The 72,089-nt window shown below is 41.2% G+C and overlaps 2 protein-coding genes across 5 annotated transcripts; one reads left to right on the top strand and one right to left on the bottom strand.

Moving 5' to 3' along the window:
* The first annotated feature begins 40,169 nt into the window (after positions 1-40,169).
* Positions 40,170-57,973, top strand: LOC115379998 (rac GTPase-activating protein 1). 3 transcript variants are annotated; one of them, XM_030081008.1, is made up of 17 exons: positions 40,170-40,256; positions 40,484-40,646; positions 41,845-42,047; positions 42,465-42,604; positions 42,702-42,774; positions 42,898-42,951; positions 44,287-44,385; positions 47,006-47,150; positions 47,284-47,435; positions 50,848-51,006; positions 51,191-51,286; positions 52,367-52,565; positions 53,656-53,761; positions 55,441-55,573; positions 55,850-55,958; positions 57,306-57,417; positions 57,538-57,973. In XM_030081008.1, exons 2-17 carry the CDS (start codon positions 40,556-40,558, stop codon positions 57,587-57,589), a joined length of 1,923 nt encoding a protein of 640 aa, XP_029936868.1. In that variant the 5' UTR covers positions 40,170-40,256; positions 40,484-40,555; the 3' UTR covers positions 57,590-57,973. The 3 variants fall into 3 exon arrangements, with proteins under 3 accessions (XP_029936868.1, XP_029936869.1, XP_029936870.1); XM_030081009.1 differs by having other exon boundaries at positions 40,196-40,256; positions 40,554-40,646; XM_030081010.1 differs by having other exon boundaries at positions 40,241-40,256; positions 40,551-40,646.
* Positions 57,974-58,395: 422 nt separating this feature from the next.
* On the bottom strand, positions 58,396-70,302 carry gmppaa (GDP-mannose pyrophosphorylase Aa). Of its 2 annotated transcripts, XM_030081011.1 has the most exons (13): positions 70,158-70,302; positions 69,288-69,385; positions 68,178-68,281; positions 67,580-67,772; positions 67,255-67,314; positions 67,034-67,164; positions 66,862-66,876; positions 64,238-64,372; positions 63,590-63,687; positions 63,458-63,504; positions 63,152-63,244; positions 61,569-61,737; positions 58,396-58,986 (listed from the first exon to the last, which is right to left on the bottom strand). In XM_030081011.1, exons 1-13 carry the CDS (start codon positions 70,195-70,197, stop codon positions 58,886-58,888), a joined length of 1,284 nt encoding a protein of 427 aa, XP_029936871.1. In that variant the 5' UTR covers positions 70,198-70,302; the 3' UTR covers positions 58,396-58,885. The 2 variants fall into 2 exon arrangements, with proteins under 2 accessions (XP_029936871.1, XP_029936872.1); XM_030081012.1 differs by lacking the exon at positions 66,862-66,876.
* Positions 70,303-72,089: the final 1,787 nt, after the last annotated feature.

Below are 72,089 nucleotides of genomic sequence, written 5' to 3'. Positions count from 1 at the left end.
AAAAAAGCTCTTACAAACCAAAGTCTAGATTCATGTTATTGAATCAAAGAGCACGCAAAGATATTCCTGTGATGTGGAGGTTTGAATTATTATGTGATGCTCGCCGTTACATGCAAAAACCTATAAATAATACAAGCGACGTGCTGCTTCCGCTCCTCCAACAATGTCCTGGTAGACATTGTTTCTCAGGCTTTCAGAGTCAGCGCTCGCCGACAGTGAACTCTCCTCGCTTCTCTCCGCGGCTGTAGCGCCATCTCTTCTTTTAAATCCACACTAAAAACCCACCTATTCAGACAGACATGCAGGGTGAGGAAATGAGAAGACTGCAAATGAGCAGATTTCTCTCATCTCTCATCGCATCTTTTTTCTTTTTTTTTTTTTAAATCTCAAAAAGTTGCACTTGTTCTCCACACCTTTCAGTATTCCTGTGGATTTTGTAGCGATTGTTGTGAAATATTACTGTAAAATCATAAAGAAGCAGCATTACGATGATGCCATGCTGTTGTAATTTGATGTATTTTTGTCTGAAAGAGGATAAAAATGAGCAGGTTGGACCAGAAGACACATGGAAAGAGAAATGGAGTGAAGCTCCCTGCATGCTCGGTGTGGATGATGAAGCAACCCACTGTGAAATGCTTTACACTGTACATAATCTTGACCTGTCACAATCTCTTGAATCTTTGAAAAGAAAAGAAAAAAGAAAAAAAAAACCTCCAGCCATCAACATGCAACCATGTGTCTTTGGAAAAGGAAACAGGGTTTTTTTTTTTTTTTTTTAACCATGGTGCCGTGCTGCTGCTATGCCACTTTGAAAGTTGTGAAATTGCAGGTTTTACGTGGTGGAAGTGGCAAAAAGTGGTATTGTTAAAAAAAAAAAAATAATGGGGGATTTTGATATAAGGATGAGGAAAAAACATAATTTTGAGGGGCATGCTATTATATGGAGACTTTGCCGGTAAGGTGAATAATCATTGCAATGATGCACCAAATGTAGGTCATCGGTGCTAGTAGTGCAAAGGAAAATATGAAAAGCGAGTCTTTGTCTAGCTATGGAGTTTGTGTGAGGGCATATGCACAGTGCACATGATATATACAGTAGATAGCCTTGAGAGCGGCCCCTAAAGCTAGGAAATAGCTCGTCTTTGTGAACTAGACATATACAGTATCCAGTGTGTACTGCGTGCAGCTTAGAGCCCCCTGGCTGTCTCTGAGCTTTTGCCAAGATTCTGCGTGGGAGGTCGCCCTCTCATCTCGTGAATAACCATCCAACTCGAATCACGGCTTTCCTCTTGGAAACACATTTAGAAGTCTTATCCTGCAGGTGATTTTAGGATAGCTCCGGTCTTTCTGGACCACCGATCTTCCTCAATCAAGGCTAAGGAGCTGAAAGCCTCATGTGCCCTGGGAGGTCTGCCTACTGTACATCTCTGTCCATTAGTCCTGTCAGCTTGCCTCTCTGATCAACACACACACACACACATGCACACACACACATGCACACAGACAGGCGTTGCAGATGGGTAGTGTCAGATAGCCCTGCTCTGCAAACAAGCTCGGGAAGACGACATCATGCCAAAACAGCTCATTAAACGCTATTAGCCAGTCATTTCAGCTAAGTGAATCCCCTCTCGACTCCTCTGCTTGGCAAACAGCTTCAGGGTCACAGCTAAAGACAGAAAAAAGACAGGCGAATGAAGCTGGGCCACTCACCCTAATGGTACTTGTGGGACAGACATAGGGGATAATGTGTTGTTGTTGTCAACAATCAGAGAACAGGATCTGAATCTAATTATGCACAAAGAAAACCAATGGGCCTCTCATGGTCTGTTGTGTGTGTGTGTGCGTGTGTGTGTGTGTGTGTGTGTTTGTGTGTGAAAACATGCCACTGCCGCCTCTGCCTCCTCTGGGTCAAGGGAAAGAAATCTACTAAACAAGAACATCCACTGAGCTGTGTCAGGCAAAGGGCTAATTCATATTTGACAACTGGATAATTTTGTTTCAGGCCCGCTGCAAAATTAATATTAAGTGTTGAGGAAATAAAACAATAACTGTCACTCGGAGAGTGCACAGAGTGGTGTGTTTGAATGTAAATATGAATTCCATAAACAAGATTTCCTTTGACAATCGTCCTTTCAGTCATCAAATTAGTGAAATATTCCGACAATATTAGTAATATCTAAAGTAGGCAGAAGTATAGGTGCACAATGCGAGCATATAATTTCAACATGAAAAGAAAATCCTTTGAATTCCAGAGGTGGGGGAAACAGTAATAACAGTAGTTGTGCAGCAGACTCTATTAAGATGCTGTTTTCAGCTCTATAAAACTGACTAAGGATCCTCATGCTCATGCCGCCTGAATGGAGAGATAATCTGCAGAAGCTGAACGACTGTGATGCACGCTGTGTCTGCAGAATGAGATGGTCTGATGTACGAACTTAGCGTCAAGGCCTTCATGCTGTAAAATGTTTTTATTAGCATTCATGCCTCCTAAAGGAAAGCTGGCGATGACATTAATTCAGGGTGCATTACACCCTTAACTGTCTTATAACAACTCTGATGAGTGATGAGCCAGATTGCATCGAAGCAGACTCGGCATCTGAGACATGATGGATAGTGAAGCCGAATTGCCACAATTTCACATCCCTGTCTTCTGTATACCTTAGGTGGAGAGACACAGCAGAGCTTTTTGGCAGGTCTGATATGTTATTTATTTTGTCTCATTTTTTTTTTCATCCCTACATGCAAGACAAAATGACGCCATCCTGCCCTATTTGAAAAGCTATTGTCTGGTGCCTCCCTGCAGACGCCTTTATAAATCAAGATGACTCCCTGAAGTCAGACCACGGCCTAAATGGAGACTAAACAGATGATTAATATGGCTCAAGGTTTTGATAAAGGTCAATTTGGCAAAAAGTATGCATCGGTTTGACGCAATTACCACCAGTTATCTGGCTCCACCTGCAGAAGTAGAGTTGCCATGGATACTTGCCGAGCAGGAAATGATGATGCTTTCCCTGCAAGACAACATCCTCGGTGTATTCATTACATTTCTGTTTACCCGTGGGAAAAAAATCATACGCATGAATTTGTCCTAAAAATTCAGAAGGTGCAACTGGCAGGATATAGAGATATTAGACTCATGCTGTGCAAAAAAAATATGCATTTCTTCCAGCCAAGAACTGTCCACGTGGAATATAAACATCTTCACATGAGTGATGTTAGGCTCTAAATTCAATCTAATACTGTAAGTGTCTAATTTATATTTAATGTGCTTAGTTGGACAGATTGTTGCCGCTGGTTACCCCTATTATGGTCTGTCAAATCACAAGAACAATTCAAATAGGCATGAAATACAAATAAAAATTCATATCTTGTAAAACTTCCCAGTACAATATTATGTGGCATGGCTCAAGCAGGTGGCCACCTTACACTGAAGCTCTGCTTTCAACCACAGAGAGGGACCAAATTTCACCGCTTAAAGGTGCACTACGCAAAATTGCCAAGGGTCTATAATCAAATGTTGTCCTTATTCCACATTTTAACATCTTCGCTGGATGTTAAAATGACAGTTCACTTCCTATGGTCCATACAAACATGCATATTTAGAAGACTGAGTACCCTTGCATGTTTTTTTTTTTTTTTTTTTTTTTTTTTTTTAATATTAAGAAAAGGTTATATTAAGAAAGATTAAGAAAACCATCTCCTTTGCGGTTCCAAGCGAGCTGAGCAGATACTAAAAAGTGACAGGAAACATTGCAGACTGTTGATTGGTGAGAAAGTAGGAATTCAACAAGGAACAAATAATCTTTTTCTGACAAATAAATTACCCCTCTGAGCATTTTTCCTAAAATTTCGGCTTTAGATAATACATATAAAATCTTTGCAATCTGGGTTTACTTGTGTTTTTGCTGTCTTCAATGTAAAATCCAAATGTAAAGTGAATAGAGTCATGGTGGAGCCTATACTGTGTAATGGAAAACCACTGTTATTGTTATATAGGCTATTGTTTTTTTTTTTTTTATTGTGATATTTGGCTTTTAAAAGGTTTTACCTTCATGCAACACAGTTTCTCTGTCATTTCAAGCCAAGCAGCCTGCATTTTTTCTGCACTCAGACATTAAAATACTTTAGTTTTGCTTATTTCCCCTAATTTTAGCGAGGATCCTGTCATCTCCCTGAAACCCTGGAGAGAATTTTGATTTGGTATCCATCTGAGCTGATCCACTATCTGCTATAACATCACCTGCCACTGTTATGATTTCCAGTGAGGCGTTCAGGGACCGTTGTGCAGTTAGGCTACATCACTTCACATTAGGTACTTCAAGTTGCAGTTTATTTAGAGCCCATAATCATAGTCTCAGTTACTGGCCCACAGCTTTTAGCAAATAAAACAAAGGGGCTGAAAACAAAACAGCTGCTGCCGGCTGTCGAGTTGCATTCATGCCTGTACAAACACAGCAACTGAGTCAACTTAGCCTTGTTGTTGCTCTCATTAAAACTCATACTGTGATCTTGACCAGATTAAGCTATAAAATGAGAAAAGCCAATCAGCCATAGTGTTATTTAGACATACAAACTTCCCTGGCGCTTACATTAACATGAACATAGGCGTAGATGCTGGGTGAATTTAAATTTTTTGGGGTGAACTGCTCCTTTAAAGCTGCACAAGGCAACTTCACACATTGGCAGCTCCAAATGGCAGCGAGAGGTAGCCGTTTGAAAGCTGTTTGAACTTCAGTACTAAGAAATCCTGTGTGTGTGTCATCAGTAAACTGCACACAAAAAGCTCATGTTTACCAAGCCTGCTGCTCTGTGATGCTTTTCACCAAAGGAAACCAAAGAGGGGAGAGAGGCACAGGATCTGACGTCGGTGAGTCCAACTTCCACCGGACTGGCTCTTTGCTGCTGCTGAAGACGCCGTTTGGATTTCACTTTTAACGTCCTCCAGAAGCCGGAGCCCTGGATTTCCACGAGAAGCAGCTACAACACGAACGCAGCCGCCAGAGAGGTTACAGCGGCGTTTTCCCCTCATAGTTTTTGTTTGTTGTTTTTTATTTGTTAATGAGAGCCATGCATCAACTGGAATGTATATTTACCTTAAAAATATCTTTACTTTTAGTTATGTCAGTGGCTTTAGTCAGGAAGGGGAGCTCAGCACAATAAATAAAAAAAGAAAAGGGCAGTTTGTATCTTCATTTTGACAGACAAATTAATCTACAGAGCAACTTGAGAGAGAAAGGCTGTCATCATCCTCTCTTTGATATCAGTCGGGAAACTGAAACTTTGATGCAACAGATGAAGAGGTTATAAAATTATTATTATTTTTTAATTTATCCCCTTATTTATCGGGAAATTATATTGAACTGACACATTGTAAGCATTTTTGGGAGCCTGTTCCTTGTCCTAAGTGCTTGTTGCAGCAGTTGCAGCAATCCCAAGGCGTTGTTTGGTTGCATGAAACTGTCTAATAATGCAGAATTTCCCAAAACGAATTAAAAAAACGAAAAAGAAAAGATGATTGCAACATTTCAGATAATACCAGCATTTCAGTGGATTGTGATGCTTGTACAAAGGAGATCAAAAGGAAAACAAAATATTTATATGCCTATCTGGACAGATGGATAGATAGATAGATAGATAGATAGATAGATAGATAGATAGATAGATAGATAGATAGATAGATAGATATGTGCAGATGTGAACCCATTTAATAAATTCAAACCAGTTCTCGTTTCTCTGGCAGACTGAAGGTTAATACTGCTCTCACACACCGGCACTGAGCCATAGCTTCCACTAAAGGTAAAAATACATTATCAGATAAACGGCGGGCTACCAGCCTATTAACACCACAGTGTAAGAGTTTGAAGGGAAAGAAAAACAGATAGCGAGAGAAAATGTAACGACGGCATGACTTGTTAATAATAAAAGCTCGGTGACGGCTGAAGTGAGGCTGGAGTGGAGTCCACGCGACAAATTATGTGCTTTAAGTTAACTCTCCCACTTCTGTCTCTCAGCGAAGCAAAGTGGATCTGTGCCACACACACACACACACACACACACACATATTGGGCATTAATATTGGCCATTCTGTTTTATCCCCTCCTATAGGTGGAAATATCCTACAGCGTAATCATATCCAGGGCCAGAATTTCATTTCGGCAAATATCAATTAGAGGGGACGGGGAGTTTTTCTTACTTTGTTGCTGCTCCACTTTGCAGTTTAAGCTGATAAAGCAGCTGTTTTACATAGAAATCTTATAGCTATAGTTTTTTTTTTTTTTGGATACATTATTGAAGCCTGCATGTCAGTTCTCCAGTGCACACACACTCTCAGACCTTAAATAATTGCACCTTGAGGGGTCTGAGAGCTCGTCACTGGGACAGCACTCTCTAAGGTCCAGCTTTTGGACCCCTTATTTTCACTTGTGGTCTGTACCTTATGGAGACCGGTCTTGTTCCTATACTATAACTACAATATTGACTGGATAATTATATTACCTACTTTTCAAATTCACAAATTTACAAAATTCATCTCATTTCAAGGCTACACAACCATAGCCTACTAGCTGAACTCTATTTAAATTAATATTTTACCCAATTTAGCTAGTTATTTATTTAGGTATTTATTTATGTATAAATGTATTTATTAATTTATTGTATTTGGCTGAACAAATGCTGTCTCCTTAACATTTGGTGGAAACAGCTCATATATGTACCTTTTACTGCTTTGGAGCGTATATATGTTCCCTTTTTGGCTCTGAAAAAGGTTCACATAATTACCTTGAGGTGCAATAATTAGTCCCTAGGGGGCACATTTGTGTAGATGGTGCCTTAGGGGACAGAAGTGGACTCCTGCTGCACCCCTATTTCTGAAAGTGCATATGCTACCTGAGTGAGTGATCCCAGGAATTTCATCCATTAATTACATGATCAGCATGCAGAACCCACAGGTCAATTATGCTTCCATGTGCCACAAGGTCAGAGAAACCAGCGTCCATGTAGAAGAGTGCACGGCAAATATCAAGTAGCATGCTCCCTCTGATCCCGGGCTCGGAGATAAGTATGAAAGCTGGAGCGAACCAATCATTCCAACTTTCCCAGCATACACAGCACGACCTCGGGGAGGAGGATCTGCATATTTGCTCTTACATGTTGTTCAAACTTGCAAAAAAGTTACAACTCATCCACATCACTATCTTAGATTTGTGTCATTTCAGGGGACCAAGAAACTCATAAGAGGTTTAGCGAGACTTTAGTGTTTCCTCACCAGCAGAATATTGGTTGTGACATTTTTTTCTTGGTGCAATATTTCTAAGATATGGCTGTCATCAGTATGATTTGCCAACATTGTAATTCAACAGATATTACCACGAGGTTGTGACAATCATGGCGATAAAAAACTCATCTTTTTTTTTTTTTTTTTTTTTGAAGATATCTCAGTGCAGTGACACTGCCTTCTGAGTGAGCAGGGTTTTAATTAAACCCCCAAACACAAGAGTTAAGGATAAAGTCTTCACAACTTAATGCCTTGTCAGTTGCTGCCACGGTTGTGAAGAGATTGGTGAGGTTATTTACACCAAGGGGGCAGAGTTAATCTGCCTTGATGCTCTTAGATCTCTAATCAAATAGAAAGAGATTGTAAATATCACAGAATAATCCACCCGGGCCCTGTGACAAGGAGTCAGATGGCTTCAGGAGTTCACACAGAAAAAGAGTTCATACTGGACAAAAGACGAGAGAAGCTGAACATCTGTGGCTTTCTGAAAACATGCAAAGCAGTGCATCACTCATATTTCATCACTACATTCACAAGTACAACTTTGTCTGTGCACTTATGTCTTGCTTTCTCAGTCTCTGCTTTCCTGCAGGATATAAATTGCAACGGAGAAAACTAAAAGCTGACATAAAACTGCATTTTGTAGTATGCGGTTTGTACTCAGGTGTGCAAAAACTGGCCAAAGAATACTGAGAAGTGATGCAGAAACACTGCATCAAACAGAAGTTTTTAGCTTTGATGTGTAGTTCCTGTCTTTATAAGTAAATTAGTTCCCAGTGATCTTGTCCAAAATGAGGCGATGCTCATATTTCTCTGTATTGAAAGAAAAGAGCCATTATAACTCCATTGTTCATCTCCTATGAAACCAATCACATTCTGAAACCAGGTACAAAAATTCAGGGGGGTCAGTCTTTGATTCTTCAATATACTGAAGCCTGTATGCATATTTCTTGGTTTTATTCACATCTCCCATACAACTGTGAAAGCCTAGAGGCCAAAACCTCTGCTGAAAGGATTAAGTTCAAAGGCAAGCGAGAAAATTACTCACAGGCTCAAAGTCTTCTTTCGTGCAGTCGGCCTTCTTAAAGCGACAAGTCTTCACCATGTCCCACAGGCGGTGAGATGAACGCTTGTACAGACTTTCCCAGTCGAACCGGACACAGCATTCAGGCGTTGTACCTTCGCTGTGGCTGATGTTCTCTGCATCCTCTTTACGTATGGGCCAGATGTCCTTCAGATGTTCGATTTCACAACTGGTCAGCGTCGAAATTCTCAACGGATTTATGTTACAAAACGTAACGGCTGGAAAGTTTATCTCATTTGTCACCTTTTCATCAACTTTGGTGATATGATGGTACTTAAAGTATTCTGTGGCCGCGGTGACGCTGTGGTGCACAAAGAGGCAGAGACACCCGATGAAGGCGGCGGCCCAGATGAACCGCTGGACTCTGGAGGATCTGCTCTTGACCACATGCGACAGGCCGTGAAGAGTTGTCTCGTCGGCAAACTGCTGCAGATTGTTGGGCAAACCTGTCTCGTCCGAATTAGAGGGTGACCAGATGGGGCCGAGGTGCGAGCCTGGGTCGGTTCCACTCATTGTCCTCTCATTAACCGTCCCACTCATGATCATCCAATGAGGCTGAATTGGAGTGTAAGGGCTTTTATACCAAATATGTTTGGGACTGGGCACGGCAAGAAACCACAAGAGAAAGCATTTCCATTCAGAGACATTATCCCCGTCTGTAAAACACATTTTTATCAAAACTCCATCTCACCCAAACAGGAAGCTGAGCTCACATCTATGTACTCCATCATGAAATAAAAGCAAAGCAGATGCAAAATGGATGGATAAAAGCTTTCCTTTGTTTGAGAGAGCGAGGAGAGCTCTTTCTAGTGGTTTTTTGTTCCCAGCGGTCTTGATAAAGAGGCATGATGAAGGCTCATTGATCGACCATTAGGTTTAACATCCAAGCCACAAAAGGACTGAATTTGAGAGGATTCAAAATGTAGTTTTGCTTTGAAAGCACTGTAGTAAATCAAATTTGTAGTGTATTTGTTTTCATTCAAAACAATGACGGTAAAACTCAGACTGAATAGGACCTAGACCATAACTAAAAAGACCTCCATCCAAAAAAAAAAAAAAAAGAAAAAGAAAACCTACAAGAAATGCCTGTATTATAAAGCAGCTACACATTTATGTATTGTACATGTTAAACACACTGGACAGCTCAGTCACTAGACAATACTTCAGCTTTTCTTTTTCGGTATCTGTTTGGGTTGCCGGTAAGTTTTGAATTTGATTCCAAAATTATATAATATAAAACAAGGAGCAATATGAAATGCCTCCTTATTGAATTATTTCAAATTTCCATTTCTATTTTCCATAAACACAGCAAAAATGTGTCCAAACATGAAAAGAAACTGAACCAATTACAGTATTTCTAGATTATGCCGCCTGTGTTATATAATATCACTAGTGTTGGAGTTGAGTAACTTAAAGGAAGGTTTTCAGTCCTGTCTTTGGAACAGTCAGGTGTGCAATAGTTTCCCTGCTGCCACTGAGAAAATTAAACTGTCACTTTCATCCACAAGTTGCAGTTTTCTATCAGTATGATTTAATACACAGCTCTTTTTTGCTCCAAAGAATTCCAGGTGAATGTAAACTAGGATGCTGAAGATAAGAAGGCATTTTGAGAGTCGGTGTTCAGCATAGTTTAGCCCAGTGATTGTTAACTGGTGGCCCGCGGGCCACTTCTGGACCGCCAGAGAGTCTCATCTGGCCTGCAGAATAAAAATGAATTCAGAAAAATGTGCAAAAGGAAAAAAGGTGTTTTCCAGGATATCTAGCATTTTTTTCTTCCTATTTTTAAGCAGCACCAAAAACATTTGAGATGGAAATAATTTTTTTAAGAGTGATTTATACCTGTTGGCTTATTAATAGCTCTCTGCGAGTAGCCGCCACAAGCCAACACAGGAGCCAGGCCTACCTGGGTTCTGCCACTTGGTTTCTGGTTTCATGGTTTCAAGCTTACCTTGTGCCATACGATCTACTATCTGTATATTTCATTTTTCATATTTATTATTACCATCGGTATATCTCACATTTCAACATCTCATATTCTCATGTTAGTTTATTGTATATACTTAGCCCTTATTGTCTTTAGTGTATATATTTAGTATATTGAGTCTCTATTGTATGTACTTCTTAATTTTAATTTTATTTTATGTTGTTTTTTTTTTTGTTTTTTTATTGATGATGCTGCTGTAACGTGGGAATTTCCCAGTTTGGGATCAATAAAGTATACCTATCTATCTATCTATCTATCTATCTATCTATCTATCTATCTATCTATCTATACCTCAGTCACAAAGCTGCACTTGCTTTGCTGGTTGTTCACTGATTAGTAGCAGCCTAGGACAGGTGAGGCTGAAACAAAGTCCTGTCTTTTATGAATGAAATGTGACTTGTGCCGAATCCTCATGCAAGCATGGGGACGTTTTCCACCAATCAGGACCCTGCATAATAGCGTTATAACTGCAGTGTGTAAATACATTTCCGTAATCAGTGATTTTAACCATCACTCCTCAGTGAGCTGTGTCCTTGGTGGAGGTCCGTGCTCTACTGAGAGCATTTTCTAGTTAAGTATCAGTACTTCTCCTAGGTTGACTGATGTGGACTGCTTTTCTCGAATTTCATACAGTCTTTCGGTCCCCCACTTTTTTTTTTTTTTTTTTTTTTTTTTGAGCAATAACCTCCGATCTGTGCAATATAATTTTCTGATTTGACTGCAATACTGGCTCCAACAAAGGCCATTTCCAACTTTGTAACTGCACATTCACTTATGGACTATTTGGCATTGGAGTTGGAGAGAAAGGAGACATCAGGTGAAACACAGCGGCATGTGGGATAATAAGTGAAGCATTTCTGTGGCTTCTACTAATAATTCACATTTGATGTTACAATGTAAGGTAGTAAGCTGAACAGGCAGAGGATAACTGCTGGACTGAGACAGGGCTTAATTAGACTATTATTACCGTTATTACTTTCATTTATAGGGTTGCAACGATAAAAAAAAAAAAAAAATCACAAGTTTCTGTGTAAATGATAAAAAGTACTTTGACTGCAACAAGTCTAAATGCACCGTCCTGTCACTGATTTCCATAGATGTGACAGAGTTACTATAGGAATGTTATAGAAATATTACAGGAAGCAGCAGCGTGTGTTGTGCAGGCATCTATCCCTCCATTAGCCACCCCCCCTCTCCCACTGGTGTACTGTCTTTGCCTCATTTCATGCCAGGAGAAACTGTGCCTCAGTGCTACCGTCTGCCTGACCGTCCCGTCTCCATGTGGCTCTGCTGCAGCATTCAAAAGTTATGGGACTGATGGTTGTGCGTAGTGCACTTTCTAGATGACTAAATGCACATTGACTCAAAGATAGTGTATGATCCACCACTGCAAAATGTTTAGCTAATGTTATACAGCGAGCCAAATGATAGCTTTTCCTTTACTGTCCTTACCATGCTACCTAGCAAGAAAACTTTACATTCAGTTTAGTCACGTCATTTATAAACATGGATAATGTGAAGATCATGATGAGTCTATCTAGATAAGTCTATCTAGACGCAAGTTAAATTAAATTAATTGAATGCAGAACATTTTCACTGCACAGCTTTGCAACTCCGTGACTCAACTTGAACTCCACCCTGGTGGGAGTTCAATGGTCCAAAGGTCCAAATACCACCCACCCAGCAAACTTTGGCGCAAAACAAATTGAGGCAGTTGTTTAATTTAAGCGGTCAAAAGTTGGACAACCACCGATACTGCACTGTATTTAATTTTTCAGAGAGAGATTATTTTTTTTACTGGAATGTGCAAAGGTGCTGCGCTCCAGCCCGCTGACATGCCTAGCTCTCTGCTGCCTCTTGTTTGCCATCCTCTTCAGTTCCGATTGAATTAGAGATCACCCTTATTCACATGTAAGCAGCATACATTGTATAGCACTTTCCTGTTGGAGGCAGGTGGTCCTGCTGGTGATGATATCGTGTAAACAGAGTCAAACACAGCATGTCTGCTCAGTGATCTCTACCTGACACAACAAAAAAGCCAAGACAAAAATGGTTAGATAAAATCACAGCACTGCACACCACCTCAACAACATTTTGCAGGCTTCAAATAAAACTAAATAAGACAAATTGTAATGCTGGAGTGGAGCTGGCTTATTTGCCGCCCTTGGCGAGATGACACAGTGATGCTCCCCCAAAAGACAAACAGTTAACATTGGAATAGGAAACCCTTTAATTACAATATAATTAACAATAACCAAAATTTAATAATAAATAGCAATAATAGGAGAGAAATGAAAATTTGTGAAATGCATTGGACAAAAATGTTAACAAACAAGATAAAAAATAAGGTACTATTATAACAGATAAGCATCTATTTTTGGCAGTGACATTGCACATCAGACAGCTTTGCCCTCCCAGTCTTTCTTGAAGCAATAACTATTTACAGATGCAGATACAGCTCTATTTTTTTTGGCAGTGCCATTCCACTTCACACCCCCCTCTGCAGCCTGCCTGTCTTTGCCCTTCTTAATGCAAAGTCATCCCTGACTTCATCATAAGAAATCTGCCCAGCCACCACATGGTTTATGTTTATGACAGCAAGACGACTGAGGCGGTCTTGTGTCCATGTCTTGTGTCTGTGCTTACATGGACGACGTGACCACCCTGACCTCAATTGTTGCATGTACAAAGTCACTGCTGGAAAAGCTTCAGTCAAACATAAAATTTGTGCAAATGAGGTTTAAACTCTGCAAATCCTGGAGAATATCTATTGTTAAAGGGAAACTTTAAAAACGGTGTCAGAATTACCTGTCAAGAGGTTGGGGCGGTGGTACCATGCAAGCGAGAAGAAAGAGAAAAGAAACCATCAAAGGACCGGTCAAAAGACAAGACTTCACTCCTGGGCAAGCTGAAACTGTGGCACCTGCACTTTGGACTGCTTACATGTCTCAGGTGGCCTCCGACAGTCTTCGAGATTCCCATCACCAAAGTCAAGAAGCTGGAGAGATAAACATAAAAAGGCAATGTCTTAGACTCTTAGGGTGCTTTCAGACCTGTCCCGTTTGGAGCCGTTGTTCTGAAACAGGGAGCGTTTCCCCCTAAAGATCGGTTCGTTTGGACATATGTGAACACAGCAATCGCGCTCGGATGCGGGACAAAACAAGCGAGCCGAGATCGCCTAGAAGAGGTGGTCTCGGCTCAATTCCATTCGAGCCCTGGAGCGGTTCGTTTGCAGTGAGAACATAATTGACACAGCAACCAACACAACTCACTCATAACTGTGGATCAACCAGCGTCAGAGCCCATCTTCGTCAGCAATTCCTGGTCGCGGCCCGTCTTCTTCTCAGTAGATGCTGTATATTTTCCCTGCGCAGTCTTGATTCCCGGTAGAACGGGATGTTTTTCTCCGTTACAGAACACCGGTACATTCAGTAGCGGTTTTAGGCATGGGCGAAGCGGGCATTTTTTCATGTCATGTGGGGGGCGGCACAAGCGCAAAAAAAGAAAAAAAAAAACCATCAGCGCCGCTCACCTGTCAGATCTGGCAGACCTGACCAGGTGGGCGCGGTACTGGCTGGTGCCGCGGCCGGCCCGCCTGATGCCGACCGGTGCCGTGGCCGGTGGCTTTTTATTCAAACAAGATTTTGTCCATTTAAAAAGTAGGTAGGAGTAGTAACATGACAGGGCGCAAGGCAGTAATTTCGCCTAGGGCGGCAACATGGGCAGAACTGGGTACATTAACCACAGAAACACAGAGAAACAAACTCGCCACACACGCTGAAGATGCTCCATGGTTTTTGTTTTTTCCGGGGTAAGAACGGAAGAGGAAACTTCTTCTTTCGGGGTAATTTCTGACCAATGAGAGAACAGCTGGTTCGCGCATGGCATTTGTTTACAGCTTTGAACCGCTACAGACGGTCGCCCTGTGAACACAAACGCCCCAAACGAAAAACGAAACAACTGTATCGATTTAGCCCCTGAATCGGAACAAAGCAAACAGGCCACAGGTCTGAAAGCACCCTTAGACAGCAGTATCGGCTTATAGAGGAATGCTGCTCTAGAGCTGTCTGTCTCAAGCCTCACTGAAGAATACAAGTGCACCAAAGAGAGGCTGAAGATGACCCTTACTGAGTCTCAAGATGTTGGGATACAAGCAGCTGCTTCCAGGGGAAACCCGAAGCACCGCAAACTCACATAGACGGATCTGTGACAGATAGAAGGAGGCAGAATTAGCTTCATCATCAGAACCACCTACAATTTGCTTCTCACTCCCAAGAACTTAAACTAGTGGACACAATCAGGCGCTCTGGCAACTGGCAAGCATCCTGGAGCAAAGAAGAGCTGCTGTCAAGACCTCATCTCCCCAAGGAACTGGTTTCCCTAACACCACCGCCTTCGCACCAGTGGCACAACTCCCAAAGCCTCTAACTACGAGGTGGGAAATCAAGCTTGCTAGTCACAGCCCATGACTGGAGGATGGAGGTGGATGTAGACTAGAAGCTGCTGAGGGAGAAATCACAGTCGGCTACAGCCTTATGCGACACACAGCATAAATGGAAACCGCAGCCAAAGTCCTAGTTATTCTTACATGCATCAGTTTATATAGTGCCAATCTCTCTAGCCTACATGACCAGGTGCACACCAACCTCCCAAATCTTCCACCAAAACAGGATGTCAGTGTACACCAGTGTTCCCATGAAGGTCTCACCAAGACGTGTGCGTGCATGTGTATGTGTGTATGTATCTGTGTTGCGCAAAGCCACTGGTTTGGCTTTGTGAAACATCTGTCTAGCACAATGATATTTATCCAATGTTCACATCTATCATATTATGCAGCATTTTTCCCCAACAAAGCTAATCCTTCCACCAGAGATCATGACAACAAATCTCAGGCAGGACCTGGTCTTCTGATCTGCCTCATAGAGGTAGGTACGCCTTGCCATGCACCAGTGGGTGAAACATATGAATGAAAAACGCTTAAATACACACACATAGCAGCTGAAGCGGTGCAGCGGGTCTGGAGAGCTGCTCTACAGACCCACCAGGCTAAATCAGCCTCTGGACTTTGATGGTGGGCCTTGCAGCAACCACCAGGTCGTTGTTGGAGGCTTCCAAATGTAGCAGCAACTGGCCTTGACTGAGGAGAAAGGACCCGATCTGAGCTGCAAGGTGACCATCGACCTACAGGAAGGGATAAAAGCGGCACCTGGGACACAAGAGGTCGCTGTTGAGCCCTCTGGAGGTGTCATGGGCTTATCACAGAAACACCAGTGAAGGAGGCTGCCCACCTGAGTACCTCAATGACGTGATAACCTCTAATGCCACTCAAGAAATGAAATGATTATAAGAGATCGTTACAACCCTAAAGTCCTTTGAACTCAACTCTGTGCACAGACAAAGAGAATGCCATGTGACCCCAACCATTTCCCCCTGAGGTGGTTGGATGTGCTGCCTAAATGGAAAGCCACCACTGCTGTAATAATATCATAATGTAAAAACAAAGTTCAAGAGGTCTTAATGGGCTACATGTAACTGCAGAGTCATGTTCCTACTAGAGCATGTGTGTCACATTCAGTTTGACAGAGTAATATGATTCAGCTCATGCGTACCAGCACACTCACACATAAAACAGAATTTGTACTCTTCATTAAAAAAAAGGTGCTAGATGTGGAATTTGTTTCCTCAAAATTAAAAACCACAATTTCCCTAAATCTTTTGGCTTCTTGTTACAAGGAGGATATTGATCCATGCCCCGCGGCCTCTGTGTTTCTCTGTTTGTTTTGAAGAGTGAGAGCCGAGAGGAAATACACAACAGCCTCTGACAACAGCCAGCCAGAAGCCGAAAACAACCAACCACGTGTAGTCGAGTTCTGTCCTTGAGCAAGTTTTTAAATTACTTGCAATTTACTTGAGTATTTCCATTATTTGAGTCTTTCTACTTTCCTTGCACTACATTTCAGAGGGGAATACTGCACTTTTTATTGCACTATATTTATCTGAAGGTTGGGGTTACTAGCTGCTTTGCATAGCAAGCTTTTCCATGCAAAACAGCAAATTTGTATAAATTAGTACACGTATAGATGGAGCAGCTAGAGCCATAACATTAAAATACTTCTTACCAGTTAATGCATCAATAATTGTACTTTTAATGCATTAACATTTTAGTGCTAATGTGTCGATACTTCTACTTTTACTGGAACATATTTCCATTATGGTTTTGCTGCGTTTACACAAGTAGAGGTTTTGGACACTTTTTTTCACCACTGCAGCCGGTACTCATTCACACTGACTTGAAGTTTAAAATATGAAGTATGAGTAGGGGGAGGAGAGATGAAATTGTGAGCCAGTGTTTATGCTTTAAAGAAGGGGGTTTCAAAGTCTGAGACTGTGAGCCTCCCCTCAGACAAAGCTCAGAAAAAGGTGCCCCATATAGCTTAGATGAATTCCTCAACGTCCATGGGATCTGGTAGCAGCTATCTGATCCCAACAAATATAACATTTGAGCTACGATAGTCAAACATTGCTGTCTGACTTCAAGCTGCACACAAATACACGACAGGTGCTGGTTCGTAAAATTATCCAGAACCTTCTGAGACCTGCAGCTTGAACTGAATGACAGATATTTGGACATAATTGTACAGCCTGATTCCTAATCATAACTAAAAAAAAAAAAAAAAAAAAAAACAAATCAGTTCATTAGAAATTCTTCTTTTTTTTTTCTTTTTTATGTGTGTGAGTCTCCCTTGAAACTGTTTGGCGCCCCCCTGAGAAGGCCCGCCTCCCACTTTGGAAACCTTTTCTTTCAAGTAATTTGCATATTTCTTGCCAAATCTGACAGTGGAGCACACTGTGAAATACAGAAAAGAGGCTGGTGAGTTGTTTGTTTATTGTAATTAAAGTCACAACATTAATTTTGGCTACACAAATAAAAGTAACAATACTGAATATATCCAAAAAAGTCAAAAAGACAAAAAAAAAAAAAAAAAAAAAAAAAAATAGTAATACCATACACCATAAAGTGACTACGTGGTCTTCTTTAAGGGGGAAACATTTTATATCAACTGTCATCTTTTGTATTGGTTATCAATGACACACCAGCATCACACATGTATAAACCATCTTCTTAGACCTGCTAAGATGGAATTGATCCAGCATAGGCCAAGCTGGCATCCAATTAACACCTCAGAGTTTCATTTCACTCATCCCTAAGATTTAGTTTCCAGGACTGTGGCTCTCAACGAGTATTTCTGAAATTGCGGGAAGTGCACAGGCAAGAAAATCTTGAACAAAGACAGCAGTTTAATAGGAACTGTGCTCAAGCTGGGATAGCCTATATATAGAGTGGCTGATCATAATATCTGCAGGAAGAAGATTGATGCTTGAGCATGTCTTGCGGACAGCACAGTCCATCTTCCAAATACAGGAACCTTTGAAATTGGGAAAGAGAGTTGATATAAATAGGATGTGATGCTGCCTGCTTCGCTGGCTGCTGTCATGATCGAAATAATCTACATTAACTCAGTGGCCAGAGCGAGTTGTTCTCTTCACAATGAAATGTGGTGGAATACTTATAATATTAAAAAAATAATCCACTATGATTCTGCACAGTTTTCTTATGAACCGATGGTGTTAAAAGGCAAAAAATCCTCATCAAACAACTCACACAGGCAGTTCTTACAATCATGGACTGTTGGATGTGGATTTGTGAAAATAAACCCTCTGCTGCACTCATTTGAGAGTAAAATGAGTATGCAAAGTCAGTGTCCCTCTAATTGTTAATGATAAAGCTCCAGGCTGTTTCTCGATGCCATCCCAGATCAGAGACTTGACGAGCGGAGCCCAAAAACACGGAGTGAACGGTCCACCACTATCATCCAGATGGTGTTTCTGTCTCAGGGATTGGTTTTCTATTAAAACAAACTAGAAGCACATTAAATAATCCATAAGGCATCATTGCATTATCTATATTTTTAATGTTATCCATGCAGTATTTAGTATTTATTCAAAAGGATCCTGCTCGATGCTCCTTGCTGAACTGCCACATCATCTCCATGTCACAACTCATGTCAACTCCTTCACAAAGCATAATTATGTGAATGCGGTGTGAAATATGTTTATCTGAAGCAAGTTAATCAGGAACACATGGTATCGGGGGGGCAAAGACGGCATGCACAGCTCTGTGTGATTTATTTAAGCCATCAGTGGCCATAAGCATACACTATACCATGGTCTGTTGGACTAGGCAGCGAAATAGAGAAAATAATAATGGCTAATCTTCTTAGTCTGTTTGTTTATTACTGGTGCATTGTGCAAATATTAAAATCACAACATGACAATGCATGTTCATTAGACAGTGATAATGATTTTCTAATCTCAGTCAATTTGAGTTTCTCCATAATGCTCCAAAATTACCCAGAACCGGCTGAGCAGAAGCAGGCAGGTTTTTTATTCCTTATCATCCCAGATAGCCCAAAAAAACCACATTCTCTCTATATAATTAGTTTCACCAAATTATAACACCAAGATAATTAATATTTCCATGTCTGTCTGGAGGTAATAAAATGATGGATTAGATGAATTACATTATTTATTTCCCCGACAAGACTCACTTCTGTTGTTAACTGATTATAAGTATATGCATACAGAAGCATATTCTGAGTGTGTTTATGGGAGAAATCATTTGCAAATATATTCATGGATTTACTTTTCCATGTGGTTTCCTGGGCAAGACACTACTCAAACCCTCCAATTACTGCAAGTGCCAGACATAATGCCCGACGTCCAAATGTGAACTTCATCCTCTAAGCATAGTTCAGTCAGCCAACTCACACACTGAATGGGAACATTTAATTCAGAATAAATAATGTAGATTGTACTTTGGCGCCAAAGCTCTGTTGTTTTTTTGTTTCGTTTTTTTTTTTTCTTTTTTTTTATCACTCCACGGGAAGAGTAATTTAAAGCGAGTAAAAGCAAGAGCAGGATGAGATCAATGCAGCCACCTATGGGGGACCATAAAGAAACCGAGCTCACAGGTGGAGGCATCCTGCTGTGGTGGTGTGTGTGTGTGCGTGTGTGTGGGTGGGGGGAGTGGGTCACATGAACGAAAAAAAGAAAAAAGTGTTGCTCAAGATCCTTTGTGATTTATGATGGGGTGTGTCAGACAAAGAGACAACAGCGGAGAGTGAACAGGTGAGTTTTTAAACAGACTGATGGCAGCAACATGTAAGATCAGCTGACACACACAGCGTACATATTCATTGTGTTGACACGCTTCCCCTCAAAAACACCAGACCCCCCCCCCCCTTCCTCTCCCTGATGGAAACAGTCGGGCCGAGAAACACTAAAGGCTGATTTATGGCTCGGTGTTGAAGTGTCGCCATAGCTACGCCGCGGCAGTCCAAGGTGCTGTGAGCGTTTAGAGTTGTGTGCTCGGCGGGTCTGTGCCAAAGCTCGACGCAGCAGTGACACACTTTTATTACTTCTGTGCTAACAAAGCAAAACTGAGGTTAGCTTGTATATCTGACCCATTTGGTGATGTCCAAACAGATGTCGAGGGGTGCATCTCATCATGAATTTAGCATCAGTCGGCAGTTTTTTTTTTTTTTTTTTTTTTTTTTTTAATTTTAGTTTGATGTGTCATACAAATTAATATACTTTTTTCAGTATCTGCAAGCCTTCAGCTGGTTTGGTACCGTCTTCCCCGTAAGCAGAAATCAACTAGAAACACTGTGGAAGCTGCAAAGCAGACCAATCACAGTTCTTGTTGCACTTTTGAATGACTCAAGGTACAGTTACATTTTTGGAGAGGTGCACATAAGCTCCAGCTACGTAGAACCACACACACCTAAGACGGAGCTAAGGTGACATTTTGGAGCAGAACCATAAATTGTCCTTAAAGCCAGACCACATCAGAAAATCAGGTTATTCATTAATTCATTAGAAAGTTGCTTAGAAGTGCTGGTCAAAAAACTTCTTTGCACATGTATTACCTGTATACATGTGTGTCATTATTTTGTTCATATTTATTTGCTGGTGAGGCTATGCAAATTGAGCTTGCAGCCAACATTTCACAACACCGACTCTCCCAAATTACTGCAGCACACACAAGCTCTTTTCAAAGCTTGAGTGCAGATTTGGAGCCAAGAGTTAGTCCAGTCCGAGTGGCCACTGTCACTGATGTGAGATGGAGGCACAATCACCAGCGAGTCAGATGGGCAAAGGCGAGGGTTTTCCACCCCGGGATCTTACATATGTTCAGAGAACACTCCAATTATAAAAAGGAATGACAGCAATGGAGGATTAGTCTTAGTCACTGCAGCACACAATCAGCGGTTGCAATTGGTAATAAAAGGGCTATTTTCTTGCGCAGTGCTCTTCGCAAGGCCATCTTTGCACCGCTATATGATCAACGTGTCTTGGTGCATAAGAGGAAAACTGCACTCTCAGCTCAAGCAACGGCACAAGCATGCAATTCAATCTGGACCGCATTGTGTTGTCAACGGCAACGACTACAACAACAGTATGATCCAAGAAGCCTGGAACATGCAGTATTGATCTGGTTATTCAAGACAGTAATTGAAGCACTGTGTTTTTGTTGTTGTTTTTTTTTTTTTTTTTTTAATCTGCGGACATTCGTCAAGCAGCGGTGGCCTTTGGCAAATTATGATATCCCCTTTCTGAACATATTAGTAAAGGCAGCCGTACACACCGAGTCCTTGGAACTCTAAACTCCCGAGTCAAATGGATTTATGTTCTTTCAACCACTTGGACGTGTGCCATAATTTGTGAATTATATTTGAGGGGAAATTTCATACTCTTTGGCCTGTCAGGATCATAAGTTATGCAGTCTAATGCAAGCGATCTTGAAAGCTCAACTAAAAGGTGGCATACAGTCTGAAGAGTTCACTGTGCTTGGAGACGTGCCCGAAGCCTACAGGACGGACACGCTGAAGCTGCAGAGTGTCTGCACTGGGCTCCGAGAACAAACACTGAATCTCTAATGGCCCGGTGCTGAGAGCCGTCACCGCCAGGTAGCCTACAAAGGACAACACCGTACCTGCGTGGAAACTACTCTGCAACGCACCTGCTTGCACCTGTTTGCATATTTAGACACAGATGTACACCATTTTCACAATCTTGCCTGCTTTGAATGTCAATAATCGCATCTCATTAGCTAAATCCACGTGAAGAACTAATACCTGTGGGTACATGGGTGATATTTCTTCAGCTCGATTTAAGTTGATATGCCGCAAATCATCTGATCAATTTAACGTTTTGGACATGCGCAAAGTGGTTCCACCTGCCGGGATGCGTTTAATCTGCAGGAAATATAACCATAATATAGGCTGAGTCATGTTGGACAGTGGTGGCGCCCCCATCAGGTTATCCGTAAGACTGTAAAAATAAATCCAGGCGGGGTGGTTTTCACTTTTAGCCGTGTAACGAGCAGCCTTCAAACTTTTCCTGCAGGTTTTTGATTCAGTCGATGGTGCCGTGGATTTTGGCTTCATCTTGTCAAACAATTTGTTCGAACAACTCGTGTTTTCGAGCCTTTCGACCACGGAGGTGTTCATCAATCAGACAGAGACCAGCTGTGTTTTGCTGCCGCCATGTTTCTGTCCCGGAAACTCATCAGGTCACGTCTCGTCAGGTTCCCCCTTCAAGCAAGGCAAACATGCAGAAAGAATATATTTATTGGAAATGGTCAGATTAAGCATTTATAGAGTTATTAGGTGCTAATATTTTCCTAATGAATGGATCATCAAACGTTTCCTTTCAACCTGATTGAAAATTCCTTCAGACCGAGCCAGTCTCTTCCGACTGAGGTGGTTACATGTGGCATTTTTATTTTCTGATAGGGTTATTATTCTGATTATTAGTGGGATATTAGGGTCCATGAAAACGTAGCTAATGAGCAAACATTACCATCTCACAGGATAGTCAAGCCGGCAGTCTATTCTCACAAGTCATTAATATACACACTGCACTCAGTCTTTATTCAAGATTGAACAAAGACATCTGATAACCCTTAAAACCTTTGTTTGCCACGTTGAGGGTGAGGAAATAATCAGCCGTTCGGTCCAATCATTCAGTTGCTTTCTACATGCAATCCCCAGTCCCTCCCTCCCCTCCATCTTCGCGGCCTGTTTTTGCAAGAATCGCCCCCCTTTTTTTCCCAAGGCAAAATTGATGATCTCAAGGGAAATATCTAGGATGAATAGATGAAAAGATGTTATAAATAAGGCTCCAACATCTCCAAAGGGGGCTGATTGATGCTGCTCAACCTTGAAAGTCATTTCACAGTCTTTACTGACTGACTGGCGGAGCGGGTAGTGCAAGCCTGAAACATCTATGCGGCATTCTCAGAAAGTTCAACAAAATCTGCATGATTTGCCTTCAGTGCACTTGAAGGCCACATAACAGATACATATTTCTTTAGAATGAGCTTGAAATACTTTGCAAGAGCAAACAATGTGATGTGAAAACCTGAAGGATAATTTCAGAATTTGTTTTTGCTCCTTGTTTTAAACTTTTTCCAACCTTTTAACATTTATTGTTATGGTTTTTGCATACAGAAATCAGAACCTCCCAGGCTTATTCGCTCCACTTCAACGCCAAACGGCTTCGAAAACAACTCCAGAAACTTTATATTCAGTCGGTAAAGGTAATGCTAATATCAGTTTTAACATTTTGCTGCAGTCAGTGTTCCACGCTGCCGGAGCCGAGATAAGATAAGAGCGGGCGTCCTCTGTCGTCTGCCTCTCGGATTTCTGTATTCCTCCCGCCTAAGTAACAAATTTCAGCCAATAGCTGATCTTCCCTGTGGTTTTGTGAGAACCCGCCTGCTGTTAATCACCACCCATTAAAGCCAACAAACAAGCTGTGGCATGTCACATCCACTGGCTGTAGTCCATAAACATAAATGGATATTAAAGCTCGACTTTATACAGTTACGCTTTAAAAATTCAGTTCTCCATTGGGAGTCCCTTGTATTATCCATGCAGCATTTGTTTCAAAATATTAACCAAATCAAGGGGAAAAGCGCATGTAAGATATTATCTCATAATGTGTTAAAAACCTCAAACAATCTTCTGTGGTGTGAAACAGTAAGAGAATTCAGGAAATTAACTCCAATCATGCTGGAAGTTTCTTTACCGCAGGATTTTTATTTGTTAATCTGGGTTGCGAACAGGCATGGATAAATAGGATTGCGGTGGCTGATTTGGCAAACAGACCATCTCAGGAACTTTTAATGCAGAAAGTTTCATTTCATCCCTTTTTGGACCAGCAGCAGAAAAAAAAAGTTGATACGCGAAAGTAGGCTCAAAATTATGAGCAGAGAGTAGATTAAAATGAACATTTTTCTTTCAACATAAGCCTGTGAGCGAAACACACTGTATCTTACAATCATCTTATGTAGATTAGTTGTTGGTTCATAAAACATCAAAAAATATTGAATTTTGTCCCAACCAACGGTGCACAACCCAAAGATATTTAGTTCACTGTACCAGAGGATTAAAGAAACCAGAAAACATTCACATTTGAGAAGCCGGAGTGAGAGAATTTGACATCAAGTTTCTCAAAAATGACCACAAATAATTAATCAACAATTTTATATGTATGTATGTATAGAACTTTACATCCTTTCAAAGTGCAACAGCCTCATCCTTTGGTTTCTGATGGTCTGAGCTGCTTCACTCACTTGTTGAGTCTCGATCGGAGAGTTTTTTCTAATAGATTTCTAATATTGTTTTACAAAAAAAAAAAAAAAAAAAAAAAAAAATTACATCAGATCTGGGACAAATTTCATCCCAGATCTTTGACTGAACAATAACAACACAACCCATATGATGCTATTTTTTAAATGGGAATTTAACACTCAGTGCAATCGAAAACATCCTCACTTTAACATTTCTGAAGGAAAATTTTTATGGGGTTTATTAAGGGGAAAACCAATGTCCAGCTGGGTGAAAACAGTAGCTAGATTTTTATATATATATTTATATTTATATATATTTATATATATTTTTAATATATATATAGTCTTTTTAACAGTGGATTTCCTTGATCTGTAAATCTAAATATGCCTGGCTGTGAGTGAGTTGGGCTTTTAATGAAGGGCCAAAATGCACCGCTGCAAAGGAAAGGGGTGCGCTGGATTTACAACACAAGACGAAGTGACAGCATCTTTGCAAAACAGAAAGCAGCACAATAATCGCCTTTTGTTCATTATTTTGTTGTTATAATTGCAGGGCTCTGCAGCAGACCTCAGTATGGCTGCACTGAGAGTTTGTTGAGGTGATGAACTCTTCCTGCTGGCGCGCTGCCTCTGGGAGGGGCTCTGGGCTTTGCACGGCCCTCTGCTATGTAACACTCAGCTTTAACATACATCTGCTGAGCACTTTCACAACTAATGTTGGTTAAAGATAAGACGAAGGAGGAGGAACTGCCTGTTAGAGCTGGATGAATGTGTTGATGGGTGGAAATGCCAACATGACTCACTGGAGAGGATGAGATACTTATTTTATACATATCTAGACTATGAATGAGTCATAGATATAAAATACAGTCTAAATAAAAAAGGTATCTGATTTTTTTTTTTCTGGAAACAAGGTGAAAGGTTATCTGATAGCAATGACAGTACAATTACCTACCTGTAGAGTAAATTCATGTTTATCCCCGCTTCACAATAACAGACTGACTCCAAAAATTAGGAAAATTGCGGCAACTACAGCCTGTAATGTATTAAAATATAGACTGCATCATGTTGAGTGATGCATGTGTGTGCAAGGCTTATATTTTTCTTGCAACCTTTGGTTTGCAAACAGTAAAGCTGAACCCAAAGTACAACTCAATTAAAGGTCATTCACGTCCCCCTGCATTGGACAGCTATACAACAATTACAGTGATATTGTCATTGCCAATTGTGTAATAATCCTCAATCAGCAACATGAATTAATTATCATAATAAAACAGATGATGAGCAAAAGTTCATTGGCTGGTCGTTTTTTTTTTTTTTTTTTTTCCTGTCTAAATTTGCCTGCAGATGTCAAATCAGTGAGGATAAAAACATGAAGTGCAGTAGAATTAGACTTACAAGCATATTTTGATGCAGAAAACAGGACCACAGCCTGCAGCCGAGGCATTCAAATGCTGTCCTTTCAAAATGTTACCGACCGGTGTGACAGGTGACCTTTCCAAACAAATATTTCACCTGTTTTAATTTCAGATCCTGATTATTTGGGGTCCAATACTGCAGGTGCTCTAACACCATTTGCTTGTTTGCTGGGATTAAAATGAAAAGGATGGATCAACCAAATTATTTAACTGAAAGATTTCAAGTTTATACGGGCAGCAAAAATAAGATAAAAATACGAGATTTTGGTGGTTGGGTTTGGGTCAGGAGTCATTTTAGCAAATTGCTACTGAATCGTAAGATCTGTAAACCTTTTTTTATTATTACTTTCATGACTTTTTTTCATTACTACACATATTTTTTACTCTATTTCTCCTGAAAATTTGTAAATATTCTCCTAGATCACGTCACCCACAGTGATATGTTACTTGGCTATGGTGCAGAAAAATAATTTTAAAATTATTATGCATTATTTAAATGTGTATTTAAAACTGCAATCGTAATTTGATGATTCAAGTATGAGTATTTGGGAATTTGATCAGCACCGGTGGACTTCATTCTTTAAAGACCCCCTTCTCTCTCAAAAAAAAAATGTGTTTTTCTTATTTTTATGTTGCCTACAGTGTGTGACCTTGAGTGTGCTGACTTGTATCTGTGCAGATTTTGTCACTGGAGGTGTCTTCACAATCCTCTACTGAGGGTGGAGGTGTGTGTGCACACCCCTAAAATCTGAGATTCAGACGGAGCCAGGCCAGCTATATTTGGTACATCACAAATCCAACAGTCTGACGGACATGGTGGTGACCTCCATATCAGCTCCTCTGGTCGCTTTGGTGCTTTATTTTCAAAAGATCAACAAGACCAAGTGGAAACGGCTGCTTCACATGAACAATATCAGTGTAACTATGAGATTAGCTGTAAAAAAAAAAAAATATGTTTTTACATGGTTAGATTATCAATTATGGTACAACTTTCACTTTCCTCCTGGTTTTCCAACCTCCTGGTTTATTTTCAAAAACTGCAAAAAGACCAAGTGGAAATGGCTGCTTCACATGAACAATATCAGTGTAACTAAGAAATTTGCTGATTTTTTTTTTTTTTTTACATGGATAGATTATCAGCTATGATACAAGTTACAAGCTGGTGTGCCAGCAGGCAGGGCAGTGGGTGGGGATTATTTCGCATATTCATAGCCCCATGAATACTTAATGAGCGCAGGGTGCAGGGTTATATCTAAGCCATTAGATTTTTTTTAGGTGTTTAATCAATAGCTGGAGGGAGACTTTAAATTGCTTTTTGTTTTAATAAGTTAAAAACGCTTGCCCACTTTTAGAGAAAAAAAGATGCTTTGTGACAATTCAGCTGAACTCAGTGTGTAAACTCTGTAATATGAGCCAGCCTCTAAATACTACCAGCAAACACACAGGGCTGTCGTGGGTTAAACATGTGTGGCCTCACTGTAAAACAAATGCTGTAAGCACATGCATTACACGTGCTCATAGCTGATTATCAAGTTTAATCTCATCCCCTCAGCTCGCTATTGATTATTTCCAAGTTTCACATGCAGTCCAAGGGCTTTAAAAAAAAACAAACAAAAAAAAAACACTTGTAAACTTACCTGCTCGCTCTCCCCTGAGTGCCGTCTGTGTGTTAGTTGTTCATTTAAAACCCATCTAATTAATTATTCAAGGGTATTATTTTCTACATTGAATCTATTTCCTGCATCAGCGATGCCAATAATGGCTCCCACAGGATCGCGGAGTGCCATGCCTTCACCTCCCCTGCTTATAACACATTGCCTTCATAATAGTGCTACCAGCAAATTCAACACACAAACACACGCGCACGCGCACACACATGCACAAACACACACAAAAATCGATGTTTCAAGGGCTTTCTGCGTTAAGCAAAGTACTCTGCTAAGTGGTGTTTCTGTTCTTAGCGAAGTGCTGGCTTTTTGCCGATGGTATCTCTCCGGCTGAAAACATTTTAGAGACGTGATGCAGACACAGAGGCCACAGTTCATGAAGCTATCAACAGTATAGCTGGATTCAAAACAGAGGGACCATTTCAGCCTCCTGTGTCAGACAAACTTGTCTGTGACTCATGCCGCAGCAGAGGCGCTCTAAAGCCCTCCAGGTGGTGTTAGTGCGACCAAGGCACGGCTGATGAGTGGGCATTTTTTCCTCGGGACCCCAGGGACTTCACCTTTTCAGTGGCTTTCCTGGTAAAATTCTGGCTGAAAGTACCTGCTGTTTTTTTTTTTCTGTTTCTTTTCTTTTCTTTTTTTTTTATGTGTAATTTTAAGCACCACTGACATCTGATGTTTCATGCAATTACTGACCTGTGTGCTCTGCGTCTGGGTTACAAAGCTCATGTAAACTGTGGTGGAGTCGAGTGGCACTGCTCTCTAAATTAAGCCCAATTCTGACAGGACGTTTTACCTGAGAGGGTCCTGTAATTGTAATTATGTCAAATTACTTCTTTGATTTTGATCGTGTCAGAAACGGTCATATCAGTAGCCCCTGTCAGACCACACCTGTCAGACAGGTCAGTGATTTAAAGGCAGAATGAGTAGGACTGTCCTAAAAAACAATGCACAGGCTCATTCAGATATAATGCCTCTCCATCATCACTTATGAGCCACTAGCAGTGTGTGTTGGTGTCAGCACTGAGGGAGAGGATGAGGACGAAGAGCAACATGCTGTTGGACAGGTACATGCCAGCCGGACATTTTTTTTCCTAGGACAATGACATTACATTTTGAGCGTCATTTCATTCCACCACCATCCTAGGACAGAAAAACTCACTGCTGGTGTTTTAGCTTAGCCGGGGAGGAGGGGACAAATTTGAATCACAACCAGCCACTCCTGCCCTGTTCCAGTACGCATGCTACCATACTATTTAGTAGGCAAAAAAAAAAAAAAAAAGCATTAGTATGTCCCAATACATAGTATGTCAGATGCAGTATGCCAAGAGTACCAGGATGTTCTACTACATCCGGTCAGATTTCGCAGTCTGCATATGACTGCATATGTTTTATCCACTGTGTCACACTACAGTTTTATAAAATTATCCAACAGGAATTGGGAAACTGATGCCAGAGTCATTCAAATCTCATCTGAACATGAAAATATGTATGACACAGAGTACATGACAAAACACTCATTCATACTCTGATATGTAACATGTATTCTGACTCTGTGCGCTCATATAGAGGGAAACAAGGCAGAAAAACTTATTGAAAAAATGCTAAACGGTCTGAGACCGCTTTGTGTTGCTACTGAATTGTAATTGTGTTTTTTCATTACTTTCATGACTTTCTTTCATTACTGCACATATTTTTTTTACTCTATTTCTCCTGAAAATTTGTAAATATTTTCCTAGATCACATCACCCACAGTGATATGTTACTTGGCTATGGGGCAGAAAAATAATTTTTAAATTATTATGCATTATTTAAATGTGAATTTAAATGTGTATTTAAAACTGTGATCTTAATTGCATTGAGTATTTTCATATATGCACAAAAAAAAAACTGCTGAGTCATGGTTTGAGTCCAGCGTGAGTACACCCAGAGACTCGGCTGCAGTGGCACGGCCGTGTTGGACTGCCAGCAGAAGACGGAGGAAACTCAAGGCTCTCAAAAGATGCAAATGTAGAAAAGTGATTGCTTGTGTACAGTAGTTGTGTTTGGTAAGATTTTAATTACAGCTACTTGCTATAAGATTGTGGCCATGTTGAAGTGGCTTACACAAATTCTGTGAAATCTGGAGACTAGCAATGGTGAGAGCCATCTGTTATTATTCAGGGAGGAAAACTAAAATGTGTTGCTGTGAATCATCTGCAGTTGACTCTGCTGTGAGCAGAAGAAATAAATCTAACGCCACCATTCACATGTGGGGCATGGTCAGTCATTTGGGTGGGATTCCCCTTTCTTGCCCTGCCAGAATGCACTGCAGGAATTATCCACATAATAAGCACAAATTACATTTCCAGACATCCTCAGGTAAAAATTTATCTTGTCAGAGTAGCACTTTGGATTAAATCAGATCAGTTTAGTTTTGAGTAGAATAGACTCGATAAGATGAAGCTTTAATGATCCCCGTGGAAATCGGGGTCATCTCACCGGCAAAAGAGGAAGATTCAGCGGTGGAAAGAGGCAGATATTATTTAAGTGCACAAATAGAAGTAATCATATAAGAAGTAGTGAGTAGGTGTCAAGTAAAAAATAAATATATCTATAAAAAAAGGAAGAGTTAATAGCAGAAAACATTGCGGGGGCTGCTGCTGTTGGTAGTAGAGAGCCCCGCCTGCTTTGCTGCACCGTGAGGGAAGTTGTGAGGTGGATCAAGTGATGGTCCCCGAGAAAATTATTTTGCCGTTTGGATGACTGAGTCAAATTACCAATATGCTTGAGTAAAATCAAATTTCTGACCTTCCCTGGATATACTAATAGTGCCTAAGGAGTTCTCAAGGGTGCAATCACACCTACAGTCAGTTTGTGCTCCGGTCTCTACCATAATTGAAAACAGTAGCGGTTTTAGGCACGAGCGGGGCGGCATGAGAGCAAAAAAAAAAAAAAAAAAAAAATCATCCTCGCTGCAAAGCAGTTTTCTATTACCGTATTCATCTGAATATAAGACAATATTTTTTCCATTGAAAATGCCCTGAAAAAACGCCCTCGTCTAATATTGGGGTGTAAGCAAATAAACATGTATTGTGCTTGCATATAAACCAGTAGGTAGGCTCGCCTGATGCCGCAATTACCGGCGAACGGCCGCATTGCGCAGTCAATAATCAACCATGTTGTCTGTGTCACTGTCTGTTGTGCTACTGCAGCTGCGTATGAACAAAAGTTGATTTATAATGAGAGGATGGCAGTATGTGTGCGCCACTCACCTGTCAGATCCGGCAGACCTGACCGGGTGGGCGCGGCACCTGTAAGCATCAAGCCGGTGCCGCGGCCGGCCCGCCTGATGCCGACCGGTGGCTTTTTTTATGCAAACAAGATTTTGTCCATATAAAAAGTATTTTTCCAAAAAAGGTATTTGTGTAGGTGTTGGTGCCCCTGCTCTGGGAGGGGCGCGTCTAGCCGCCAGGGGGGCACCGATAGCGGCCGTTATCGTTTGGTAGGGCGCAAGGCAGTAATTTCGCCCAGGGCGGCAACATGGGCAGAACCGCCACTGATTGAAAAGTTTACTTGGCGGTATTTCTGCATTTGGTTTGTTTACATTCTCACTGCATTAATACGAGTACACCTGAGCTTGTCAACAAACGCTTTGGCCACCTGTCATGCTGTTGGGTTGGACATTGTAGTGTTGGAGGAGGCGCAACGAACCTGATTCCAGTAATGTTTGCTAAGTATGATGGACTTGGTCGCCATTTCCCGTAATTCACCGTCTCCAGTGTTCTGTGGTTACATTAAAAAAAAAAAAAAAAAAGGCTCGTAATGAGATGTCAATTTGTCTTGTTTCACTAATAAAAACCTTGTGCATTAGGCTTGTCTGCTGTAATTGGTTTGGATTACATTCACATTGCTAACAGACCGCACCACAGTTCTCTAGGAAGAGGAGTGAGACTCATTTGCCGGCATCTCAGTGCAGCCATTCAGTGGCACCTTGGGCACAGAAATCAAATTAAACATAAGATGTAGATGATTCAAAGTTCAAATGCACTCTTCCAAACTCGTACAAAGGGAGCCGTATTCAGTCTGTATTTCATTGCAGATATGGCTTGTAAATTTTGCAAACAGGTTCATACCAATGGCAACATTCCTGGAGAGCTCTCAGAGACACAGGGCTCTATTTTATTGCTCTAAGCGCACCGTCTGAGGAGGTGGTGAGAGTGCATTTAGGGTGTGTCCAAGTCCACTTTTCCTATTTTAACGCCAGAAAACAGGGTCGTTGCACCAGGCGCCTGGTTCAAAAGTCTCTTAATTAATCATGGCTATTTTTGGGTGTAATATGCAATAAACCAATTGGAGTGGTATCTCCCATTCCCTTTCAAAGCCAGGTGTGCACCTTGGTGTGTTGCCATTATAATGGTGGATTTTCCAGGTAAGAAGGAAGGCTTCTCTGCAGAGGAGACGGATCTGCTCGTGCATGAAATAAAATCTCACGAGCAGATCGTCTACGGCGACAGCAGGACTCCATCTGAGCTCCCTGAGGTGAAGCAGCGTCCCTGTGTGTGGGACAAGCAGAGCGGATGCACGCTGAAGCCCGCCTGTGTAGGCGTCCATTACTATCTTGATCATGAGCTTCAAATGACAGAGAAGACTGCAGCACTGACTCCAGAGCTGCTTTTTGTTGGTCCATCACTTTGACTGCCTCAAGATGTCAGTGCACCAACAATGCACCTGACCACACCTCGTTTTAAGAGCAGCACGCTCATGGGAAGGTGCACTTGCAGTTTACACAACGTGGGCGCTGGACAGGAAAATGACAGCTGCTTTGGTTGGAAACTAGTAAAGACACTTGCATTCTGCTGGGCGCCGCTTTGCGTTGGGTGTAAGACCCAGGGCCCATAGATTTCTCCAGACTCACAATGACCCGTTTGTCTCATGAAGGGATTTCGAAATTGTCTCAAATTAAACAATACTTAACATGTGTTCCCTGCCAGTCACTGTCCAATGTGTCTAACAATTCATGGGTAAGGAACCTATTGCAGACTTCTCCAGGTGGAAAAATAAAAAAAAAATCAGTCACTCGTCCGGCTGGCTGGCAGGCTGAACAGCATTTTAACGAGATCTGCTATGCCGTGGCTGTGATTTATTTTTCTTAAGCACCGATAGCGGTGTGTGTGCCACCTTATCCCATCTCTGCACTCAGTGTCACTCAAACCTCCTGCACCAGCGTATGTTCATTGTTCTTCTCGCATGATGTGACACCTATTTGAAAGAATCATTAAAGAGAAATGGAAGCTGCCAGAATGAAGAACATAAGTAAATAAATGGCTGCCAGTTTGAGCATTTGGTCTTGGATGTATTTAAAAAAAAAAACAAAACACATTATGGCTCTATGGTCAAAGATAATTGCATCTCTGACAATCCTGCCTCAATATATCATAACTCCAGACATAAACACTGGATGTGGATAATAAGAGTCCAGATGATAAGAGGCGCTACTTTATATTGCAGGCTGTTGGTTGGGTTAGATGAGATCTCAGGTTTCAAAGTTTTTGCACGGTGTAGAGGAGAGGCAGTGCTGAAAGTCAGAAGCTCCTGGTTAAAGCATGATGGCAACATAAACAAACTGTTAATGCATGCAGGACTCAGGACCAGACCGACACACCAGCTCATGAATACACTTTTTGTATTGTTGTAATGAATCAGACATCGGCACACATCTACAGATATTATCAGCACATTTTCACATATGTTCTTATGAATCTGACATCAGAGAGTGACCTTGGCAGGCTGAGTGAGAGCGGCCAAAACGAGTCCCTTTCTCTACATATGATCATAAAATGTTTGTTGCCAGATTAACCGGTCGCCTAATTAGTAGTTTGTTCCCCCGATTACCACTTCTGATGCTGAATCCAAAAATTCTGTATCATTTGGCCGTGCATTAGACAATTTTTGTCTTTCTGCACGGTAATTCATCCTACTTCACAGATTTTAGTCCAAATTTTACACACAAAAAAACAAAAAAACAAAAGAGCTCCAGGCAAATTACAAAAGCACTGTGGCAAGCATGGATTTTACCAAACAGTGTAAGACATTACTGTCATACCAAAATATGCATCTTACATTATAAAGTTCAACGAATGTACATGTACAGGACATTTGTGTATTTTGTCACTTTCTTGTGTCGGCATTAGATTAAAACTCTGCCTTTGAAAAAGCTTTATATATATTACAGAGCTTAAACGCTAAAAAATGTCAAGAACTCTTATGTGATTACATAATTTATATTCCAAGGCAGCCTCTACAATTTAAATATAACTAAACTGTATGTTACATGTTATGTAATATGTCATTTTTATTTTATGAGTATATAAGATGATATATAAGAGTATACAATAATACACTTATTGTACAGACTTATTCAGCAGTCATATATTTTGGAATACAAATGTGCACATGCTTGGAGGTGATTGGCTAACTGATTTGAAATCAGCTTTGGGGATGGCGTCAGCTTCACAATCTGCTTGTCATCCCTAAAAATCACAAATATAATGCCTAACCATGCAACTATACAGATTTTTGTATATTTTTTCTCATTTACCCGTCTCCATGCTCAAACTATAAACAAACTATAAATAATAGTAAGTTTAAGTGAGAGGTTTTGATGCTGTGGACTCATATTTGAAGTGATTTTGTCCTTGGGACCTTGGTATGGAAAGATATTTTGGTTTGTATTAACCTCTTAAGATGCCAACATAATGTTAAAATTATGATTCATGCATTTTTTTTTTTTTTTTTTTTTTTGTGTGTGTGTGTCACATGGATTTCAAGTGAATTAAATGATAGTAAAATTAAACTATTCTTCCTTTGCTTGGGACCACCTGGTGGCCCCTCAAGGCCCCCCCAGGGTCCCCAGAAACCACTGATCTCCAGTATTTTAAGGCGAGACACGGCAGCTGCTGAAACAAAGTCTTCCCTTGTCTTGTCAATCATCAGATATAACAGGTTGCCGCGTGTCTCATATTAAGCGTCTCCTATTAGAGGCAGAATAAACCAACTTGTGATGATAAAGATAATATTTTCCACTCCGTAGGCTTAACTGCAGTAAGGAGGACAATTATGACCAATGTCGGTTTACCCGCACATAATGGCTCTCATAAATAAACCCACGTTCCATTTAAATGAACATGCCAAGTGAATCAAATGCCTTATTATCGCCCGCTGATTATTTTGAGTGTTTTCTAAACAATGTTTTCTAAAAGCGGGGGTATAATAGATTTTGCATTCTACACAGCTCTCCCTATCAGAATTACATTTTTTTTTTTTTTTTTTTTTTTTATCAATGTGCCATGGCAAGAGCGTTTAATTTAGAGAGAAAAACTCAATTTCTAAATCAGGGTGGAATTATATGCACGGGGAAAGACAGATGAGGAGGCTGGAGGGGGGCACCAAGAAGAAATGAAAGTAAGCTTGTGTGTGTGTGTGTGTGTGTGTGTGTGTGTGGCTGTGTGCATGTGTGTGCGTCTTCACACGTAGTGGAAGGAGACAGAAGGGTTGTGGAGTGATGGGGGAAAAGAAAAAGGTGGGTAAAGGAGAAAAGATAAATCAGAAATTGCTCCATACAAAAGGATCCGTTAATATAAGTCTGGCCCATTCTGATTCACACAGGCATGGCGTTATAGAAATTGGGTGATGAAAGTGGTAGTGCTCTGATGTATCAATTCTCATTTGCATCACAGTGGGCAGTGTAATATTAAGCATTTAACATATTCTAAAAAATATATATTCAAACGCATTGAGACTCATTTGGATGTGTGTGCGCTGAAGCCCCCATTTGAATATTTGAAACAGTACAAACTATCCTCAGCAGATCGTCATGAACTCCAACTCTATTGCAGTGGAGTGAGGCTGTTGCATTAAGTCTTTGCTGTCTTTTCAAGTCTACATGTCTGATTCTGCATCGCGGTGATAAGACTCACTGTAGCTCAAAATGTGCAAATGAATGTATTTCTGTCCTACGATTAAAACGCGAGCACTGTGTGATGCATGTTTTCACAAATTTTATGTAATAACTTGAAAGAGCTTCATCAGGCAGCGGCCCATCCACTGCCCACCAGGACGCTCTGTGCTTTTATTTTGATATGCACGCACTGTGAGTCTGTCAGATATTGGTGGAATAACCACAAATGCATCCTCCCATCTTGGCCAGGCTGATCCTATTCATTCTGGAAACAAAGAGTCTCTTGATTTCCTACTCATGAATATATCAAAGGTGAGACAAAACACCTGCAATTAGGCTTAGGCATGTGCATCTTGCAGAGGCATCCAAACCTTCTAATCTGCTTCAAAGGCTTGTCGGATTTAATAATAATAAAAAAAAATGTTGTGTGTTTTTCATTTTGTGTGATTTAGCCGTATTAACAGGTGCAGAGGGAACTCCAGTGCTCAGGAAAAGAGGAAAAGAAGCCTCTGATGCTACCCTGCAGCTTAGTCTACCGAGTGGCATAAAGTCAACCAAATACAACAAAGCTTTGCTCAAACACTGTAATCACTGGGGGGTCATACACAAACACACAAGATGTGCAGCCCTGAAACAATACCCACAGTGCCCTCTGCTGGGGACAGAGAAATGCACCCACCTTCAAACCTCCAGCAGGAAAAGAGCAATGCACAACATCTCTGGACAGCAGTTTCACATAGAGAAACTGGTGTTCACATTAAGAAATAACCTGTTATTTTATATGTTAGTGCACCGTCAATGACGCAAATCAAAAACACCCTTGGCTGCATGGCAAACCTCTGAAGGGAGAAGCCAAGTCAACCAACAAGAAATAGAATGTCAACATAAAAGAGCAGATTAAAAACCTATAGATCTGAAATCGCAATCCAATGCAGCTTATCTTCTGTCAGAGGGAAATACTGTATATGTGAGTAATTAATTATAGAACTAGCAAAGTCCAACTCTCTGTTTAATATGATTCGGCTTAGAAAATAACAAAGGCCCCTGTGCTTGATGTGTATTTGCCTGAGTAGGTTATTGCACACCAAGATGGGAAATGAAAACCAGCCTCAAGGCTTGCTGGTAGATTCTGGCTATCGCGGGCGAGCCTGTCTGATCCAGCAGGCATTTTAACATCATGTGGAGGTTCCCCCCTGCTCCACCAGGCTGGGAAAACAGTGGAAGTGGCAGCAGAAGTTTGCGATCAACTAGCAACTACTGCGACCAGTGGGGAGGAAGTTAGTGTCGTGCTTTGTTGTAGACATTAGAATTAAAAAAAAAAAAAAGAAGAGAAAAGAAAAAAGAGTGGAAAACATGTCCAGCCAACAGTGTAAAGGACTATAATGGGTTCTAAAGAAACAGAATAGCTGCTGGTAGGCAACTGCACTAATCATGTTGTTCAGTGTGCATAATGTGTGATCCGTTCTAGTTCAGTAACCAGCTCACTCTGAGGAGGGCAGGATGATGTGTTGGTGAACATAACTATAGTTTGACAACGCATCAATGTAAGTCTTATTATCATGCAGGAGCTGTCTGACAGCTGCTGCCAGCAAAGCAGAAACATACCCCCCCCCCCAAACACACACACACACATACACCCCACCCCCCGTCCTCCGTAGGACAGGGTGTTCCTCCGACTCTTTAATCTTAAATGTACAGAATGTGCAAAACGATGATCTTATGGAAATGATGCAAATAATCACACTGCCATCCTCCATAAATATGTGACAGCCCTGCATTATGCAATGCAGTGAATGGTGTTCCATCTATCCGAGCGCCGTAGCCTTCAGAATGCAGAGTGATGGTGTGCATGTCTAATAAATATTGCAGGATGATACATTTGGACCATCTACCTCATTGCATAAATCAAGAAGCCTCCTAACCCCACATTATCAAGGCTTCGCTTGGCACCGGCTGCATGGCTGCTTGGCCCCTCTGCTCTCCGGCATCATAAGCATCTGCTAGACTCCTTCCTCTTTCAAACCGGCCTCCTCTGTCTATGGTTTGGCCTCAGTGTTACCCTGCCTCCCCATGCACAGACACACACATGCAAACTCAGTGTGTAATTGCATTAAATGCAGCTGTGTGTTTATTGGCATTGTATATATTTTCTTCTACAGCTGAACTGACTGCCTAAGTTTTAGATTACAATGATGTGACAACTAAACTTCTGTTTTCAGTCAGTGTGTTGTGTTCAGGCCATGTTAATTGCCTGAGAAAGACAACCATTGTTTTTCTAGGAGCTACCTTCTCATGGAAATGTGTGTGCTGAGCTGCCAAGATTTTAGGAGCCAAATCAACTATTCTGTCTTTTCCAGGGTTAAAAGAATAAATAAAATAGGTTTATGTCATTGGATGTTTTGTTGTATTTAATAAAGTGGCCGCTTCGCTGGACATCATCATTGTTCTTTCATTTAATGTGTTGCTTTTTCAAACTACAGCAGCAGAATCGGAGGGGTAGGAATGAAAGTGGGGGGTATCATGAGACTTTAAAGCTGCACCAGGAAACGGCTGCGGTTTGGCAGCTCCAAACAGCAGCGTGAGACAGCTGTGCAAATTTTTAAAGTTTGAATGACTTCACTTCCCAGAAATCCTGTAATGTGATGCCCAGTAAAGCATGGTTAAAATTCTTCAGTTCAACTCCTCAGAGTGCTGGGTTGGGGGCGAGATGGCAAAAAAACAAAGATTTTTGGTGATGCGCTGGTGGAATCCAGCTTTCCCTGGGCTTGCTCTCCGCCGTTCGATTTGTATTTTTCTCTGCGGTTTGGATTCGTCAGTTCCTGCGAGCAGATAAAACTTCCCATCAGTGACCTGAATTTAATTTGGACAAACAGGCTGACTCTGAAGCATCTCAATTAGCAGGGATGGCATGCTATTCTCTATCACAGCCATACAGCCTCGCTTTGCGATCTAGCTCGATAAGCCAGGTGTATTTTTTCACAACAACCTCACTTAGTGCAGAGTCTAAACTATAGACATGGCAGAGGCTCTATATGCATGTTAATTCTCTATGAATCAAGTGATCCCCAGTTATAGGCTGCAATGGGCCAAACAGCAGTGGGACTTCCACTTCTTCACTGTTTGACTCGGCTGAAGAAAATAATAAAAGGAAAACACAACTTTGACAGAAGGCCATAGAGGAGGTCATTTGACCAAACAGAAAATTAACACCATGGGTTGTTTGAACTAAGCTCCCCTAAGAAATCAACTGATTTTAGAATTTAAAAAAATAATGGATTGCACACAAATATCATGAGATTACAGGGATATTATAGCGATATCACAGGAGGTAATTTGTGACTCGTGCCCGACTGATATGGGATTTTTTAGACAAATATCGATAACAACTTTAGAAGGGAAAAATTCACACATTACCGATATGGCTGCTGATATAGTGAATTTTTGAGCGGGAATGACAATAGACTTTTTCCATGTGGACTGTGCACCAGCTTTACACTGATATGAAGGCACCGCTTTCTCAAACAAATGACTTAATTAAAGAATACTCATCATGGTTATACATTTCCAACTATATATAGAAATGACATCTGAGAAAATACAGAATAAATAAAAAGAGAGGGCTTCTGGAGGTCCAGAAAAAGAATTGCAGGGTCCCTAGAGATTACGTTTCTAACCAAATCTAATATTATTATAAATATGACGTCCAGGCATGAATTCACATTGAAATTCATGAATGATGTCATTCAACCATTTTTCATTCAAGATTTTTATAATCATTGTTCAGTAATGTTATGCCACGCTAATTTTAAATGATTAAAGATTCCATATTTGGTTTTGGGATTAGGGTTATTAAACTCTGTGTCATTAAATGAGGCAATTCTTCACTAATGGCTTCATTGTCTAGGGATTTGGAAATTTCACTCAAAAATGCCTGATAAAATTCTGAAGTGAGGCCATCGTTTCTCGGTGATCTGTTCAGTTAAAGATTTTTCATACCCCACTTTATCTCTTCAATAGATAATGTTTCATCACATTCCTCTTTGAAGCCATTACTTTGCTTTTTTTTTGACCCAGCAAGTCAATTTAGTCGCTCACTCTCCACCAAAGGCTCCATGGAGAAATCTCCCAGCGAGGCCTGTTATGAAAAAACACAGATTATCACCGAACCACAACGCCTCACTCGTCTGCTTTCACTGCACTAACAAGACCTGAAACTCAAACCCTCAACCAACCTCACCAACAAAGGCAACCATGAGCCAACCAGAGGTAGGACAGGTATGCACCTCCACTATGTCCATTTAGCCTCTCCCATACGGTGGTATTTGTTGATTAAAACATAATCTCATTCAAAATGTCATGTTGGAGCATATTTGCCATCCTGTTGACTTCACCACTGTAAAAAAAAAAAAAAAATGTCAGTACAAATTGAGAGACCAGGTGAAGTGCTGGAAGACCTGATACAGTGAAACAAAAAATGGGAACTTTTTGGTAAAGGTGTTATTAAGAAATAATCAGATTTAAGGTGCCAGCTGCATGTCAGATTATTTTCTCCTCTTCAGCCTGCTGTAGCAGCACAAATGCACAAAAAGTTTAAGTACAAGACCTTTGTAATGTATGCCAAGAGGGTGAAACACAGCTCAGACCTGTTTTTGGCCACACGTGCAGCGTTCTGCAGAGTGTGACTGTGATTCAGCCTTTATCCACTTAACACACTGAGCCTAGAAACTTTGGTAAAGGATAAGCTTATAATGACCAAACAGCAACCAAACAGTGTGCAGCATTTACATGGAGCACATACCTTTTGTGAACAAATTTCTAATATCAAGCTCATATTTCTTCTCAATAAAGTATTTCTGATTCTCATTCAAAAGACTCGCAAAAAATGTCTCATTAAGCTTTTATTTTAAGATGTGGTATCATGAAAATTATCTAGCCTGTGTGAGAAAAAAAACCTTTCCCTGGCCACTGCAAACCCTCTTTGCATCTGGACACATTTAGTGAACAACTGGACTAGTTTTTCCCACTTGAAAACTGAGCTGTCTTCAAGCGGAAAGCCATATTTCCCATCTTTGTCAGAGGACATGAATGCGGCACAGTGTTGGGCCGGCTCGTGTAAACTGGCAGCTCACACACAGGTTCAATTAACGAGCTAATTAAGCAGCCGGAGAAGCGCCGGTGTTGTCCGAGAGGTAAACGTGTGCTTTGCTTTGAATTACTTTGCACTGATGTATTTGAATAAAATAAAATAAAAGAAAATGCAGCCACTTCTAGAGCCATTGCACCGAATCTACTTTAATAAGCCTCATATTCAGTCTTATTTTTTGTTTACAAAGTGAAAGACTAATTCCCTCGTGTGAAAATGACTATAAGCTCTCGAAACGTGATTTGCAATGAAAACAAGTGAGGTTGTGTTAAGGCTCATAGCAGGAGGCCGGTTTGGTCGTATGGAGACGCTGCGGTGAGCCACATCTCTCGTCTGCCAGCAGAAATGGGGGAATCTCGGGTCATTGTTGGAGAGCTGCTGGCCTTGTGCCTCCAGAGGATTACCATGGAGGAAAATGCAATGAACGGAGAGCTCGGTAAGACAACGCTCACCCTACATGTCAGAGACCACACCTATCCAAATAGACCCACATTAGAGAGGAAGTGTGTGTAGATGCGGTTTGGTCCATATGAAGATGGACAGAGTGAAACCTGTGGTGCAAAGCCCATATACATAGGCCTGCCGTCTGTGTCATGATGCTTTAGTCTGGTGAGTGAAATAATGATGAAATTCAACAGTTTCTCATCCTGCCAGATAAGAAAGGGCTGGATTTCATCATTATTTCAGACCCCAGTTTTAGTTTGTGAGCACTGAAGTCTGCCATTGCCAAGAAAGTAATTGATAATACTGGCCAGTGGCATTAGCTTTTCCTGAATGTGAAAATGTCCAGGAGCATTGCTGTGAAATGCAGACATGTGCCCTTTTTATGCTAATGAGGAGGGGGGGGGGGGGAATAATGTGGAGAGTGATGGAGGCTGGAAAAAGCATTGGGAGTTAATATTCAGATTGACTTCATGCTGCACAGAAGAAGCATAAGAGTATACCTGTGAATGTTTTCTTTAACATATTTTAGATGCTGGGATGATTAGTGGATCAGTCAGTGAGTTGAATCTGTTATCATTTTGACAAGTGATTGCTTGTTTGAGATTTAGCAAGTAAAAATGGCAAACATTTGTTGATTCTAGCTTCATTACCATCACTAAGATAATAAGATTTGGTTATTTTTATTTTTTTTTATATCATTATAAAATTAATACTTAAGGGGTTTTGGTTTGTTTTTTTGGCTGCTGATGAAACTAAGGAAGCAATTGAAGAAATCCCTTATGGCTCTGCGAACATCTGATGACCGTTTTTTATAATTTTTGTCATTTCATGGACTAAATTATTAATTTGTCAGTTGAGAACAATAATTGACAGTTTAATTAACAGTGAAAGTAATCATTAGGCTTGTAACATTGTCAGTGTTTCAGCTGCATTTTATAGTGCTGTGTGGTGCAGATTTAATACAAGCTCTTTTTGGGTGGTTAATGTCATGATTTAAGGAATAATTTCCGTTCAAGTGTGTACATGTGGGATTTTCAACAGTAATTTATGCGTTTCTTAAAGGTGAACAAACAAACCACACAAGGGAATGAACTTTCCCTGCCCTCCGTTTTTTTTTTTTTTTTTCCTGCTGCTGAATAAATGCAGGGGAGGCTGACTACGTCTTTTTTTTTTTCCTCTGGTGATTTCAGAGATAGTTGAAGTGGTCAAAAACTTTGAGGCCACTAGAAAAAAATGGCTTCACGCTGAGCTGGAGCTGAAGAAGTACAAGGAGCTGCTGGTGAAATCGGACGTGGCAAAAGCGGCTCTGGAGGTGAAACTGAAACATGCCCGCAACCAGGTGGATGTGGAGATTAAGAAGCGCTACAAAGTCGAGGCAGACTACCAGTACTTGGTGAGACCCGCAGGAAGCACTGCTGGAAATCAATAAATTTCACTCATTATAGCCTCCGCTGTGTGTGCCCCAGACACTCTCTCTGCAGGGTTGGTGTGCTGGATGTGCTTATTTGTTGAAAACAACACAGGAACACTACAGTAACTTGATTACGGCTACATGAAAAAAAAAAAAGCTGCTTTTTGAAGTTGGAGGTTTGGAGTCAGCTGAAAACAAAAGTGCGGGCAAAGCTCTGGCCGCGAGAGACTAGAGGTCAGCTGACATCCACCGTTCTGTCAAGTCGTCTCAGCGTCACGGCACATCCTGATGTTTGCCGCTGCGTGGCTGTACACTCGCATCATTCAAGCACATGTGGGTGATTTGATTATTTTTTATCCCGAGGACAGGCTCAAACTTGGCACCCTGTTGGTTTTTCAGCAGAGGCAGATGCAGCTGATGTGCGACATTCTGGTCCATGACAGCAAATCCAGCGCGTGTCTGAATGACGAGCAGAAATCTCTGCTGGCTAATTTCGAGCACAGGGGAGCCAATGTCACTCTGCACAAGAGCAATAAACGGTAACAGATGCATTACCATCCACGTTCCCTCTTGTGAAGATTAAATATTAAATGCCATCTGTAATTAATTACATAACTGCTCCTTATTTCCTCGCAGGTTGTCTGTCATTGACGAATCATCTTTCCTGTCACACTCGGATATCAGCTATGATAGAACCGAGGATGACCTGGTATGATGGTTTTATCTCCATACGGGCAGTGTGACGTGCTGTGATAAGAAAAGCGGGCACCTTGATGCATGATACATGATGAAAGCAAGGTTTCACCCCTGACTCTTGTCTAAATTGGTTCAGGACCTGGACACCACTCTGATTAAACCCCTGAGATCTCGAGCGAGGGAAAGGAGGGTAAGCCGCATTATGCCTCACCAAGTGAAGTTGACTGAGCTGCCGCCTGTATGAGCAAATGGCCACATTCACACACGCACAATAATGCAGCTGCTGCCAACAGTATGAGCACGACTACCGTGCAATTAAGTCATTTGCATGATTATGTAAAGTGACGATTTCCCCCCAATAATTCTGTTTGCAGTGTGTCATTTCGAGCCAGAATGACAAAATGTCACCAAATGCACATCAGCCACTCACATTATGTGTTACAGTGTGGCTTCAGCGACATCATGAAACCAGTCAGAGTGTTTAATTCACCACCTCATTCTTATAGTGGATCCGTGTTGTGACTGCTCTGATGATGCTGTTGAAATTGGAGCAATCTGCAGCTCCTGTCAAATGCAAGGAAGCTTCCTACCTCCTCGTTTCCAATTAGGAAGCTTCCTAATAAGTTTTGAGACCGCCCTCCTAGGAAATGTCACATCACTGTAGCTGCAGTGGAGTTTGTGCTAAAATCATTAGTGTGATAACCTTATTTTAACAGTTTTCACAAAATGTGTTGGGGAAAAAGTCAAATGTGTGTTACATCTCCACAAGATAAATTTTAATATCCGGGAAACAGAGGTGGAAGTAACTCATAACATTTACACACTTTACTGTAATTGAGTCGCTTTTTTGTGTTTGCATTTTTGAGTTTGTTTTTTTTTTCAAGTCATTAATTTTCCTCTTACTTCAGTACATTTTTGTTTGAGTATTGCACTTGACATTTTAGGCAGATCCATTACAGAGAACAAATGATTAATGACTTTTCACAACGAACGCTCAGTCAGCAAAGACGAGAAGAGGATTCTACTTTTTGTCATTTCCAAATTTCACAATAAGAGCCACATGATGGAAAAACTGCAGATGGTGCACGGAAGAGATCACAACTAACACAGTTACAGTTTTCAAAAAGTTTTAATTGAACTACTTTTTACTTCAGTACATTTTGGCAGCAGAACTTTAACTCAAATTATCATCAGAGTAACAGTACTTCTACTTTATGACTTTGGAGGGGCATTGTGGGATTTCTGCTTGAGGAACCACTGTGTTTCCTGGAAAATCAGCTAAAAGAAGATGACGTTAAAGGAAGCTTCCCATGTGTCATAAATGAAGCATCCTACAAGCCCAGAATTTCTACTTCCTACCCAGACATTTAACCTAAAATAGGAGGTTTCTTGCATTTCAAACAGAAACTACTCCAACTACCTGTGCACTTTTTCTGTGCACGTGAACATGATCAATGCCACTTTTCATATCTAAAAATCTGTTTTACAACAAATCACTAACCCATGTTGGTGTCGTCCTTCCCAGCGGTCGTCCATGGGACCGGCGGTAGGCGCTTTAGCCGGGAAGCGAGGGAGAGGAGGAAACGCCTCTGGAGACCTGCTGGAGAGGCCGACGCTGGAAAAGGTGAATAGAGACTGATACCTGAACATTTTACCTCGAGATTATGGCTGGGCGATATTATAGATACATCACGATATGCTACTAGACATCATAATATAGTATGTTTTGCAACTGCCTTTTCCTTGTTTTAAAAGCTGCATTTAAGTAAATGGATGCAATTTTCTGCACTAATTAGATTGTTCTATTTCATACAGTATCTCTACCAGCTTGCTCATCATATCCAAATTTACTAATGATGCTTTATCAGAAATCTTTTGTGTGTAAATATCTTATGAAAGTCAATTAGTCATTCCAAAATATTGTGATGCTTGATTTTTTTCCCCTCCATATTGCCCATTATTGATTGACATGTAAATATTTTATTTCTTGGTGCTTCACCAAAGTGCTTGATCCAGCTTCTTCTGCGCTAGATTAATTAATGAATCTCTTTAATTGATGCCTTGGCTGTATGCTAGGCTCTTATTTAATGTTTGGTTTGTGTGGTTTGTTGTTGTTTGGTTTAAAAAGAAAAAGAAAAACGAAAGGTTCAGACACTTGGAACAGAGAGCGTGTGCAGCTTCATATTTCATGATTTCTTATTTTTAAACATTGTTTGTGCCAAATCTTGTGTTGAAGAATTTGACCACACACACACACACACACACAGGCAGAGAGAGAGAGAGAGAGAGAGCAGCTGAGTTTATGAAAGTTATGTTCAATCCGCTGAAGTGGAACTAAGAGTACTTTTTACTGTGCAGCTTCTGACTCGGCTTAACCCCTCCAGTCTAAATCTGCCAGAGCAGCACACACTGAGAGGCACAAACACACAAATTATTTCAGTCGCACTGCACAAGTCAACTTAATCAACAAGCCGTTTCTTTCCTCTGTTTAAAGAGCTGTTCCTAAAGCCACGACGCATTTAAACTCCTCGGCTCTCAGCTGCTGGCTTCTCATTCCAGCCTCGGCGTTTCATGGTCCAGTCGGAACATGAACACCTGGAGGATGCCCCCCCACCCCCCAACATGAAACGCTCCTCCCTGCGTAAAGGCCGAGGTCACAGTTTGTGTGGCGGCGGCTGCGTTAACCACCAGAGAGCAGCTGAGATCACGGCGGGCGTCAGGCAGCTCCAACGTTTTCCACAGTTTTGTAATGGTGGAAGCTTTGGGTGACAGAAATCAACCTCTCATCCATTTTATTTATATCAGGAGAAAGATTGGCTGATTGGCTGTTGCCAGTCGATTATCAGAAAAATTTGCCCCAGTTCCCCTGGTCCTTATGCACCCCAGCCATTTTCAATTTCTTTCCTTTTTTTTTTTTTTTTTTTTTTCTAAATTTCTGATCACTGGATTTAATACCAGAGATAGTAGCTAGCTTGGATAAATCCCAGACCCATTAAACAATGCAATTAAAGATAAAACTGAGCCCCTAACTCATTGTTCTGGTAATAACATTAACTGTAAAGAGGAAAAAAAAAAAAAATACTTAATGCAAAATTAAACACCTGATCTCAGACAATGTAAATTTGAATTATGTCTTTTATGTTTTTTTTTTTGTTTTTGTTTTTGTTTTTTTTGTATTTGGAAATATTGACAAGCATAGCATACAGATACAGGCAGGCACACACACATACATGAATGATGTCACATTTTGCTGTACCTAATGTCATTGGTTATGGAATTTTATTTATTTTTTTAATTTAGAAATGAGAGCTTGGTCAGTCCAGAGTGGCAAATCTCAAAATCTCTTCGGTAAATCGTCATGAACTTTGGTGACAATATTCATGCTTCCAAAAGGATAAAATTGTCACCACTGATGATCCCTGTGATCGCCATCAACGGGCTAAATTATTACCATTACACACAAACATCTGAGAGGATGTTGTGCGTTTGGAGACGATGCTCTCGTTAAATTCGAGCTCAAGCCTTCCTGAAAATCAAATGCAGTGAGCTCTGCAGACTGAAGCCGTGTTCAAAGTGATGCTGCTGCGGTGCTGACAGAGCGGCTGACATGATTTCAGATAAGTGGAAAGTGGGAAACACAGGCTTGAGTAAACAGGTTCCTGCCTGCAGCCGTGACTCGCAGCGCTGTTACGTCGCATTTTCGCTGACAGGAAGTTGGAGTTTTAAGGAGACGATGTGCAGCGTCTGATCGCCGAGCGGGAACCAGCAGCGTCTGCCTCGCCGCTCTTCAGGCTTTGTGGAAACGGCACTCTCGGTGTTTGAGAGCACAGTTTAGCACAACATAAGCATTCTCGGGTGAAGCATGACAGCCAGTTGCTATTTTTCTTTAGCCGGTGAATTTGGGCCCGGCGAGATGTCAGCTGCTATTTGACGGCTCATCCATCAGTCCTGAAGCTCTGTTAGGCATCATCCTCTCAGTGTACAGACACACACCGTCCACCTGTCCTCTCAGGTGGAAATATTTCCCTGGACCGTCGCCGACAGCCAGCCTGCCCACCGCTGGCAGAGCTCCACACACACACATACACACACACGCGCACCGTAGAGCTCACTGGAAAGGAACAGCGGCCACTTACAGCTGATTTAACTTGGCTTACATGGCTGCTTGTTAGTTTGTAAAGATGTTGTTCTTGTGGTTTGTGTGTGTGTGTGTTTAACCCTGGAGCTTGTTCTGTATGATTCAGGAAATCGAAACAGTCGTGAAGGCGTCCGTCACGACCCCAGAGAGCGGAGGTCAGATCCACATGGTGATCGGCATAACCCAGGAGACGCCAGAGAAGGCGAGCAGGGCTGCGACACGAGAGCGCCCGGCCTCGCTCCACAGCAAAGGTGCGCTCACACGTTTCGCTCGCAGTGGCACGAATGAACGTCCCCCGAAGGGATTTGGTTTTCCCACGTCTGACCGGCGTGACCCTGATGGCGTTCAGGCTTTGCTGACAGATGCGTTTTTCTCGTTCCCCAGATCAAACGTCGGTGTGGGGGCCCGAGGATGAGACCATGCTGGAGCCTGACACCGTGGCCCCGATGGAGGAGGCCGCCGCAGAGGTCAGCGCCAAGCCGGCTTACACTTTCATGGTGGAGAAAACCCCGAAGCACGTGTTCCTGTCCAAAACGGTAAGAAAGGACTGACGAGGTAAACCGATGTCAAACGAATATGTGCTTTGTGTGCATTTGGCCGTGGTGGGGGCATCAGAGAAACAAATACACAAAAGTTAGGGATATTCGGCTTTCGGGTGAAATTTCAGGATGAACCTAAAATGCATTATAACCTTTACAGGTGAACTTAATGTGACCTTCTGTAAACTTTTGAATGCACATGTCCAACTGTTCAGTGTTTCAGTACTTTTTGCACAAGTTGCTGTTCTCTAACAAGGAGCTTAACGGCAAAATTCACATCAGGTGTTTGATGCTCCAGCTCATCGAGGTCGTATCATTAGGGAACGGCTGCTGGAGACTGGGGTACCTCAAATGGAGTGGCCTGCACTTTCTCCAGACCTGAATCCCATAGAAAACCTATGGGATCAGCTGAGTGGCCGTGTAGAGGCTCGGAGCTCTGTACCCCAGAACCTCAATGTCCTGAGGGCCGCCCTTCAAGAAGAGTGGGATGCCATGCCTCAGCAGACAATAAGTCGACTTGTGAACAGCATGAGACGTCGCTGTCAAGCTGTAATTGATGCTCAAGGGCACATGACAAGTTATTGACATTGACATTTTTTGTTGTGGTATACCCACCACTGTTGTTGGCTTTTGTTTCAAGAAATTGTTTGAGATGAGGAAATCACCAGTGTATGCTTCTACTTAAATGCCCTACTTCCATGATATAATATCACTGTAGCGTGAACTTTTTACATTTTCCATAAATTTCACCCAAAAGCCAAATATCCCTAACTTTTTGTGAGTAGTGTATGACTTTAAAAACTGCATCTGTTTAAATCAGAGTGTTGTGGTAGCAGAAGTCTTTCACTGATCCATCCAGTACAGTTAGAAAATCGCCAAGCTCCGTCTGGTGCTGTTACTGATATCTGGGAACAGAAAAACTGCAGATAACAATATAGATAAATAGTTTATTTGTCCCTGTGGGGAAATTGGCTTGCAGCATAATCACAAGGCATTTCCTGACGACGTCACAGAGTCCAAAACAGAGAGGAAACCACTTTTGGTGACCAGCAGATCGTCATCCAGATGGCGACTTTAAATGCGAATCTTTATTGACATCAAGAGAAATATAGACAATCAGGATTCAAGGTTTTCACAAATATCTGAAAAAATAACAGTTACAGTAAGTGTAAATAAAATTTTAAAAAAGGCACATAGGATTTAAGGTGTTTTGTTTTCATATTATTTTGGGGTTACAGAAAATAATTCCTTAAAATGCAGTACGTTCACATTTCTTATTTGTCATTTGCTCTAAAGTATCAATATAATATAATATTTTAATTCTACAACAAAAACATTAAAGTTAGGTATGGTCTTGGAAAATTTCATCCTGTGGATGTGAAATTTACCCATTAGAGTCATAAGATTTATTATGAAACCTATTGTTTTGTTTTTATATTCAAATTTTGAGATAATATCTCTGGGTTCTAATTTGATAGGCTGTTTTGTTTTATCAAGGATGAATTTTTCCATGTTCCTCCAAAACGCTAAAGACAATGGGCAAACATAAAACAAATGTAAAATTGTCTCTGGCTCATCTCCACAAAAAGTACACATTTCGTCCACATCAGCAAAACTGGAAATCAACTTATTACAAGGATAAATATTATGTAAAATTTTAAAATGAACCTCTCTGATCGTGGTAATTCTGAGACAGAATTACCACGATTAAAATTTACGCCAGTTTATTCCACTCAGTTGTGAATCCCAAACAAACTTTCCTCTTGGTGAAATTTTATTATGTCTCTGTAAATTTTTCCTGAGATGTTTGTTTGTGCATTTGTTATCCATTATATCAATCCCACCAATCATTAGAGGAGGTATCTGAACATTAACACTGATCTCTGTAGATTCACTCTGTGCTCCTCTGACGTCATCCCTAATGCTTTGCTGGCCGTTGCTGCCAGTTTTCTGACAGACTTTTTTTTTTTTCTCCCCTGCGTCTCGGTGGCATTTCCAAACCAGCGGATGATGCAGAAGGCCAAAGCACTTCGAGTGAAAGCACCGTAAAACATTTGAAGCATTTTGTTGTTGACATTGAAGGAGAACAATTTCTTCAAAAAGTACGCTCTTTGCTGTGTCTGAGTGCGTCTGAGGTCAGATCCAGTTTAAGCGTACGGTCGAGCACAGAGCCCAGCGAGTGGCCTGGCTCCTCATTTCTAAAGGTTAGGTTTACAGAAATATAAACACATTTGCAGCAAGGAACGATCAGATTTTGTCATCAAATAGTTGTGGGCTAATATGTTCTCGATCTTTCTACCCAGATTTCTATAGTGTAACACATTTTTTGAACAAGAAATCCTCAAAAATTGGAAACAAATAGAATCAGAAATACTTTATTATCAAAGTTCTGGGGCCCCTCATATTTTCCAGCTCAATGCTGTATAAATTATTATATTATGAATTATGGTGAATAATGGAGTCTGCTGGACCAACTCGCTAATAATAACATTGCTTTTGAATTATCCCAAGTGTTTTTTACTGCACTATGCACTGTTTTTTGTATTTTGTGTTTTTGGCTGCTGATTGGTTGGGCTCAGCCTCCAGTTCCTCTACCGTACTGTGTGTTGTATGAGTGCACTCTGTATTTCTTAAGCAGGGCCTCTGCTCCTGAAACAATGCGTACTGTAACCCGTCTAAGCTTTGTGCACAGCGACAGGTTTTACACATGAATAAACGAACAAGTACAAAGAGCACAAAGCACAAAAAACCTCAGGTGTCATGATGTGCTGACTGCTTTATTCCCCCGATTATGATTTGGAAGAACTGACAGAAATGTTCTCACGGTTGTTACAGGCGCCCATTCATTTAGAGATTGATTTTACGCTTGAGAGAAAACTTTCTGCTGCGGATCAAATCAAAACCCTCGTGGTAACTCATGATCTTGTGCCGATTATGCACGTTGATCAATCATCCAGCACTATTTTATTTTTTAACTCTAACCTAAAGCTGCATAAGTCAAGATTTTTAGGTAAGTTCACAAACGCTGAACTCAACGACTGTCTTTAATATCCTTTGGTGTGAAGCATCATGGACCAGCTGTGTGGCGTTTAATGATCATGTCACCTTCAGAAATTTGGTGGATCGAAGTTTGGCTACATCTCACTTCGTTGGTGACTTTTCAATTTGCAAACCTGCAAACTGAAAAGTAGATCCCATAATTCCATTTTTCTACTGCATCAGATCCTGCTTTTTAAAAATAGGTAGTGTGTGTGTGTGTACAGTTATGTATTGACAGGTATAGGGAGGAAACTAAATGCCATCAGCTTGACTGTGTGTGCTGCAAAGTGACAATCCTGTTCCAAAGTAAACTGTCGCTGTCAGTCTTCCTCAGTAATTGCTGCAGTGCATCCCGTTGCTTCTCTTCCAGGTGATCCGGCCGGAGACGTGTTTGCCGTGTGGGAAGAGGATCCGCTTCGGGAAGATGGCAGTTAAATGTCGAAACTGCCGCCTTGTCGCTCACCCCGAGTGCAAACAGAAATGTGTTGAAGGCTGCTCCCCGGCCACAGCCGACGCTCCCCTGCAGGCGGTGCGTCTCCCGCTCTTTGCTTCCTAAGGATAGGGCAGGATAACGCACACTGATTGGAACTTTTCGGGGGAAACTTTGTGGAAATCCACATCTTTTGAAAGTTGCATTTCAAAATAAGCACAAAGTGGAGGTAGTTTGGTGTTGTGTTTTTGTCTTTATAACCAAAAAACCCCTCTCCTCTCAGGACACCTTGGAGAGCTGTGCTCCAGCGACTCATCCTCGAGTTCCTCTCCTGGTCGTTCAGTGTGTGAATGAAATTGAGAAAAGGGGACTAGAAGAGGTGAGCTCGTCTGAGGCGTCGAAACAAACGTGGAGCTAAGGTCTGTTCAGATGAGACCTGCACGGAGGCCGGGTTATTTTTTGCTAACATCAGTGTGACTCAAGTCAACATGTGGATATTTTGGGCTACTTTCTAATTTATCATTTTGAATCAGTCATTTTATAGCCTACCACATTGCATGTCAGTTCATGAAAATAACACATAATGTAGAATTACATAAAGCAGAGGAGAGAAATGCAACAAATATGTAGCATACAGGTTTGCCATTTCCCTCACAGAAGAAACCCTAACCCTAACTTCCTGCCTGGAGCTTGTGGAGCTAAATGTAACAGATTTTATTTTGGAGTAATGTTACAGACTGAGCTTTCAGTTCTATCATTGGTTTTCCTGTTTATTTATTTATTTTTGTTTGTTTGTTTGTTTGTTTGTTTGTTTGTTTTTTTTAGCATTTTTTAATATTTTTATAAATTTATTTTATTGACTTATTTGTTTTATTTATTATTGTAATTTTGTCTGCTTTTTATGTTTTATGTTTTATTTTTGTGTTTTATTCTATTATTTTTTGTCATCAATTCTTATTGTTTTTTTTATTCTAATTTATTTTAAATGAAACACTACATGTTTATATGAAAGGTGCTATACAAATGAAGTTAATTTATCATCATTTATCATTAATCAATAATTTATCATAGAAACATCTTTTTTTTGCCTATTGCACATATTTGATGATAATTAAATGCAACTATTTTATTTATTTATTTTTTTAAATCATATTTTGATTTAAAAAAAAAAAAAAAAAAATCCCTTCCCTCCAAAATAGGCTGTATCTCTGTATCAGTGTAATCCAGGGGCGAGGAGGCTCGTGCTGGGGAGTTTGGAGTTTGCAGGATTTCTCTCCAGGCAGCAGGAGATTCCACTGACCAGTGAAATCACCTGCTGCAGTTTTTGGTTTGGGGTGGCAATGAAAACCCAAAGACCCTCCACGTCCTCCACGGCACATGGTCCCCCATCCCCCCCGACATAATCTACATAATCCCATCATCCTCTCATGCTCCTCATCTCGTCTCCCTCATGTTCCAGAGGGGGATTTACCGAGTCCCTGGCGGGGAGCGTTTGGTGAAGCTGCTCAGGGAGAAGTACATCCAGGGGAAAGGGGCGCTGGTGCTGAGCAAGGTGGAGGACATCCACGTCATCTGCGGCCTTCTCAAGGACTTCCTGAGGAAACTGAAGGAGCCTCTCATCACCTTCCACCTGCACAGGACGTTCATGCAGGCCTCAGGTGCACAGACGCAAGTTTGAGAGAAATCATGCGCACATCTGAACATGCCAAAGCAAAGAAAAGAGAGAGAGAGAGGTTATACAGCAAAAAAAAGAAGCCAAGCATTATAAAAGCATCTCACTCCCATTCAGCCACACTGTATTATTACTGTTAAAAGCACTAAGTGGAGATCGAGAAGCACTAAACTACCCCACACTTATTTTTAGACAGACACAAACGTTAAGAGTAGTGTAATTTAGCCAGCCTCAACAATCAGGAGCAGCACACTTGAAATCGTTTGTGATTGCAGGCTTATTGTGTTAATATAAGCACACTTGGTTGTGATTGCTGATCAGGGATGTTACACTGGCACACTGAGTGACTTACCCACAGCACCGATGAGGCTGAGCTGACACGGAGAAAGTGTGTTTTTTTTTTTTTTGTTTTTTTTTTCAGATAATTGAAGCTACTTTCTAGTCTCAAGTCCCAGAGATGAAAAGCTCGCTTCACGAGGCAGCACGAGGCACTAAAGATGAAAGATATCAATCTGGCCTCTTCTTAAAAAAAAAAAAAAAAAAAAAAAAAAAAAGACGGGAACTGGGTGAAACACTCCTGACCGTAAAACATATTAGCTGTGGTCACAAAATGGATTTTCAAAGAGTGTGTTTAGATGCCTGCCCAAGCTTGCAAACATGAGGTGCCCGAGTCGTGGTAATTGATTTGCTTAACCTCATCCTTTTGGGACACATTATTTCTTTTCCGTAATGTCTACCCATTTCCCCGGTGCCTGCAAAATAATCAAAACTCAATACTTTTCCCTGCACATTAGCGCTCCTAGGCGGGATGTTAATTTCTGCTCGCCAGATAAACATGTCCTAATGGGAATTGGTAATATGGGGGGCAATCAGGATGTGTGCCTGCCTGGAATAATCCCATGTTAACGTGCCTGTCTGTCCATCTTCAGACGGCAGCACCCTAAATTGGCATGGTTTGTGGAAAACGTACAAACCCCCCGGCTGCTTCGGTGCCCTCGTTTCCTGTTGGAGTTAAAGCGCGCACCTTGCTGCCCTCTGATCAGCTCCTACCTGTGTTTCCACTGTGTCTCCATCAGAGATCCCTGATGAAAAGAAGAGCGCCGGCGTCATGTCCGAGGCCATAGGGGACTTGCCAAAGGCTAATAGAGACACCTTGGCTTTCCTCATGCTTCATTTACAGAAGTAAGACTTGACGGCTGCTCTCTGTTGCCTGCCTTTTTTATTTGTCTGCAAAAACCTCTGACACAAAGCAGATGACGGAAGCTGTCGGTATGAAAAAAGCTTGAAATACTTGGAGTATTGTTGACGAGTCTTGTGATTACATTACAGCCAGCCAGTGGTATAGATTTGGGAGAGACAGCTGAAGGATAAATTGTCCTTTTTTTACTCATTGTGTTTCTAGAAACATCTGGTTTTCATGGAATCTTATTTTAGAAAATGCACTCTCTCTTCTTCTGTTGACATCTTTTGATCTAAAGGCATTTGGACAATAAATTATGCGACCACACTGCAAAAAGTCAAAATCTTATCAAGAGTATTTGTCTTATTTCAAGTAAAAATGTCTTATTTCTAGTCAAAATATGTCATTACACTTAAAATAAGACATGATCAGCTAAGAAATAACTTGTCTTTAGACAATTTTCACCTGTTTCAAGTGAAAATTTACTTGAAACAAGTTAAAATTTGAACAAGCAAATTTTTACTTGTGACACAAGTGAACAAGTAAAAATTTGCTTGTTCCATTGGCAGAATTTGTTTCTTGTTTCAAGCTAATTTTAACTTGTTTCAAGTAAATTTTCACTTGAAACAAGTGAAAATTGTCTAAAAACAAGTTACTTCTGAGGTGATCATGTCTTATTTTAAGTGTAATGACATATTTTGACTAGAAATAAGACATTTTGACTTGAAATAAGACAAATAATCTTGGTAAGATTTGACTTTTTGCAGTGAATGTTTCATATTTGGATTTTTTTTTACCCTTGGTTTAGCATAAACAATAGTTCCCCTGTGGAATTTTCCCATGTCAGTAAATGTATGTATTTGTTGAATTTGGCTACAACAGCGTGTCAGCGGGTCCCTGCCACAGCTGCAATGAAGTCTACACCCGTGTACACAGTGTTGTAGTTAAAGGAACAGTTCACCCAAAATACAGTGAAGATATTTTCCCATCTACCCCACTGGTGCAGTCTGTCCAGTTTCCAGAGGTTTCCAGAGGTTTCATCTCCCAGCACCCAGATGCAGTCAGGGCTTGATCAGAATTTGTTTTTGGAGCTCAAATGTTGAAACATTTACTTCGGAAAAACTCAACAGCTCTTTCCTAACAGAAAGTCACTTGGCATGATCCACAGTGCTCAGGGGCAAAGAGTTTAGTTTGAAAGAAATTTCCTACCAAAGGGAAAAGTGGTGGGAAACCTCACCAAATCACACAAACGATTAGGAAAGACGGATTGCACCGGACAAATCTTTTTTGTATTTTTTTGTGAACCGCTCATTTTAAAGGTAGTGATCAATTAATTATTAAAACAAAGTTCAGTATGACCCGCACTCAGGAAAAAAAAAAAAAAAAAAAACGTTCATCTCTTATTCATTTTTCAGCAGGATGTACAATACTGTGCAGCCAGACGTTTTGGCTTCAGCCTAGCTCAGTAGCTGCATGCAAGAAAAATAAATAAGACATGAACATATTTTATAAATAATAGATGAAGATATTTTTCCTGAATGCGGGTCATATTGAACCTGACTGGAATCTCTTTGCCGTGGAGCGATCGTGCACCGGATTGAACTAAAAGACATTGTGAGGGTGGGTGAGCACAGAACACTGAACAGTTATTTCCAAATATTAATCATTTCTCATTTTCCAGGGTCATGAGGAGCCCCAAGTGTCAGATGGACCAGAGCAACTTGGCGCGGGTGTTTGGACCGACCATCGTCGGGCACGGGTTGGCCGAGCCGTCTCCGATGACCATCGTGAGAGACACAAGCACTCAGCCTAAGGTTGGCATCTCTCCACTGTTGAGTCAAAATGTTGAGTCCAGAGGCACATGGGGGGCCTGCGGTACCTCAGTACACGTCACAGAAAGCTGGAGATTTTTCCCCTGTCTTGCTCTGGAGGATACAGCACGTCACCCCGGTTCATGAATCAGATGCAAGAGATGATTTGCTCAGTGTCACAGAGGGGGCCGTTCTCATTCATTTTGAAAGGGAGGAGTGATCTTGTTGAACTGCAATGCGCCAGAATATTCGCTGAGTTGTTTGATTTTATCGTCTCAGGTTGTTGGCCGCCTGCTGTCCTTCCCTGAGGAGTACTGGAGGCGGATCCTCGACGCGCAGAGGGATCAACCCTCCATGGACTCGGCCAGCAACCAGGATAACGGACGTGGTACTCGCATCTTATTTCATACATAAAACAGAGGTGCTGAGACGCTGACTCAAAACAACCGGTTCTGAACGGTTACAGTTTCTGTCTTGGGAGTGAACAGCTGCACAGACGATGAGCTGAATGATCACTCGAGCTGTAACCAAAATGCAGCATCTCGTCCCACACTTGTCTTTTACACAACACGCGTGCCCTGTGACAAACTGAGTCTGTCACCATGCAGCAGGAGACGTCGTCACTCCTGCAGACACAGTCCACCGCTGCTGCCAGGCACTGCAGAATCGATGCCTGTATAATATTACAGTTTGAATCCCATCTACAGTAACATAGAGCTGCTACAGCTGTCTCATGGTGGCTGTGATGTAGGGGGAGATGAAACGGTGGGTAAACTATGATGTCCAGTCAGTGATCACAAGGAAACCACCCAGCAACATGAACATAGGTTAAGTTTGGTTAATTTGTAAAGCCCTTGATCATGATCTCAAGGCCACATTTTCAAATGATAAATGAAAACACTCACCTCACTGAGGAGAAAAAACATATCACCCACAAAAAGCTCTTATTTTCAGAGAAAAGAGAAGCGTATTTCCTTAAAAGACCCTGCTGCTTGGAAAATACACCAGTTATTACTTAGCACCATAAATGCTATGAAACTGGGGCATAAAGATGAAGTGTGACCAGTGCATCAGCTGGTCTGTAACAGCCCATGCTGCAGCAAAAAGCACTTTAGATCATTTTTCGAAAATTGTTCCAAAAATCCAGCATCGGCGCGGCTCTAAAGGTTGTCAGCTCCGAGATAAAGAGCTGGTTGTTTGGCCATCTCTGACTGAGACGGGCAAACAACTACATCACAACATCTTGTTACAAAACACCCCTCAAATAAATGTGTCAAAATAGAATACAAAATACTTCAGAGGATGAACTTGTTGATGGAAGTGCAGGGAGTGTGACCCAACAGAATCACTGTCAGTGTGTCTTAAGGGTGTTCTTCATTTTAAGACGTATTTATGTTAAAAGAATTTTGAAAATGCAAAATGAATCCAAAGTATCTTCTCTCAAATTACACATGAATTATTTCAGCCCTGTTAACTATTTCAAAGTGCTAAAAAGTAACTGAGATGTGTATTTCAAATGCAAGTAACAGAAACACTGCCCAACTCTGCCCTCAGTGTCCTAAATCAACAGGCCTGCCTGAGCTTTTTCATTTTACCGTGACACGAGCATCAGCAGAGCTCTTTCCTCCATCATTCTTCCTGTCACTTGGTCTAATATTAATTCAGTTAAAGCAGAAATGCAGTTCACACACCTGCGTACCCACTGCTGCACGGCCCGTGTCTCTGTTTCCTGCAGATCGGCTGTTCAAGCCGCTGACGTCGCCGGAGCTCAACGCCTACTACGCCGCTCACAACACGGGCTCTCTGAGGGGCCGCATCAGGAACCTGGGCAACGCCTTCAACAGCACGTGAGACCACTTTGTTTCTCATGGATTTATTTATTTATTTATTCATTTATTTGTAGTGCTGTTTGCACAAGTGTCCCTGTGCTTAATGCCTCTGCTGCTTGTTTTGACATGTCCCTTCAGTGGCAGGTCAAAGGGAGAGCCAGGAAAGAGGTTCTTCACTTCCCCCAGCTGATGGGTTTCATCTTCCCAGAACCTGTGTGTTTTTGTTTTTTTTTTTTTTTTTTTTTACCACTGATTGTTCAGTAATGTGAAGAATATTGGTATTTGGATGTAGAAAGCTTTACAGTCAAAGTAAGCAGTGTTTTTGTGTGTAAATATTGTGTTGTAAATTTCATATGGGGATGAAAAGCTCATTTGAGCGAATGAAGTTTGCATGGCTGTTTGTGTGGAGCGCACTGAGGTTTTTGTTCCTGCCAAGCAGATAAAATACGGTAATGAATGTATTTCTTTTTTAAACACTTAAGGCACTTGAATCAATGAAAAGCACAGCAAACTTGAAATAAATTTATCATGAATAAAGACGTATAATCTTGAACCCCCCCTTTTGGAGGGTAGTTTGTCAAAGGATGACCTTTCACGGTCAAAGTATTGTGCGGGTCCAGCTTCACATTTTAGAACCAAATGAAGTGCACTCATGCTTTAATAATGATCTGTGGAACAGCAGGCTAAAGTGTTCATGATTGCTCGAAGGCCATATAAGTTCATCTTTTAACCCAAGTGCTGTAACCACAAATGGGAACATTTCCTCCGGTGATTGCAAATACAAAAGGCTCACAGTTTAAGTCTCTCATGGCTGCTCGTAAGCCTCAGCCTCAAGGCCCCCCGCTAAGTTCACATTTAACAGACAGCATTATGTGATTGCGATTTAAATCTTAAGATCACCGATTTATTTTGTTGGCAGCTGAAGTGTATGAGACAAACAATTAAGATGCCTAAGGGATTTAATCAGAGCCCCTCACAAATAATCACCTCTTTGAATTAGCCACACAGTGAGTGGTTATTTTTATTGTTTGATTCTTCTTTCTTCTCAGCCAAAAATGTCGTCGTTTGAAGTAACATGTCCCCAGACAGAAGGGCACCCTTGGGAAACAGAGTGTAGTCTACAATATATTTTTTTTAAACTATATTACATCTAAATATATTACACAGGTGTCTGCAGTAATTCAACAGTCCAATAAAATTCATAAAAAATCCAATATCAAGTTCTAGCATAACAGTACTTTTCAAGGTGAATCAACATGCGTGATTAGCCTCTCTAAGTACTTTCAACACTGCCAATGCCCAAGGATGCATAAAGGGTTTCAGCCTAAATATATAAAAAAATCCATCTTTCAAAACCAGAAAATAAATGTCCCGTATCTTCCCTCTTCTGACATCTTATATACAGTAACTCAGAGTCGGTGCCAACGCTGCTCCAGCCGCATCCTTCATCTGTGACACTAAGTGGACAGCGCGAGAGGAAGATTAACTAGAGAATAATTTGGTTTTTGAAGCTGCGGTTGAGGTCTTTGTGCGGGAGGACAATCGAGTTGAGTATAATCACCTCAGAGGGAATGGTCACATTACAACCTGAGGAGACAAAAATGACATTTATTTAGTCTGTGCAGTGTGGTGCATAGTCCCCCTGCAACTGAGAGGCTGCAGAGGACCAACATTTTATTTCTCATCTTTTCTAATCTCTTAAAAAAAAAAAAAAAAATCTGGTTTCTTATCATGCTGTCTGAACTTTCGGTGCCAAGTCTTTAGTCTTTCAGTTTTCAAATTTATACACGAATCATGATAGGACATGTTTTCTTCCTGGATTTAAACACTGCATTACAGTACAGGGATGCAATTTTCTTAATTTACAAGACAGCTCTAGCTGGTCTATTATTTTCCTCATCATATCCACATTACTAATAACTGTACATCACAAATCATTTGTGCTTTGATCTTATGAAAGCCCCAGCAGTCATCCCTGCAATACCTAATCACAGTATTCAGTCATGATATTTGATTTTTTTCCCCTTAACACTTATATATATATATATATATATATATATACTCAGTGTCCACTTTATCAGCTCCACCTGTACAGTCTAATGCAGTTCAGTGCAGCAGCTCTGCCATCAATTCTACCTTTTAACAAAGATTATAATGCTCAGTTTTGGTTGTCATGGTGGAGAATGTGTAAATTTAATTTTGCGTTTTTTATTGAGGTTGTAGTTTGCAGAGGTCTTGTACTGGACGACATTATAATGAGGTGTTTTCTAATTTTTTGTCCTCCCCCATTTATATACATGGGGGGACAGAATAGTGGAAACAGCTCTCAGTAAAATGCAGTCCAGTCCAGCAGCAGCACTAACTATGAGCTCAATGCCAAACACAGACCTGAATGAAAACCTCTACTACTGTGACAGAAAGAGAAAAAAAAAAAAAAAAAAACAACAACTGAGCATTACAGGCATCAGAAAAGTAAACTTTATGACAGAACAGAGGCCTGTACCATAAAGCTGGATTTCAGCTTAGCGAGCTAACTTCAGGCTTAACCCTGGCTTTTCTGTACCATAAAAGTGGCTTACTTTTTATCGGGCTACGTTGCCGTGGTAACTTAACCTGGCATCTGGGTGCCAGGTTAAGTTCAGGATAAGAGCTCAGCAGGTAGAAAAGCCCCACCTACTGACCAATCAGCTCTCTTGGAAAATGGCCTGCCCATTTTCCCTTTCTTCTTCTTTTATAAAATTAAAATAAATATTACGAGGGTCGACCCTCACTGTGAGAGAGGGCCAGTTCCTCTGCGGGAGTGTATGGCTGAGTGGGAGACACATTCATTTATTGAACACACACGTTACTGTAGTCAGATCTACTCGTGCCGTCATGGTGGGGAAGTAATATTATAATCCCACTAATTTACGCATTGACACAGTCGGCGATTTTTTTGCCAGCATTCCTTGCAGCTTTTGGCAGCTGCAACTGTGTTGCTTTTTGCCTGGATTATTGATTTATATTCCTCGTATTTATTAATGATTATTGTCTACTCCTCGGTTGTGATGTATATGGCTCGAATAGATTTTTCCATGTCTGCGATTGGTCGCATGCAGCCAAGTCCGCCCTTTTTATGTGAGCGTGCACAGATCTAGATTGGAAAAGCCTGGGTTGAATTAGTGAGTTGATAGCCGGCTTTATGGTACCGAAATTCCTGAGTGCTGATGTCTCATTAAGTGAAGCCAGATAAGTAAGAGAAAGCCTGACTATGTTAATCCAGCTTTATGGTACAGGCCTCTGGTGTATTGGATTGGTATTTGATAGGTGGCAAATAAAAGGAAAAAACAACACAACGAGCCACCAGAACAGCTTCAGTGCTCCTTGGCATCTCCAGGTCTCTGTAACTCTACTGGAGGGATGGAGCTCCACTCTTCCACAAGATATCCTCTCATTTGGTGTTTCAATGACAGTGGCAGAAAGCGTTTTCTAACATGTCACTCCAAAAACACCCATAGGTGTTCAACTGGGTTGAGATGTGATGAGTGTGAAGGTCACGACATCATGATTGACATAGGTTTTATCCTCATTACACCAGTCAGTCAGGGACTTTAAACCTTCCCACTGAGGGGCTAAGTGGAAAATGCTTCCCACAATATTACAGAGCCGGTGGACGCCCTCACTGCGGGGGTCCAGCCTTCAGACCTGTAGCGTTGGACTCACCCACTTGTCCAGAATATGGTGAAGGAAGACTCATCTTAGCACATCGCTTTTTCCCACATCTCTGCAGACCAGTGCCACTCAACTCTCAAACATGCAACTGTCTTTGTCATGAGGGTTTATGCACTGCAACCCGACTATAACATCCCTCTCAGGGTACAGGAGCTCCAGAGACTTGGAGAATCTATGCCAAGGAGCGCTGAAGCTGCTCTGGTGGCTCAGTGCCGTGATAAGACATTTCATTGAAAGAGTATTAACAGATTACCCCTCCTGCCCAAGCAGTCAAGTCACTCATTGCAACAGGTCAATCACACTTTGATAACATTTACCTTATTCATCTCACAGCTTATTTACTGAGAAAAAGTATCTGAATATGAAATATTTATGTCTGTCATGTATATTGAACCATTCATCTGAGGTCAGAAGTGAATGTGAGCTTCAATTTTCACACTAAGTCAGAGCATACTTACCCAGGATTGTAATGGAGGGTGTGAGTTTGCCGTCTCTGAAGAGGGTCTCGCTGTCGATCTTTGCATAGGGGTCATTGGGGTTTGGGTCACTCGGTGTTCCCTCTACTCTTGCCCACTTGCCAATGGTGCTGTCCCAACCCACAATGCAGTTCAAAACACAGCTGTGATCCTTGTGGGAAAAAGAAACTGAATAAGTTATTAGTATCAACATCAGATCTGTCATGTAAATGCCAAATCGTTCCAGATGTCATGGAAAGTAGAGACGATCCTGTGGCCAAGAAGTACTTGTCAACAAGACCAAGCTGAATGTTCATAAAATCTGTTCAAAAGCACTGGGCAATGATTTGAAAATACAGTTCCAACTAGCATTCTGTCCTTGTGGACAAAATGCAATTAAGGTCAGTAAGTCACTGGCACTCTAAACTCATTTTGGAGACAACCAGTCAACACGGTATTGCACCAACGGTCAACTCATTAAAAATGACATCTCTGTTTGTCAAAAGGCAGCGGTAACAAAACAATTTCTGGTGTGACTGGAGAGCATGAAGATTATTTTTAATGGACTTGTTGAAATGTGACTGCTATTAATAAAATGTCTCCTGCAGTTTGGCAGCAGACACGTTTGTCTTCAATTCGAGACGGCTGAATCGAGGTTCAATTCCAAACTCACAAAGTTTGTAATGTGAATGAACTTTACATTTTCAGCTGAATTTTTCTTATTTAAATGTGACTACAACCTTACACTTACCTGAACCAAGCGTATTTACTTGCCTTAACTCGACTCTTTTCATATGACAACATGTAAATATGCCATTTCCAATTAATTGTCAAATAATCCTTTCATGGTGGAAGTCATGTCCACAGTGTAATCAGGTTAAATTTGGTTTAGAGCCCTTAATCCCCGTTACAGTCTCAAAGGCTTTTGCAGAACCAGTTTATAGAAAACAAAAGTCCACATTTCACAGCTCGCGCTCATTTCACGTAAGTTTGTGCAACTGTGTTGAAATCAGCATTTAGCCCTGTGATGGAAACCTGCTTTTCCTCATCCAGCATGAACATTAATGTGTGTTCATGCCAGTGCAACATCTCATCTTTCTAAGACAGATGCAAAGAAGTCATTCTGTCTTTTTTTTTTTTTTTTTTTTTTTTAACAGATCTTTAATTAAACCCATTTAATGTTTTAGCATGGTGGCTTGATTTGGTCACCTCAATTTGACGCTTAACTGCTTTGTCAAAGTAACAAGCTAAATTATGGGGAGGTCCAGCTCTGTCCTGTATTACAGACTGACTCTTAACAAGACTAACTCCATTAGTCGGAGCGTCCCAGCCGTCCACGAAGGGAGGAGTGTGTGCTCATGCCTGGCCGGGCCTGCCACAAAAATAAAGAGGCACAAAAGACCCCTGCGTCTGAATGGCTACTGACAAAATATGAATATGTGACATTTGTTTTATGTAAACTGGGTTCCACCCTGTTACACGGTTTTATTTATGGCGGCAGTTTGGGTGATTGAGAATTATCACTGTTTTGCACCTGGCTGCAAACTGGATTTCCATGAGCGGGACAATAAAGATTGACTGATCACCTGTAGAGTTGCACCGTGGAGGATGATGGATTCTCGAACTCTCACTCCTGCTCCGATCGTCACTCCAGTGCCAATGGAGACGTTAGGACCCAGCTGTGGAGGAGAAGAAAGAGCTGACCACCGCTGAGCACAACTGTACCCAAATGATCAATTAATAAACAGTCAGCCATCCAGCCCGAGGGGAAGACCACTGAACAAATCTGTGTCGCACACAACGAACCAAATGTTTCATTAACTGCCGCATGTATTTATTTCTCTGTGTGTATCTAGGGTGTACTGTGCAGTACTAAAGGGAAGGGGCCTTACCACAGCTGTGGGGTCAATATTGGCTGTAGGGTGAATGTAGACGTTACCTGAGGAGAGAATGAGTTGCATGAATACAACCGTCAATGTCACATTCAAGGAAACAGCAAAGCTACAAAAGGGTAATAAACATACCGCTTATTTTGGGCCCTCCTTCCTTATTGGAGGCCAGTCTCTCCGGATGGGTTTTGTGGTACTGGTTGAGGTACAATCGACTGGCATAAATTGCCGACCTAAGAGATTAAGAACAACCCCGAAAATGTGTCAATCACCAAGAAAATCGGCTTTTTCATTCTAAACATCAAGAAACTTGTTTTAAATTGCAGCAGCAGTGTGCCGGACCTGTGTCAGTTCACGCTGTTCACTCTATCAGGTAAGTGTGGTTTGTTAAATGTTAAATAGATGATAAATAATTTCATGTTTGTCTTAACTCTGTGGAACCCGCTGCTATCGTCCTGTGTGGCAAAACCTACTCATCTGCTGCTCCACAGTTTTATATTTTTTTTATTTTAGCATCTGTTTAAGTTAGCGACAGCCTGCCTTACATTCACACAGACGCTTTCACACTGCAAGCTGACCACTTCTCTAACCTTTAAAATTCAAGGTTAAAATGACGAACAATTATGTGTAAACACGATTTAACCTGGGTCTGGAGCCCGCACATCTGTCAGACAAGTGTTTCCCCCCTCCTCTGACATTTCTGACAGGCTACAGCGTTGTCCATGCTGGAGAACAGCATTGGCCCCAGCTGCGTCTGGCAGGAGATATGACGTATGCGCTCACCCTGCAGATTTGATCTGGCTCCAGAAGCTGAGGGTTTTGTATACGTAGAGCTTGCCCTGTCCTGCCAAGGCAGTGAAGATGTCCTGCTCCAGCCGGATGGCCTCCGCCCGGTGCCAGCCGTTGGTCGGCTCCTCTCTGGAAGGGACAGACCTTCAGATTATGGCACTGTGCAGCAAACCGGAGCCTGGAGCCTCATTTATAAAAACAGCTGTTATGTGCAAAGTTTGAGTTTAGAATTAAATCCAAGGCCACGTTGAGATTCGAAGGAAAAACGTCTTGCATTCCATTTTAATTTTTACCAATATTGTTCGAAATCGTTCCGAAATTACAGAATAAAATACCATTTTTAATCATGAGGCCCCCCGGCTTCCTGAAAGTCACCGGCTAAATGGATCCAAGGTCACTTTAGTACTAAGCCAGGCTTCTCACTACAGCAACACACACCAGCGAAGAGTTTCAGATTGCGTTGCATTCCAGCTCTGACCCACCTGATTCAAACCATTTTAACTGCCCATTAAAGTCCTTGGTGGCCAACCTGACTGTTCTCTGCCTACCTAATGACCAACTCAAATATTTAGTAGATGTTGTGGCGACATTTCCTCGCGTAGGAAATTGAATAATAAATGGAATTCGGCGTGGCATAAGAATTCTGAATGAGTTGCGGCGGCCTCCCGTTCACCCCTCCACTACTTGTGTAATCTTTGAGATTCTTCAAATATCTAGCCTTGTGTGAAAACCAGACCCATGACAATACTGCCAGCAAAGTCTTTCTAAAAGCCGCGCAGAAGCCAGGACTCAGTACCTCACGATCCAGCTCCCAGAATTACACTGGAACTGCTGAGTTAAAATGCATCAGTTATAATAAGTTGACTCAGACGTGTCAGTGCTGGATTGAAACCAAAGCTGATTACCCAGTAGTGATCCAAAGTGGAGTGGGAGAGTGTACTTGTTCCATATTAAACAACATCTCTGGCACCGGGTATCCAAGCTAGTGCATAGTAAGAGCCCCAAGATGAAAGGCGGTGTTAAAAATTGATGAAAGGAATATTAAAAAGGTTTGTGTCCACAATGGAAGTTTGGCCAAAAAGGAGGGAATGTGGTTATCGGCAAAGTTTTCCCACAGAGACCCTGCCCAGTGTAACCCTTCTCATGTATATCAAGCATTTTACCCGTGTCGAACATTTTGCTGATTATTCAGTGTGCAGCTTGATTAAAGTGCACCTGATACAAGCGGGTGACTTTTGCATAATGCGGTTGACCCTTCGCAATAATTGAAGTCTCGCTGTCAATATCTATGACAGGGATGCCACATGTTAGGTCACATTCACCAGCGTGAACTTGAAAACAGAAAAAGTGGAGAGAAAAAAAAAAAGCATCAAATCTCCGATCGACTTTTTAAAATTACACTTTGCACCTGTTTCATGCGGATATGGTACGAACGCAGGGGATTGATGTTTGCCAGTCTCTACACAACCGCTTTCAGACAGTGATCAGATAGGAGGCTCTTTCTCTCGTTCAGATGCAGAGCACAGTTGAGGACTGTTGCCGTTAACAGGATGAGCAAGAGCTCAAAAGGCCCGTGGAGAACTATATCATTCTCTTTGCTACGCAGTACAACCTTTAACAACATCCTCCCAAGCTATCTAATTAGCTGTAACCAGCTAACTAGAAGTAATTATAGAGATAAAGCTGAGCATAAAAATGGATGAGAAAGTTTGTGATTGCTTGTTTTTGAAGAAGAGGATGAGGCGCTCATCCTGAAAACAGATTTAATCATCAGAGTGTCTGCACTCTTCAAACCATCAGCACCCATCTGCACCCTGAGAAAATCATCTCAACACCATTTCTCATTCAAACAAAGCCACGTTCTGAAACTACACCATGGCCATAAAAGAGAAAGGGCACCAGGACACTGACTGGTGCAGGACATAAAAGTCCAGCTGTGTTTAGCAAAGCAATTGGGATGTATATTGTACTTAACCCTGTTCCGTATTAACCTACATGCAGACTTGTAGTGGGAAAAAAAGACCTTTAAAAACTGCAATTAACACATTTTCAAGAGCTTAAATTTGGATAATTCAAGACTATTTTAGACTTTTTAAGGACCTGCAGACACATTAAGCATCTTTGCTAGGTCTTAGTTGAAAAATGTTTAACTTTTGATAATCGATTACTAATTTCTTAAGTGATTTATCGAGTTAACTTTCCCAACATTTGCTGGTTATAGCCTCACAGATACTAATAATCTACCTTTTCTCAGTTTCAAGTCATTTTAAAATTCAAACAACTTCCAGCAGTGTGCAGGACTACCTCCTTTCTACATTTTACTACAAAATAAAATTTAAAAAAATCTTTTTTGCCTGTTGACCAGACTAAGGAGGCGATTTGAAGATATTGCTTAGGTGTGACAGGCATTTGTTATTATTTTTAACATTTTATAATGATGATTAATCAAATTATTTGCTGTTATTTGCAGCCCTAGACCAAACAACAAACCAAATGGGGAAAAGAAAAGGGCATCCTATGTGATCACTGTCTTCTCATGGCTAATCTTTGTCTAGCTGCCACCTTGCTGTGGACTGTGCACTCTACAACCACACCGTGCAGCCTCTGAACCAACTTACCCATCGTATGGATATCTGATGATTGTGGGAGGAGAGGGGGCAGGAAACAGAAATCATGGCAAGGAGAAAAAGGAAAGGGAAAAAAAAAACAGACAAATGAAGAGAAGCAAAGAAAAGGAATTAATGGTATTCACATGCATCCCCTCGCACAGGAGGAGGTCCTCCCACTCACAACAGCATGTCCTGCTGGTTCTTCTGGAAGACGGCTCCGATGTGCTGGAAGATGTCGGGGTTGAACAGGTAGATGCCGCAGTTGATGATGTCGCTCACAAACGTGCTCGGCTTCTCCACGTAATGCATGACCTGAAAAGACAACGAGGATTGGTCATTTCAAGTTGAAACGGTGCCGAGTGGCCGCCGTCGTGCACCAACGAGATGAGACCGGGTCAATACCTCGCTTGTTTCCTCATTTTCAACGATGCATCCGTAATTCATGGACTGCTTTCGGTTCGCCTAATAGAGAAAGAATGACAACATTATTCAGGATCAGTCCCACACAGTGTTGTCATATTTAATAGCAGGAATCAAAATCTGATAGCCACAATTATTTAGCATGCCAAAAACACACAAAAAGAGGATGGCACACTGAGCACAAGCCAAAACCTCAGTAATTCTTACAGCATATAACAAATCATTCATCAGTGGCACTTGATTCCACTCTGACTATACGTGCCAGTTGCATTAAAGACAGTCCAAACTGGCAGTGATGAAATCTTACTGTTGTCCCGAGGATAACGAAGCTGTTGGGCTCTCCGTGTTCCTTCTGGAAGCTGAGCATCTCCGGCAGAGGGAACTCAGAGCAGACGTCAGCGTTCAGAACAAAGAACGCCTCTGGACTGCCCGACACGATCTGATCTCTGAAGTGGTAGATGCCCCCTCCGGTGCCCAGCGCCGCGTACTCCTGCAGATACCTGTGGTGCCGATTCAACAAGAGCAATGTGAACACTACCACCGCTGGGACGCAAACTATAACATTAAAAATACCTTTGTCGCAGAAAAATTATAGGGAACATCACTGCTCTGTGAACATCACTGCTCTGCGAACATCACTGTGAGTTACCTGTGTGACAGTGTGTGTCAAGTCAAAATAAGAATGAATGGGTGACTTTGCATTTAATCCATTTCACATTTCATATAAATTCTTCACTGATTCATCAAACGAAGGAATAGTTCTGGTGTTACGTTTTAAACTGGGACTCTTTACACAGTCAAAGAAAATATTTACAACTCACTAAATCCTCTTCCTGTATTCAGATGGAACTATGACTCAGCAGTTTAAAGAGGATTTGAGTATTTCTCTGAGCTCTGCTGTTTACCTAATAGAAATTTTGAACTCCTGCTGTGCGTTCGACAGGAATCTGGTCAGTTCTTCATTTGGCTGATAAAATCCGACGAGCAAGATCTCCTTCATATTCGGTACCTTGGAACACAAAACATGTTCAGTATTAAGAAAAAAATAAACATTATAGGCTGTTCAAGGTGCATGGTGGGAAACTGTTAAAGGAATTTTTAATCTTAAAGGAATAATTTGCACAAAAATTTAAATTTGGTCTTTACCTATTCACCCTAAAGTAATACTAGACAACATAATCCAGGGGTTTTAAAGCCAAACCACGGCACTGTGGGTCCAAAAGTTCAACATTTACCTATTTATCTACACACAGGAGCGATTTACAACACGGCAGTTTGTATTTATGACTATAAAAACCCAAAAGTCCGAGCTCACAAGGAGCACATGGAGGCAGCAAGACCCCTTCTGCTTGATCGCAGTAGGGTGGCCAAAGCTCTGTGAGTGATGAAGATCTAGTAAATAATTAAGTAAATATTGGGCACATAGGATTTTTGGACGCACATCACAACTGTCTGCTTTCACTTATTGTGCTGTATGCTTATTTTTGGCCATTTTTTGTTAATTCTAATTCTCCAAAGTACCAGTTTCTGGTCACATTACTTCTTTTGGAGAATGCCGATACTGCCACTGATGTTTCAACTGTCCTGAGGATAACTCTATACTGATCATCCTTCATGGGTGGAGAAATCTTTCAAGATTAGGAATTTGTTCACAGGCTATGGAGCGCAAGGAAAAGATGATAACATTATAATCCTTTTTTAAGATTAACATCTTTAATAACATTATAATAGACTTTTTTAAGTCTATTAAAAATATATAACAAGCCTTGACAACGATACAACACACAGTGCAGCTGCGGGATCTGAGTAAATATTTGCAGAATCAGGAACAAGTCTCACTTGAAAAGAAGTTCACTCAGAAAAAGCAACAGATTAGGACACTGGCAAACACAAGCCGATTCTTTTGCAGAGGTTCACACTCTGCAAAAGAGCCAGGTGGACAACTTAAACATCTCAAACAAAGCCCGCTGATATCGACAGTGCAACATGAGAGTGTGCACTGAGGTAAAACTCACCTTGGCACATGCTTCTATGTGATGCTGCAGCATGGGAACCCCAGCTACTGGAAATAAAGGTTTAGGAACTTCAAAGGACAGCGGCCTAAACCTTGTTCCTGAAATAAATAAATATGTAAGTAAGTAAGTAAGTAATTTCTTTAGGCACAGGTGAGATTGTTTTTTGTCTCCTCTGGTGTTCATTTATGGCATGAGTTTTCTCTCAACAATGCTGTACCTGTATGCATGAACCATCACACCAACCTCCATTTCGAAAGTTGCAGTTTTATGTGCCCAGCCCTCTTGGCACTGGCACAAAGACCATTAAAAAAAAAAAAAAAAAACTTAAAACCTTTTTTCAAAACGTTGGGGTCTTATGATAAATTCGGCATACATGTGATCTCCCTAACCCTAATTTTACCTCTACAAAATCTGTACTTTTGACATTATTTTAGCTGCTCGCTGGCTTCCCCGCTTCACTGAATTTCCGCTCACTGATACATTTAAACTGACATTTCATTGACAAGAAGTACTTTTTAGATCAGATGCAAATAAAAAAAAAAAAAAAAAAGTGGATTCTGACTGACACATTTTTTTTTTACTGACTTTCTGTCCTTACACAAGAGAATGAGGCGAGGTTATCCAGGTTTACAGTGTTTGTCATTTACATGTACAGCGTTTGTGCGGTGGTTATTAATATCCTAAAGTGCATGTTTGAATGTTTAATTACAGGCCTGTGGAGTGCAGTCCTTATGCCACGTCACTCATATAAACAAAGTGGCACAGCGCTGGAGGCTAATCACAGTTAGCCGTCTTAGCTTCCTGCTCTGAAAAAACACAGCCTCTGGAAACATGACGAGCTCCCTGACGTGAAGCGGAGACTTGGCTCACCTTTCTGAGGACCTCCGATTAAAATAACCGCTTTCAACATTTTGACTGGGAGCCTCTGATGCACCTGTCCGACACCGTGCTGCCTCTGCTGCGGCTCCTTCGCGGATACTTCCGCATCTACTTCCGGCTGTTGACGCAAAAGTAAAGTACGGGACGGATTGACGTCACGGAGGAACGGAGTGAGAGCCATCCGATTAATATTGATATTTAATCAGACATCACAACAGAAGACAGGAGAGATACATAACACCTTTATTATTTATTTATAGATAATAATAATAATAATAATAATAATAAGAAGAAGAAGAAGAAGAAGAAGAAGAAGAATTTATTTATAGATGATTACGAAAATAAGAGCGTCGTTATTTGCCCACGAGTTGACTTGTCCCTTTTGATTTCAAGAAAGCACTAAACTCATAAAAAAAAAATTAAAAAAATAAAAAAAAAATTGATTTTAATCCTGACGACATACATAAATACATACATTTGTCTCAAAAAGTTTCATGGGTCTCAGCTCCTGTTTCCTTGCTGAAATCCGCTCCCATATTTTGTTCCGAGCTGGAAAACTAATTGTTTTGTAGGGAAATGCTGCGTTCATGTCCTGTCTGAGATATTGCGATTATATATATTTTTTTTTCAGCACAAATAGACAACCCGACAAATAGTAATACTAAATAAAACTGCAATTACAGCTCAGAGCAGTGGATACATAAACATTACTGGGAATGTGGCATGATAAACCTGACTTATAAAAAAATGTAAATCATAAAGAAGTGCTCTTTATTTTGATTCTCATTTATATCTATCATGCATTCTTGTTTAATAAATGAATTAAAAGATCAATTACATGCAGCACAAAGTGAAGTCATACTGTGTGTCTTGAGATGTTAAAGAAAACAGCAGCTGTCAAAAACTTTTTTTTTTTTCTTTTCCACAAGATCTGTTTTGCATAAACTGATATGGACATTTTTAGAATTCCCAAGGTTGGAAGTCAGACATTGAAGGCAGCACTTGAAGTATCGACCTTAAAGGTTTTACAGACAAAATTACAAATAACCCCAACATAAAATTACATTAAGTTAAATAAAATCAAAATAAATGCTTTGGCCGTCTCCTCCCTGACCTGTGGACTGGACAGCAGCCAGGTCCAACAGCTAAGCCCCTGTTTAACCAAAATAATAAGTAATATTTCACCGAGTCGTGTGTCCTTGTAAGGGCAGTGAAAGTGGCAGAGGGCAAGGCCAAGGCAGGAAGTGCCACAGAAATACCACAAGAACATTTTTACCACAGGAAACATCCACCTCTGGTATTATAATGCTATGATTTAATTTATTTGTTATTCAATTGAGTTAACGTTTCACGGAAAATGTGTTATTCCAGTCAGCTGGCTTGTCCTTTGGAAAACTGGAGAATGGACCAACGCACTGGAAAGAGGAGCACAAGAAAATTCTTCTTTTTTTTTTTTTTTTTTTTTTTACCCTTGTAGTCGAGATGAGCTTCATGTCTTCAAAGGAAAAGCAGGATTTGTCTCCAGGCTGCAGGGTCTTTAGGGGGGCTCAGGGGCGCGTCACCGACTCAAATCCACACAAAGACACACGACTTACTGGAGGCCTCCACGTCGCTCGTTTAAAAATAAACACGACCTCACACTGTGTCGATCGCATTTACACACCAACTCCGGCATGTTCGTCTGTCATCAAAGTTTTCAGAACAGGTTCGATTTTGTTTTTTTTTTTTTTTGTTTTTTTTATTTTTTTTCACAACAGGCCTAATAAACTGATGGAACAATTTAACAGACGCTCAAGAAGGTGTGAACACTGCACACACTAAGGGGGAAATCTGGCAGCTCAACTGGATCTACTGGGATGTGTGACTTGGTGTGCGAAGGCCTTCACTCCTCCTCCTCACTTTTCCCTAACCCTAAAGAGTGAC

This window comes from Myripristis murdjan, chromosome 21, assembly GCF_902150065.1.
Source record: "Myripristis murdjan chromosome 21, fMyrMur1.1, whole genome shotgun sequence".
NCBI classification, from domain to species: Eukaryota; Metazoa; Chordata; class Actinopteri; order Holocentriformes; family Holocentridae; genus Myripristis; species Myripristis murdjan.
Note: the sequence above shows the minus strand (reverse complement) of the source record. Positions and strands in the feature narration are given on the sequence as shown.

Bases quoted from the DNA above. Each gene is read 5' to 3' on its own strand.
- LOC115379998 (XM_030081008.1), top strand. From the start codon at position 40,556: ATGGGGGAATCTCGGGTCATTGTTGGAGAGCTGCTGGCCTTGTGCCTC. The intron at 42,775-42,897 runs GTATGATGGTTT...AAATTGGTTCAG, and splicing joins ATAGAACCGAGGATGACCTG to GACCTGGACACCACTCTGAT. The intron at 47,151-47,283 runs GTGCGCTCACAC...CTCGTTCCCCAG, and splicing joins GGCCTCGCTCCACAGCAAAG to ATCAAACGTCGGTGTGGGGG.
- gmppaa (XM_030081011.1), bottom strand. From the start codon at position 70,197: ATGTTGAAAGCGGTTATTTTAATCGGAGGTCCTCAGAAAG. The intron at 69,386-70,157 runs GTGAGCCAAGTC...TATTTATTTCAG, and splicing joins AATCGGAGGTCCTCAGAAAG to GAACAAGGTTTAGGCCGCTG. The intron at 67,165-67,254 runs GTATTGACCCGG...TTGTCTTTTCAG, and splicing joins AAAATGAGGAAACAAGCGAG to GTCATGCATTACGTGGAGAA.